At 43.3% G+C, this 71,020-nt stretch overlaps 2 protein-coding genes across 2 annotated transcripts; both read left to right on the forward strand.

The window, feature by feature from the left end:
* The first annotated feature begins 4,959 nt into the window (after positions 1-4,959).
* On the forward strand, positions 4,960-40,313 carry HIF1A (hypoxia inducible factor 1 subunit alpha). The gene is made up of 15 exons (XM_063159757.1): positions 4,960-5,092; positions 20,459-20,649; positions 21,589-21,734; positions 21,829-21,913; positions 25,136-25,248; positions 26,281-26,483; positions 28,109-28,215; positions 28,402-28,549; positions 29,438-29,658; positions 29,843-30,123; positions 30,633-30,755; positions 30,980-31,392; positions 32,205-32,313; positions 34,976-35,102; positions 35,261-40,313. The coding sequence occupies exons 1-15, from the start codon at positions 5,058-5,060 to the stop codon at positions 35,410-35,412; spliced, it is 2,454 nt and encodes an 817-aa protein (XP_063015827.1). The 5' UTR covers positions 4,960-5,057; the 3' UTR covers positions 35,413-40,313.
* Positions 40,314-44,259: 3,946 nt separating this feature from the next.
* SNAPC1 (small nuclear RNA activating complex polypeptide 1) lies at positions 44,260-53,332 on the forward strand. Its single transcript, XM_063159758.1, has 10 exons — positions 44,260-44,419; positions 45,144-45,303; positions 46,301-46,441; positions 46,901-47,005; positions 47,917-48,075; positions 48,481-48,555; positions 49,181-49,243; positions 50,199-50,337; positions 51,417-51,497; positions 52,931-53,332. Exons 1-10 carry the CDS (start codon positions 44,292-44,294, stop codon positions 52,963-52,965), a joined length of 1,086 nt encoding a protein of 361 aa, XP_063015828.1. The 5' UTR covers positions 44,260-44,291; the 3' UTR covers positions 52,966-53,332.
* Positions 53,333-71,020: the final 17,688 nt, after the last annotated feature.

A 71,020-nucleotide genomic window follows, 5' to 3' on the forward strand; every position in this document is an offset into this window, starting at 1 on the left:
CAAGCAGGCTTTAAGAGGTGGTCATTGTTTGGGGATTGTGTAGATGCAAAAGGAAAAATAAACAAGGTCTTGGCACAAGAAGGAAAGAAGCACTGAGGTTAGAAAAGAAAAGAGGAAACAGCAGTTGCCAAAGGGAGATTGTGTCTCCCATCACGTATACTCTCGTTTCAGAAAGTATTTCAGATTTGAGAAACAGCAGCATTAGGCTTCCAATGCCAATGGTTTGGTTTGAATTAGATTCAAATTTCAGTTCATTTTTCTATTGTGAAATGAGTTGACCACCAGAGCTCTCAGGTTCTTGTACTGTTAAGCACAGTAAGTTGTAGTAACAACTATTAGCCTGTGTTACACAGCCCTGGGTCTGCACAGAATTTGAGACCTCGTGGCATTCCTCTGTCGACTCTACACTCCACAGTGATGCTGTGTGCAAGACAGGTTTTTTGGTCAAAATTTTGGTCAAAATATTGATAGACTAGAATGTACCCTTAATTACAGCTCAATTACTGAACCAGTGAGTGTTAATTTCCTACACGTAGGTGATGCCTCAAGTTTTAGCTTTCATATTTTATTTCATATATGCATCGGTATATAGCTCTGAACTTCATAAAAATTGTTAGCAAGATCTCTTCACAGTTTAGTTAGACAAAACAATCCTTTTCAGCCTGAGAACCAAGGACACCATTGCAACTTCAGCCCCAAAAGTGTAAACAACAGGGAATTGAGGGAGCAATCTGGGAGGATGGGACTTCATAACCTGAAGCTGTAATTGGACAATTAACCCCAATAGGTAAATGGACCAAAACTTATAAAAGTGTCAAAACTTGTGACCTGTCATCCATCTTGGGTGTAGTCTTGGCTGGGCTCTTATACTGCCCAAAGTGTATCCTTTGAAGACTTTTTAAATAAATATTTATAAATCTTTTTATTCCTTTAACACTATATGGCCTCTAGGTTCTAGGTAGCCTCTCAGGGCATCGCAGGGGGATGTACAATGAAGCCAAAGCCCAGGGCAGCCAGTGCTGAGGGCAGGTTGTTTGTGACATCCCCTGTGATGTGAGCTGCCAGCTCCAGAGCGACACATGGAGCTTCTCTTTACACCCTCTGCCTGCCCGGTGAGTCCCTGCTCAGAAATGGAGAATGCTCTTGGGAGGTAAAATCCTTAATTAAATCCCTGACTGCTTCCCACCGAAATCAGAAGCTCGGGCAGGCTTTATTGATGGAGATGCATTCGGTAAATGCCTACAGAGCCCATGACGGTGACAGAGCTGTTTCCATCAGCAAACAGATCCGAAGGCAGAGGCAGGAGCACTTCTCCCATCCTCACCCCGACTCGTTCTGCTGCCGAGCCGCTGCCGCTGCCCTCCCGAGCCGTTTGCTGACTCATCAGCTTGAGCATTTGCCCTAATTAGTCATATGCAAACACCATTGTGCTCAGGAAGTGCTCTAACGTAAGCGTGAGTGTGAACTTAGAGCAGCAATAAAGGTCAAGAAAAGTGACTAAGGCATCATATACTGGAATAAGTTTCTGTTATCAGCCACTGGGAAAGCGGGAAAGAAAGTGTAAATGCAGGCTATTAGAGGAGTGACGCAAAAGTTTAATAAAGGGAAGGATGTGTGTGAGGGAGAGAATTTGCTTAACATCTCTCAAGAACTGCTACAGTATGAAATGCTTAATTGCAGAACAAGTTTCCACTAACACCCTTCTGAAACACAGCCGGGTTTTGAAGTATTATTCTTTATGATGAGCTCGGGGTAAGCATGTTTGGCATGAAAGAAATGTGTCTCGTAAGGAGACCACAACACTTACTCACGGCTCCCCAGACAGTTCATGCTGGGAAGTCTGATATCTTTGAATAATCACTTAAGCAGCATTAGCAAAGTGTGGACTGGGATTTTTCTCCAGTGATTTTTATTCAAGGGTCACCATCACATCTTGAGCTGTTGTGTCCAAGTGTGCCCAAAGTGAGCAGAATATTTAAGAATACTCAATGAGAAACCCTTTTGATGTATTGCACATTATGTGAATTTGGATAGTAGTAATGAAGGTGCGCAAGTGAATCCTAAAACATCCATTATTATAGGCACTAAAATTGTCCTTCAAAGAGTGACTAGAGTGGAAATAAAATCTTATTGGGTAGGGTAAGGTGGGTTCTGTAGGTTACAACTCAGCAGTCCCTGGTCCAGACCGCATCAAGTGCCTCTTGGTCTTTGAAGGGCACTGAGATTGCCGTCAAAGTAAAGAAGAGGCTTTCACTTTCAAGTGTGCCAGGCTCACCAGGAACCACTTCAACCCCAGTCTGAGAGATTAGAGAAGCTGCAAGGGCTGCTCTGAGTTGCACCAGCCTCCTCTAAGGCATGGGAAGTACCTCTGTTATCACCACTTCACTACCAAAACTCCCCAGATGCGTTCCAGGGGCTCTGGTGGGGAAGGTGGCACTGAGCTGGCCTTGTCATTTCTGTACCCACCAGGAGATTCCTTCCCATTTAACCAGAAAATTCTCTAAGGGCTGTTATGGTGACTCTGAACAGACTAAAAAGCCCTGCTCAGTTGCAGTGCACAACTGAATTTCTTCCTATGTTTGAGCTGCCTAAACTTCATTTTGATAGATAAAGTTGTCTGTGAGCCCTTGGGGAGGGCTTCTTGGTACTTATGCAAGACACTTGAGGTTGAGTCTTGCTTAGATTGTTTTTCTTCTGGAGGCTCCAGTGAGCACAAAACAACAGAAATATCAGTAGTTCACAGCCACACTGCCACGGGCTATTGTGTTGTCACAGCTCATAAGCAAAGCAGAGCTGGGCTTTGTCTGTGTTTGGATAGAAAAACCTTGAAGGAATAAAAGTAGTCAGAAGCACCTGTGCCTCTTCCATGTATCTGACTGCTGTGGGCAGAAGCAATCCTTTTCATACAGGGATTCCTTGTGACTGCAACAAATGTCACAGTCACTGCTTTTAATTCTTCTAAATAAAATAAAATAATAATAACTCCTCCAAACACAGAACAGCCATGACTGTATGCCTAAACCAACTGCTTGTTACCTGGAGTTGGGAATCCACAGCAGAAGTGTTAGGAAGGTGCAGCACTGAAGCACCATCTACTTTGCCCTGCAGGTGTTTCTTATGTCACCACACGTGCACACAGCAGCTAAAGAATGTCACTTATGCCTGTCAAAGCTGCTTTTTTTTAAAGGTATCATTACTGCTGAGCTGCAAACTGAGTAGTCTCCTAGGGTTCAGCGCCAGATGGTCACTTGAAGTCCTTGCTAGTGGGAGCCCACAAGATGTAAAGGAACCCGTGAGCTCTGTGGGGTCACTCCACCTGGAACTGTGCCTTTCCTGCCTCCCCAGAGTGCTCACCCATACATGACCCTGACAGAACTAAGGCTTTTAACTTTAAATGTGTGTGCTCTGCCCCAGTTTCCTCTCCTTGCTCTCCCATGGCTGTATCCTGGCTCCTGATCCAGGAGGCCACTCACCTGTGTGGCCATGTCAGTGCCAGGTGGACACTGTCCAGCCCCTCCTGGACAGTGGTTAGCAGGAGCTCCTGGGGCTCTCAGGTGAGCAGTGCCTGAGGCCAGGCTTGCCATGGGGGAGCAGGGAGAGGAAAAATGGGCACAGGCACTGGGATGATGGCATTGGATCTGGGCCAGCCTGGGTGGGTAGCAGGGAAGGAAGGCAGAGGGGGTCACAGTGCCTCGGCACAGCCCTGGTCCAACCTCCTGGCTCTGCTCTTGGGTTTGGTTTGGGAAGTTGTAAAACTTGCTCGAAATGTGCTTAATTACCTGTCAGTTCCCCCTTTGGGCTGCCTGGCTGTGGAGCTGACTGCTCCCTTTAATTAATGTGAGGTTCTGAACCCTTTAACTGGAAATGGACTAAAAAATATCTTGTGAGGAGTGGCTGTGGGAGTTGGGTTTGCTTCGTCTGAAGAAGAGGAGTCTCGGGGGGGCTTCATCACTGTCTAAAACTCACAGAGAGGAGGTTGTAGGGAGGTCTCTGCTGCCGTGGCCGCAGTGAGGGGACAGGAGGACATTCTCTTAAGGCAAGACATGGGAGATCCAGATTAGATAATACAAAAAATAAAAATGTCTCTGTTGGGATAGTCAGGCATTGGAATAGGCTGGTGCTGGAATCCCCGTCCCTGGAGGTGTTTAAGAGGTGCTGGGGAATGCGGGTTAGGGGCAGTCTAGGTGGATGTTTGAACTGGATGATCTTAAAGGTCTCTTCCAACCTCGATGATTCCATTACTCCAAACATCCTGGGTTTTTATTCTACTAGGACACCTTTGGGAGAGGCAGCAGAGTCAAGCATCGAACAAAGTTACATGAGAAAGGAAAAAAGAAGGAGATAAAGAAAGGACTAAAGGAGATAAAGAAAGCTCCTCGCACTGTGCCCACGGTGGTGCGATCTGTGGCAGGATCCGCGCGGGCGGTGCTCGGACCGGAGCGGGCCGGGTCGAGCCGAGCCGAGCCGAGCCGAGCCGGGCTAGGCTGGGCTAGGCTGGGACTAGCTCCCCCAGCGGGCGCTGTGGGGCCGGTGCTGTGGGGCCGATGTAGGGCCGGCCGGGCAGAACCGAGCTGAGCTGAACCGGGCTGGACTGGGCAGGGACGAGCCCCCGCCGGCGGGCGCTGTGGGGCCAACGCTGTGGTGCGGGCGCTGTGGGGCCAGCGCTGTGGGGCTGGCGCTGTGGGGCCGGCGCTATGGGGAGGCTGCTGTGGGGAGGTTGCTGTGGGGCCGGCGTTGTGGGGCCGGCCGTGCCCGGGCCCGCCCCGCACGCAGCGCCGCACGTGAGGCGCCGGCCCCCGCCCAGCTGAGCGCTCAGCTGACCCCGCGCGCAGGGGCCGGGCCGCGCCGCCGCTCCTCACTGGCGCAGCGCGGGCCCCGCGCCGCGCCCGCCGCCGCCGCGCCCGCACCTCCCGCAGCCTGTGCCCCGATGCTCTGAGCCCGCGCGGCCCCAGACCCGGCCAGCGCCGCCATCTCCCCGCGCCCCTTGGCGGCCATCGGAGCCGCGGCCGCCTCGCATCCAGGGAGCCGGCGGGAGGAGGAGAAGCCATCCCGCCGCCATGGACAGCCCCGGCGGCGTCACCGACAAGAAGAGGTACCGATGCCGCGCCGCCCGCCCCCCGCCTCCCCCCCGCTTGCTGCTGCCGGCCCCCGCCGCCCCCTGCTTTGTTACCGCCGCCCCCTCCTCGGCCTCTTCCCCGCTGCCCTCCCCGCGCTCCCCCGGCCCGCGGAGCGCTCCGCTCTTCCATTCCTTCTTCTCCTTCTCGTCCACGTCGCCATTTTGTCGGCGGGGGGAGCGGGCCGGGGCTCGGGGCTGGCGGCGGGGCCGGGGGTGAGGTGCCCGGTGTCGGCCGCGGTGCCGGGGAGCGAGCCGGGGGCTGCTCCGCTCCGGGAAATGAGCGGGCAGGGATTGATCGTGCCCCGTGCCCGGCGCGCTCCGAGCCCGCCGTGCCCCGGCTTTGTGCGGAAAAGGGCCGGTTCTCAGTCTGGAGATACGAAGCTTTAAATAAAAAAATCCCCAAAAGTCGCGTTGGGGAGGTGTAAGAGGAGTGGGGAGCGGGAGCGGATGGACAATGTGAGTTGAGGAGTATGAATAATTCACCGAGGATTGTAAGCGCAAATTAGAGGAAAGAGGGGGGGGAATAAAAGCCTTAAAAGCCTTTGTTAGGCGGTGAAGTTTAAGGAGCCGGGGGGCTCGGGTGAGCCGGTCCCGGCGGTGGGGCTTTGTGGGGGGATTAATTGCCTTCTTCGCCATCTGCAGAAGGCTTGTTTATATGGCTATCGATACCTTTTCTCGGCTTTTAATTCTTCGAGATGGGTTTTGCCTGCCCTTATATGCGAGGGTCATCTGAGCAGGTTAAGCGCTCTAAGTGTTAGAGCGTGTAAGTTGTGTCGGGAAGGAGCCTGGCCGGGTTGTAAAATGGATGGTGAGCTTTGTGCCGAGCGGGAAGCTCCGGGAGCACCGGGAACATCGGGCAGCACCGGCACCGGGAGCGCCCGGACAGCACCGGCTGCCTTGGAGCGCCCTGGGAGCCGCGGCCGGGCTGCGATGGGGGAGCAGCGGCTCCGGGTGCAGGGAAATCCCGACACGGGGGCACCCTGGGGTGGCACTCAGCCTCCAGCTTCTCTGCTCTGCCGGATGGCTCTTGGGAAGCCTGTGAGAAAATGTTGCAACCAACATGATTAATCTGCGCTTTGCTCTGATGCCCTAATTTAGTGGCAGGTCTGGGAAGGGGCTTTGAGACTTGTTTCCTGATACTTATTTTTTTATTGTTGTTTCTTATTGGGATTTTTCCCCCCCTTTTTTATTTTTTCTTTTGCCCTTGAGCATTTGTTATTTTTTACTTACCGTTCTGCCCCACTGGAGGACTTTTATTTTTTTTTTATTGAAATTCCCTTATCCTGGATGTAATCTACTTTCTTCAGAATGCAAGAATGAGTATGCAAAGCTTATCCTTCCTTCCTAAAGGCAGGGCTTAAGAAAGAGAATTTGTTGTTTTCTGTTTCCTGACGACAAAGTTCAAAGTCGGGAATGTTTCTTATAAAGGGATATTCCCCTTACTCCTGTTGTAGGGTTTTAATGGAAAACATAAAGCTGTGTCTGTGGTACATTCGTCCTGGGGGCTGTGGATGTACACTTGAGTGAAGATGGCTAAGCAAAAAAAGGAAGGATGTGAGCTCAGCAGAGAGCTGCATGGAAATATGAAACATTTCTCAAAAAGCTGGGTTGTTTTTGTAGGGTTTAGGTTTGATAGTGTCCATATTCAGAATACCTTGAAGGGAGAAGTCCTTTATGTCCTGTTCTTTATCATCTTTGATGATAAAACTTTGGCTAATTGTATATACAATACACCTCAATTTTGGCATGGGTTAAGATTATTTTATTCCTTGCCTTTCCCTCTGCTTGTATGTGGATAGTGTTTATCTCTTGATAGTTAATGTAAAGGTTGTTGTTTACTTAATTATATGCTGTGAGATTCAGAAAACATGGAATTTGCCCAAGTTTGTCTTAAAGTGAAATTTGGTCATAGCAGTATCTGGAGGTGTGGGTTTTTCTACTGGCCTGTTGAATCCATTTTTTGATGTGGTTCCAAGCTTCTCATATATGCAGAGGGGTCAAGACTCCCTAAGAAATCAAGTATCAGCACCATGATTAGATACTGAATTATTTGGGTTTTAGGCATTCTTCAGTAGTTGTATCACTTTGATGTGCTCCTGGGTTTTCCCCCGGGTGCTGCAAGGACAGCGTTTCAGTGCATGGAGTGGGTGAAACAGAGTTGTTGGGAGCTTTGTGTGCTCATCACTGACTCTCATTTGAGCCACATTTAAGGTTTTGGTGAGAAATGTGAGATTTTTCTCAATATTCTTTGAACAAACTCCAGTGTGCTCATCATTGACTCTCATTTGAGCCACATTTAAGGTTTTGGTGAGAAGTGTGAGATTTTTCTCAATATTCTTTTAGCAAACTCCAGCATGCAGATGGCTGATGCAATGAAAAGCTTTTCCTCGGGTCTGTGCTGTGGCACTTCACTATTAGCAGAGGAATTTTGGTGCCTTTTTCAGTCAATGAACCATTTAGGGTTATGGGTTAGTCCTTACTTGGGTAGTGGCTTGCAGCTGGTAGCTAACCCAGATTCATTTTTCTAGTGTGCTGTCTTTTTAGCATAAAATACATATTTTTAATGCCATAGGTGTGAAATAAAAATGAGTTGTTTCTGGAGCATTCAGTCTGAGTTTTAAGATGGTATAAGCCAGTGAAATTTAATAATAAAATTAATATGAGTGCCTTGCAGAAGAACTTCAGCTTTTCAGTTTCTCAGAGTTGGGCCTTGAAACTTATTTTTTTAGCGTCTGAAGGGGATGATTTGAAAGACCAGGGGTTTTCTGCTGGATTTTTGCCACCAAAGTCCAGCTCCAGAATCTGTTTGAGAAGGCTGTGCCCTGTGCTGGTGGCTCTGAGGGGCAGTGGCTGCCCCTGGTTATTCTCAAACCTGTGTGAGGTCTTTGGGACTGTCTGTGCCACCGCTTTTGTCTGTTAATTTCTCTCAGCGCTGGGGGAACTGAGCCACCCTTGCTGGAGTCGAAAGTGAATACAAAACCCTTTTGTGTAATCCGGGCTGTAAGAAGAGGAGGAATCTTTCAGTAAATCTCCTGGAGAGTCTCCCCACAGGTATGGGGAAGGCTCAGTGGTTTCTGGCTCACAGAACAGTGGTTTTTCTGCTTTCTGGATTTTTCTGGATTGTTTGCCTTGCCATACAACTTACCTGTGTTGTCTGTTCTTTGCACTGCCTCAAACATGAAAAGTTTTGTGAATTCCTTTTACAAAAATGACCAGAAATGTTTTTCCAGTGCCCACTAAAGATGAAGGGGACAGCATAGTGCTACTGCCCGTCCTCATCATCATCAAGGCACTGAAAATCAGGGAAGAATAGCTGTGGAGGATTTGCTTATTGCAGAAATTTTCCATAATTTTGCTCTGCTCGTGCTTTGGTTCCATTTATCAGTGAACGTCTGATAATTTGCCAGTGAGCTGATGGAAGCAGCAGGAGGGTTTTCTGGTTTTTGTTTACAGTCGTGCTTGCTTTGCCCTTTAAAACACAGTGTCTGCAGTCTGGGTCTCTTGGTTGGGGTGCCTGAAATACCAATAACCAGTCCGTGCTTAGCTAAGAGGCTGCTGCAGCTGTGATCGGATGGTCCAGGTTGTCGGGGGTCTGTAACAGGGTGATGTGATAGTAAGAGATTTTTCTTTTAAGCCCTTTCAGGCTTTTCTAGCAATTCAACCTTGTGTTGAAAAGCTTTTCCTTTCCTGGAGGCACATGCTGGACCATTTTTGGAAGGTGTAGGGGGTAACAAACGTAGCTGCACGATCTTATCAGCATCCTAAGTGTGGCACTTAAGTCAACTGTTGGTTTAAAGGCGGAGGTGTGAAGTGGATAATCGATTTTATTCTCTCATTTAATTGCCATCCCCATCTGCTGGTTGGTTTCTCTCTTATCAGAAGTGCCCATCAAGGGTTTACCTGGGTTAGGCTGAGGTGGCACGCCCTCTGTGAGCCTTGAGGAGCTGTGCCACGCTGTCCTGCTGCTGCCACCAGAGGAGACCACGCTGCTGTCACGGGAGCCATGCGTGAATTCCCCTGCAGGTGATTGCTCCCTCCCCTGCACCTTGTGCAAGCAGCCATAGACTTTATTCCTCATTCCTCCCTGTCCTTGGACTATAATGCCTCGAGTTTGTGTGTCTGGCTCCAAAACCCTGATTGCTGATGGTGAAGAGGAATAAAAAAAATTAGTCAATAAATATTAATAACGTTGTCAAATGTCAGTGGCATTGCAGTGTGAGCCCAAAACCCCTAAGATTGTGCGTGTTCCTGTCGGTGTGCTTCCAGCCTGGGAGCCTGGAGGACTCTTGCTGAGCCTGTGTAACACTGGATTGAATTCTTGGATGTGTTCATGTTGCTCAATAGTAATAGACTGGATTTCAACTAGATTTGTGACTTTAAAGGGGACATCAAATGACAGAAGCTGCTGATTTTTAAAAATCCCCCTTTTTTTTTTTTTTTTTTTTTGCACTACCAAAGAGAATTTGGCAGTATTAATTTATTCCTAAAGAGCTTTGGTGATAGGACATGCCAACAAAATAATTTTTACCTGGTTGTAGAGTGTGCATGGCTAAGTAAGGCCAGGAGGGAAGTCCCACATGGTTTAGTGGTGGTGTACAAGAGCATCAAGCTTTTCCTGATGGTGCTTCCAAGGAGATGCAAATACCAATTCAATTACAAGATGTGTTCTTTAAAAACAAGCAGATTCAAAGCAAAAACAAATCTTGCAAGAGCTTTACAAGAAGGCACAGTAGCCCATACCTGTTCCTAGCAAGCTGGTGTCCAGAAGGAAGGAATGTTCCAGATTATTGCACCTTTTATCTTCACACACACAGTTATATGGGCAGGTGTTTACATGCCTCAGAAAAACCACCTAGGTAATGCATGGAAAGAACTTGGACCTTAATCATCTTTTCATGTTATAACAGCCCTTTCCCTTTTGAATTTGAGAAAGTCTGAGCATTTTGAGCCTCTCCTGAGAAATTCCCTCTGTGTTAGAGGGGATGGAAGAGAATGCAGGAGAATCTGAGTTTTCCACTGAGGGCTGCTCTGAAATGGGAGACACAGGGAGGTTTTGTGATGCTGGGGACTACAGGATGAGCCTTTGCACTTTAGTGACTGAAAATTCAAGGAAGGTCCAGATTTCCAAATCACCATTGGACATGAAGCCTGTTGAGGTTTTTCTCTTCTGAGTCTCTGCTATTTAGCTTGGAATAAAAATCTCTACCAAAATTACATTCTGAAATCATTAGGAGCATGGAATGAAGTGAATGCATGCCAGCATATATGTATTTTGTGAATGCAGTTTATGTAGGTGATGAACATGAGGGTTCTTTGATGTGGAGCCACAGCCTGGGTTGAAGCTGTGCCTGTTCATACCAGCCTGGGGGTTGGGTTTGAGAACTCAGAGAAAGTGCATTGATAAAGAGCAGCTTCATCATGTGCATCATCTGTCCTTTCTTCCTGTTGAAGTCTGATAACACTGGGACTAGTACAGAAATGTAGCCCTTTAAAAGCTTGAGATGTTTTAGTAGCAAGAAATTCAAAATGGCTTTGCTGGCACTGGAGAAGAACTGGTGCTTCAGGATGGTCCACTGGTTGTTCCTTAAAGACACCAAAGCTTAAATGTGTGTGTTGGCAGAGATACTGTGCAGCTTCTGTGTAATCTGGTGTCAATGAATGCTCCTTAAGCATTTTGAGAAATGTTACAACAAACCTTTTAACTCACTGCATTAAAATAGAGCCTGAACTTCAAGTGAAAAATTGAGTCTTCTGAATCAGCAGCACTGATTATAATTGCAACAGTGGAAGGTTTTACCAAGCAACTAATTTAATAAACATTTTGACTTGATATGTAATAATCCTGGAAATGTTACCTGGAAAAGATGACCTGTTTTTTTTACCAGAATGAGTTCTTTCATTGTCAATCCTAAACCAAAACTAGACTGATGTCACTTTATGGAAATGTGTGCATTTCAAGAAGCAAAAGGATTTGAGGCCAAGCCTCCTGTTTTTGCTCACAAATGAGAATAGTAAATGGACTGTTATGATAGAAAGGGAGTTATTAAAGGCTTACCTCCTTATGTTTGCTTCTTGTTCACCTCCTTTGGAAGACATAAAGTAATCCACATCAAATATAAAGGCTGCATCCTCCACTAGCTAAACTAAAGAAAGGAATGGTTTAGCTGGGGATGGGCATTTTGGTGCTCAGTCCTTCAGAAAGGACTTTTTCCTTGCACCCTATTGAGTCTATTGGATGCTGAGCTGACATTGCTGCAGGCTTTTTGTCCTAGCTATTGTTGTAAATGTTTCTCTTGACTGCTTTGTGGTTTGCTCTTTATTCACAGAGAAAAATAAAACTTGATATCTCTTACTTCTGTTATTTTTTCCCCCTGTTCTTAAAAACCTTTGATTACAAAATACCCTGTTAACTGAAAGCAGTTGAGGAACTTGAGGTGAAGGGATGAAACTTGGATGGAAGCAATGAGGGAAAATGTCCAGCCTCCAATCTTGAAAACAAAATGCAGTGAACAAAACAGAAGATAGATTTTAATGCCATGATTTAGACTAAAATTAGTTACTTTATCAAGAGTCTGCATCTGTCTGAAGGTAGACCAGTTCTTAGCTAAAACATTGTTTACTGAAAGCCTGACAGATATCTTGGGGATATGTTTTGCATCATTTTTTGTGAGCTTGATAGAAGCAAAAGCAGAAGGGCTGAAGGGAGGAGAGCACTTAGTGTCCAGTTCTGTCAAGCCTGTGTTCAGATATCTCTTTTGAATAGCTCTGATTTTTCTGTAATAATAAACACAATTTTACTACCATGTACCTTTAATCCTGAAGGGTAAAGCACAACTAATTAAGGAAAAAAATATACTCAAGAAAAAGCCAAATAATGTAGCTGAAAAAAAAAAATCTTTTATGCCACCACTGTATGCCATGTGGTTATTTTAAACCAGTATATTACCATGCAAAGGTGAACTGTGGGTGGGTTACACTGTGTAGTAAGACATGATAGAATCCCTTCACCATGATCTAAATTAGAAATGACAATATTGAAGCTTTTCCCTTCTTACATTTCTGTGTGGGGAGGTAGTTGGGGTTTCAGGTCAATCCAAGGCCAAATGCAGATGATGGATAACCTTGTCAGGGTGGTGCTGTGGTGGGTTCAGGCCATCAGGGCTGTGTGCTGGCTCCTGTGCTGGGGTTTGTCTGTGGGATGGGTGTTTATCTGCATTTGTGGGGGATGGCTTCTCTAGGTGAGCTGAGTGAGTCTCCCCTCGCTGCTTCTCCCACTCTCATTTTGCAAACACTGCTGGCTTTCAGAGCATTTGTGCTGCTGTGGCTAATCCAGGCTGACCTGCCTGCCTGCTCTCCTGATTTATTAGAGTTTTATCACTTAGGGGTTTGTTTTGGTGGTAGTCAGGCTATGGCAAGTGCCTATAACTATCCTCATGTAAAGAAAATGGTTTGAATTGCTGTGTTAGAAAGAAATATACCAAGGAATGACTTTTGTGGTGTTGTTTCTGCTTAGATATGACATTAGTTTCTGTAATTGAACATTCATACTGTATGTAAGGAATTTCTGAGTTCTTTTCCTGAGCTGGATTAGTGGGCTGTGATGTTCATTAATTCATGAAGGGCAAGACTTTCTTCTGTATAATCACATGCTTCTGATTACACACGAGGTTTGGGTGTGGGTTTTTTTTTTTCCTTCACAAGAACTCTCTACACGGACTAGAACATAAGAACTAGTAAATAAGATTGGCCATAAAGCAATAATACTTTAACAGGAAATCACGTCAGAGCAAGGTGGGTCAAAGCAATAACCCCAACCCATAGAGAAGTGGCAGTGAGAGGCTGCAGTAATTCTGTAGGGCTGCAATAGGAGGAAGGAGCACCCCTCCCAAGCAATTTGGAAAAAGTTTGCCTGCTGAGGGATGAGCAGTCTGGGCTGCTGGTCAGGACAGACAAGTGTGTCACTGCAGGGCTGGGAGGGAGAGGGAACGGGGCTCTCGGGGCCGTGTTGGTGTGGGTCTGTCTCAAGGCCTGAGAGATGGTGCTAACACTGCAGCTCTGTCCCTCCCTGTTGAAGCTGATCAGCTCCTGAGGTCCCCTATACCTAAACAACCTAAACAATTTTACTACTCAAAGTTTTAACTTTGAGTGGTAAAAACTATAAACCAGTTTTTAATACGAAGTTGTCAATAGGGCAGTTCCACTGTTTTAGCTTCTCCTTTCCATGGAGGAATAATTTAGCAAGTATCATGGCTAGCAGCTCTGGACAAAACACACATCTTACAAACAGTGAAAAACCCCAAGTGAATGTGTACTCAGCACAGTCAGGAGAGTAAATTTTGTCCTGACACTCTGGCTGTAGGTGAGGGTGGCTGGTGGGACAAGCCCAGGGCTGAGCCATGTGCTCTCCACATGGACACAACTGGTTATTCTGGGTATGGCTGCAAACCAGGAGCTGCCCCTGTGTCCTGTTCAGCTGTGCTGCCAGAAACACCTTGCTTAGGCTGGGCCTGCAAAGGTGACCAAGTTTTATATCAACCTCAGCAATGCATTCAGCCTTAAAATTAAACGTGAGACCACTTGCAGGTCTACTTTGTAAAGTTCTACTTTGTAAAGTTCCAACACCATCCTGATGCCATATACTTTTATGTTGTAATATTTACATCTCTTTTTGGTGTAATGGAGAAAAAAATGAAGCTGTATTATAGTGGATATAGTTTTTGTGACTCCATTTCTAAGCCAGGTGTTTCCTAGAGTAATTTTACAGTCTGAGAGGAGAGATTGTTTCTAACATGGAGATATTATCTTAATCTTTTACTGGCAAATGATGGCAATTAATGGCAGAACTGAAAACTAGTTAAAGCTCAAGAAGATGTTACCAGATTTGAAACACATTAATAATTAGGATTTCTTGTTTTCTACAATGTATATGTCTATGAAACTTTAGGAACAAATGTCACAAATGCAAAGCCACTTGGTTGAAGAAAGCAAATCTAAAGAGAAAAATGTGAGTTGCTATTGGAAGATGTTCATATTTTATAATGTTCTCACACCTGTATCGAGAAAGATGAGCCTGAGTTAATTAATCATGCACAAGTTATTTTACATGGGAACTGAAAACATCTCTAGAGTAAAATGATTAGAGAAATAGTAAGTTTGAATGGGAGAAAAATCTGTGCCCATAGCAAAGTGAAATAAAGGAAACCTCTTGATTTTATTTTTTTTTAATCAAATAATATGTACACAGTATAAAAATTTTCTTATACTGGGTGGTGGTTTTAAAAGCTAGAAGGACACAAAGTTGACTGCTACACATTTTAAGTTTTATCCATTGACCATTTTTTATCTAAGTATCTTCAACCAAAATTTACCAGTTACGGGTGGTATTTTCCAGGGTTGGTGTTTTTTCATTTGGTGGGGTTTTTTTGTGGGTGTTTTGTTTTGTTTTGTTTTTGTCTATTTGCCATTGGTAAATAAGGAGGAACAGGCCAACTTATATGTGGTGATCGATTATTTTTCAGTCAAGGAGATGAAAAATTTGGGCTGCATTTAGAGAATTGGGGGCTCACTTGTAGGAATCTGCTGTGGAGGGGTCTTTGGGCTGGTTTGGGGAATGATGTGTTATTTGGGAGATGCTGTGGCCCACAAGGTTTGTATGACCATGAGGACAGGAGCTGCACACTCAAGCAGAGAGGCCAATTTTAGCATCTGTACCTGGTGGCACGGGGTTGCTGCTGGTGTGCTTTGCTCTCAAGGCTCTTGGGCAAATGTTGCTGTACAATTTTGTTTCTATTCTATGATTTGAGGCAGGGAGTGGGAGTCTGGGTTATATCCTTCAGCTGCAGTGAGTCCTGGTTGTGAAATACCCTTTTGCTCTGGGTCTGTAACTGAAATATCTTCTGGAGCTCAGATTTTGTTCAGCTATTGCATGTAAACATCTCTTATGTATAAGAAGTACTATTGGGTTTGAAGGGGTCAATGAAACAGCTTTCAGTGAGCTCTCATGGATAACATGCTTATGATTCTCTGGTAGAAATACAAAATGGAAATGAATGTCTGGCACTGAAATTGTGCAGGAAAAATCAGACCTGCAAATGCATGCAATTTCCTGTCCAGCACGGGCATTTCTGATATTTTCATTGCATGTATAATCCACTCAGCAGCTGAGGTTTTCTTCAGGCTCTTGAGGTGTTTTTGTTTCCTGCCAGACTGAGAGCAGAAGGCTGCAATACAGCTCTGAAGTTTGGGGTTTGTTTCAAATGGAGAATGTTTAAATTGTTTTAAATTCTCCTTTTCTGCAGAATGATCTTTCTATTGAGGTCATGAACTTCACATGGGGGCAGCTCAAAAAGAACAGATAAGAGAAGTGATATGATTTGTTTAAACTGATTTTGTGGCACTTCACATCTCACTGTTTCAAATCTCCTTCCCTGAGCCCCCTTTCCTTCCCCTCTGGTGAGGAGAATGCTCACTTTGGAAATAGGTTTTCTTTACAGGAATTCAGTGTCATTTAATTGACTACACAGAAAATTGTGAGCAGCTACACATGCTGATGTGTGTTGTTTAATTTACTTTATGCAATTGTAACAAAGCTTTGAGTAATTGCAATAGCAAAGAATTTTTTTTTTTAGTTTGGTGGCATTTCAATGTTGAGGCAACAATGACTTCACTTGGTAATTAAACCTCATTTGTGAAAGACCTTTTCCCTATTAATTTGATCCATTAAAGAAATGCTCTTTGAAGCTGGTAGTTAATCTTCCTATTTAAATGGCTGGGTTTTACTCAGATTGGTTACAGCTTAGGTTTAAATAGCAGCTAAAAATAGCCAACTGTTGTGCTGTACAGTTTAAACATCTATCTATAGTAGCAGCCTTTCTAGAAAGGAATCATGTAGTAAAAGGGAGAGGAGATGCTGCCACTCAGGCAGCACTGAGTGGTTCCAACATCCCCTTTTCCTTGGGTTTTGCCCATCAGCTCCAGCTGGCAGCACTTGAGGATCTTACTCTGGGATTAATTTTTAACAGAAAGCACTATGGGCTGGATTTGGGCAGCATTTCAGTTGGTAATTAATAATTCAATGGCTGGGAGAAGTTTTGACTGTTCCTGCTGAAGGCTGCTGCCAAGGGTGCTAAAACCTGGCCTAAATCTGGAAACTACTCAAAATATGTTCAAGAACATTAGGCTGTCAGAAGGAAAATACAAGGGCTGAAATCCCAACTTGTGAGGTTATTGTGTGTTTTCATCTCTTGAGTGCCCTGTGTGATTCACACAAGCCTTGTGACAAACCTGTGGACTTGCAGTGCTCAGCTTGATTGCCAAAGCAGGGGAGTTTTAACTTAAAAGTGTCTGCAGTTGTAAAGGGAACAGTGACAAAGCTGCAGCAATCTGGGTGGATTCAGCCATTTACTTCCAGTAATTCTCTCTTGAGTTTTTGTTGTAGAATGAATATTTTGCCTGTGAAGGGATCTTGAATGAGTAGCTAACAAAAATCAAAGGTATAAAGGTGAATCTGTCTAAAGCAACAGAATTTCTTGTTCTGCTGTTACAGTTTCAGCTGGGATAGTGTTAATTTTCTTCCTAGCAGTTGGTGCAGGGCTGTTTTGGAGAATAATGCTGACAGCACACAGAGGTTTTAGTTCTTTTTGCTTCCCCTGAGTTAAGGACTCTGTTTCCCTTGCTGTGCCAGTGAGGAGGTGCACAGGAAGGCAGGAGGGGACACAGCCAGGACAGCTGACCTGGGCTGACCAAACAGACATTCCCAAGCACAGAGTGAACTGGGGGAGGTGGCTGGGAGGTGCTGGTCCCTGCTCTGGGACGGGCTGGGCATCAGTCAGAGGGTGGGTGAGCAATTACATCGAGCATCATTTGTCTCTCTTGAGTCTTGTTTCTTTCTTTATTGTATCCCTTGTCACTGCAATTATTATTTTGTTTCAACTTTTAACTGTTTTTAAGTTGACCCGTGGGTTTTACCTTCACTGCAGTTTTCCTCCCCATGCCACAAGGGTGGGACAGGCAGTGAGCAAAGAGGTTTGTGGTGCTCAGTTGTGGGCTGGGGTTAAACCACGACAGTTACCTTGAAATACCTTTGGCAAAATGGAGTTACAGTGAAATCTGTGGTTCAAGAAAGAGGACAAAGAGAATCCAGATGTTTTTTTCCCCCTCCACCCTTGGTTTTCCACCAAGAGAAAAGGTACTTGAGGCCTGTTTTCAGTAATAAATGTTTAATCAGTCAGGTTAAATAGCTAAAATATTTCTGCAGTATTGTTAAAGGTCAGACTTTTCGTAATGGCTGTTTCCAGATATACCTGTATGTCAGGAGCCTCAAGCTTCTCAGACCAAGATATCCATCACTACAACAGGAACACTGTTGTCACAGGGAAATTCAATGTGAAGAAATCTTCAATATGGGGAAATATTGTCAAATATTTTAGGCTGCCATTCTAAGGGACATGGGTTTGTATTCACAGGAATCAATGGGACTATTGTATGTCCAGAGTTTTTTACAACTATAATTCCCACAAGTTAGTTTTCCAAAGGTCTTTATTGCTATTATGTCAAACAATTAATGTTTCTCATTCCACAGAAATAGTTTTTCTCTGCTGGCAGTGGCAGGAGTAGGAGGAGAGGATGGTGGGCATGGCACACAATTTTACCAAGTTGGTAGAAAGGAAGGTAATTGTAAAAGAGATTCTGATAGCTTATTCTGTATTTTTCATGGATTATTAAACTTCCCCCATGTGTCAAGGCATTTGTACTTCCAACATCCAACACAAGGTATTGTCACACCTGTGTTTCTGCACAAACTAAGCAAGGTTTTGGCCCATGTGGGTAGCACAGCAGGTAAAGAACTGAAAATGTGTTTTTTGGGTATGTATTTGGTAACACTGAAGAGAGGAGATACAGATGAGATATTGGGAAACTCTGAGGGTGGTGAGGCCCTGGCACAGGGTGCCCAGAGCAGCTGTGGCTGCTCCATTCCAGTGTTCCAGGCCAGCTTGGATGGGGCTCTGAGCAACCTGGGATGGTGGAAGCTGTCCCTGCTCACAGCAGGAGGGTTGGAACTGGTTGATCTTGAAGGTCACTTCCAAGCCAAACCATTCTCTGATTCTTTGAATCTGGTTCATTAAGTCCCAGGGATCATTAGCTCATGAATTGTTTTGCTCTGTAATTTGTGGTGCCTCTCACAAGATGTGTGCTAACTGAAAAGGACTTTTGCACAGATCCACAGACTTAGCAGTGTGAATTTGGCAGTGGTAGTAGATGGCTTTTAAGTCTTGTGAAATCTTAAAAAAAGTAATTCCCAAACTGCAGCTGCCTTTTATATCTCAGGTGAATACAAAATGAAGACAGGGTGCCTTCAGAAGATTTAAATGCATAAAAAGAAAACCTTAATACAATAGTAGTTTAAATACATAAAAGAAAACTTTAATACAATAATAGTGTGTGGTTTTGTATTGTTAATTTAAAAATAAAAGCACATTTATTTCCTCAGGGATCACAGCACCACTGAGTTCTTTGCATGTGTGAAAAAATTTGGAGCTCCTGTGTGAAAATATTTAGTTCAAAACTCATCTGCCCAAATGCATGAGGCAGAAGTGACCTGGTGTGGGTGTTGAGAAAAGGGGGAATTCTCCCTGTTACTCACAGTCTTAACTGTTTCAGTGCTTTCCCTTGATGAGCTGCTCTTTACCTCGTGTTCTGGGTGAGGCAGTGGAAGGAGAGTGAGGTGTTGTTTTCCAGGACAGGGGAGACTCTGGAAGGGGCTTTTCTGGAGAAAGCGAATCATGGAAACATCACAGAATGGTTTTGGGGAAGGGACTTTCTGGACTGCTTGGAAAAGCAGCATATCTCATGTTAAATGAGTCCCCTTGCTTGTCTGACCTGTTTGTAAGGATGGTAATAAAGGAAGAACTTGGAGAGTGTACACGATCCATCATGCTGGAGCATTGAGCTGGAAGTTACCTGCTCTGTAATTTGTTGAATGGGCTTGAAGGGTCAGGATTTGGAAGCTGAAAAGGCAGCACTCAAGGTATGGGATAAGCAGGAAGGGTTCTTGTCGGAACCCAGGACATCCCTCTGGCTGTCCTGGATGGCTTGAGGCCCTGCCAGGGGCTCAGAGGCCTTGGCACAGAGCCCAGGACCCCTGTGCCTTTGATTTTGACCCATGGAAAAATTACCAATGTTATATGAGGATTTATAAGCCACAAAAGTTTAAGTAGAATGATAGTTAGTTTGTCACAGGGTGAAGAGTAGAATTTTGGGGTTTTTAGAATGGGGGCTCAGGGTCCCAAGATGGAGGAATTTGTGCCTTGTCCTTCTTTCTCCTTCTTCCTAGCCTCCATCTTCTGGGTGATGGTGGCATTTTGGATTGGTTTAGAGTAGAAGCTCATTGTCTAACATAGGTGATAGTATTGGAAAATAATTGTAAATAAAGTGCATGTAGTTTTTAGTATAAAAAGACAACACCACCCTGAAGGTGGGCAATGTGCCACAGACTGACCTGCTGAACAGACCTCAGCAGGTCAGGGAAAGAATGTTATAGATAGCAGAAAATAAACAACCTTGAAAACCAGAACAGAAAAATTCTGACTCCTTCGGTTGCCGGGCTGGGAGAAGAGACTCTGACACATCCAACATGGTATTGTCACACCTGTGTTTCTGCACAAACTAAGCAAGGTTTTTGCCACTGTGGGTACCACAGCAGGTAAAGGACTGAAAATGTGGGTTTTGGGTATGTATTTGCCAACACTGAAGAGAGGAGATACAGATGAGATATTGGGAAACTCTGAGGGTGGTGAGGCCCTGGCACAGGGTGCCCAGAGCAGCTGTGGCTGCTCCATTCCAGTGTTCCAGGCCAGGCTGGATGGGGCTCTGAGCAACCTGGGATGGTGGAAGCTGTCCCTGCTCACAGCAGGAGGGTTGGAACTGGTTGATCTTGAAGGTCACTTCCAAGCCAAACCATTCTCTGATTCTTTGAATCTGGTTCATTAAGTCCCAGGGATCATTAGCTCATGAATTGTTTTGCTCTGTAATTTGTGGTGCCTCTCACAAGATGTGTGCTAACTGAAAAGGACTTTTGCACAGATCCACAAGTTCTGAGTATGGAAGTGTCTCTTTGAAAAACCGATCTCGTTGGAAGACTGGGTGTTTGAATTTAGTTCTGGCAGGGGGCAGAAGTTGATACAAAGAATTACACTTGCACTTTTTAAACTGAAACTTACTTGCACTTTTAAACTGAATCTCAACCTTATTCAACTTCCAGTTGACTGCTGGGCAACTTAGTTTCAAAGCCACACATCTCCGAGAGCTCAGTTCCCTGTATAACCCCAAGCTTTGTTTCTCTAGGATTAGCTCAGAACGCAGGAAAGAGAAGTCTCGGGACGCGGCGCGGTGCAGGCGGAGCAAGGAGTCGGAGGTGTTCTATGAGCTGGCCCACCAGCTGCCCCTGCCCCACACTGTCAGTGCCCACCTGGACAAGGCCTCCATCATGAGGCTCACCATCAGCTACCTGCGCATGAGGAAGCTGCTGGATGCTGGTAAGGGACACGTGGCACCCTCTGGGAGGGATATTGAGGAGGAGTCTGTTTGTAAGGGCTGTCAGCAGTAAAATAAATGAATGTGTTGTTAGATGTGGTCTTGTTTCGTGAAGGTGGGAGGCTTTACAGGAGAAATCAGCTGTTAGCAATGACACAAGAAAAATTCACTGTTCAATGGATTCCATTTTTTCCCTTTCTATTCTGGTGATCCTGGCTGTCTCATCATAGCTATAGTGCCCTTTTCAGTCTTATCTGACCCTTCTCCAAAGTTAAATTCCTTCATTTAAACTTTTTCCCCTCTAAACTTGTTTGTTCAGCTGTGCTTTCTTGACTGTAGGTACTTGGTTCAAGGTTGACTGAGCTAACTATAGTTGTGTCTCCTTACAATAAACTGCAAGGAGTAGTTTTGTAAATTGTGTTTGTGTGGTGTGCTCCTCTGAAGGTGAAGTCAGCTGAGGATGTGTTGTGTCTGCAGCTCCAAGTGCAGGAATATCTGAGTCAGGGTGTAGCCTGTGGCTGATAGCCTGCCATGGGCAGTGTGCTGGTTATTTGTGCTCATGCATGTCTGCCTCTGCTGTGTGGAGGAGTAACTTCAGTAGCCAGACTTGGAAAACTCTCCCAGAAAGCCCCTGAGAGAAGTTTAGAATGTCTTTTTGAGATGGGTAATAAATTTTTAGCCACATAGACCTTTTCCTTAAGGTGGAAGTTTCATTGGTTAATACATAACAGCACAGAGGGTTACTCACTCTGATTTTCTGTGATTTCTGATACCTTTACTAGAGCTTGAAGAATTGAACTGATCATTTATCTAAATGAGTTATACTGGCTTTGATGGTCCTGCAAGATTGACTCCTTGCAGACTGGTGCCAGAAGTCATTGCTGCTGGTAAGTGAAGAATGGCTGGTGTTTGCTTAAACAAAAATGTGTGGCTGCTTGCAGGTGAGCTGGAGACAGAAGCCAAAATGGAGAAGGAACTGAACTGTTTCTACTTGAAAGCTCTTGATGGCTTTGTCATGGTTCTGTCTGAAGATGGAGACATGATTTACATGTCTGAAAACGTGAACAAGTGTATGGGACTCACTCAGGTGAAATACTGACGTTTCCTAAGACTGTTTCACAAAGCTGTTCCATTTGTGTGTGTGTGAAGTTAAACACCCATGTACCTGTTCATTTTTGCAGTTTGAGTTGACGGGGCACAGTGTATTTGATTTCACTCATCCATGTGACCACGAGGAGCTGAGAGAAATGCTTACACACAGAAATGGTGAGAAAAAAGAAAAAAAAATCAATTTAATTTACTTATGGATAGTTTCTGTTGGCATTAATAGTTGGATATCTGCCAGGAAGTGGTGTTGAGTTCAAAAGCTAATATATTTTTATTTCTTAAATCTTAAATTGCACCTTGTTGAGAGACACTAACAACAGGAATCACCAAAATGTTTTGGCTATATCCTAATTATAGAAGAAATGAGATTTTTTTAATCTAACAAAATTAATTACTAAAATGGGGGTTTTGAGGGTTGAAAGAATAAGTGCCTAGAGGAATAAAATTAGAGGTAGGTTGAATGAGAATGATTTTAAGCAATTGCTGTAGAGGGACATGGAGAAGCTCAGTTTGTGCATTTGTCTTGGTCTGGGCTTGCTTTTACAGGACAGCTGAGAAGAAATGCTTTCTTCCAGCAAGCTGTGGTGGTATACCCAAGACAAAAAGAATACTGTATTTAAATTTTAGGACACCAAGACACTGATCTGGGAATACTTAAACAGCCCAAAAAAGGGCTTTGGGGTTGATGCTTCTCTGCACCTTTTAATTGGTGCATGAAATTGGTATCTTTTCACAGATTTCTGGCTCTTTTCTCCATCTGAGGGAGCAGAACACCATGTTTACAGTGCTGTGTGCTTTGAAATTTAACAATTACCCATGAATTACAGCTTTTATGTCTTCTAAAGATTTGATAAAGGCTATAAAGACTTGGCAGCCTGCATGTCTCCAAACAAATCTGCTTTACTCAGTAGTTAGAAGCCTAAAATCTGACCTCTGCTTTCTCTTTCATCAAATGAGGTTTATATGGACTCTGAATTCAGATAGTGGTAAATTAATAAACCTGACCTCTGCTTTCTTGTGGCACTGTAAATTTTGTTTAAGTCTTATGTTGCCATCCTATTTAATTCAGTGGAAAGGACCTGATAAGATGCCATAGCATTAAGGGCCTGACTTTGATTTTTGTAAGCATTTTGTAAATTTGTCTGCCCTTAGAATGTTTCTAAGGCTGGATGAGACTCTCCCCTGCCTCCCCTTTTGGAATACAGTAATAAATCTTGGGGGTGGGGGAGCAATTTCCCTAAAACAGTGTAAAAAAACCTGCTTTTGTGGCAAAAGCTTATTCTTAAAAATGTCCTATCACTGAGTTTCATGCAAACCATCTCAAGCATGTCTAAATTGGCCAGCCTGGAATCAGATGTCTGGAAACCATTATTACAAAAGCTGTTTTGCAAATGACGTTGGCAGACAGAAGTCTAAATTACAGTAGTAATAGTACATTTTTATATTTATTGGTATTCCCAGGCTGCCTTCTACTGCAGCTCTTACATCAGTGGAATTATTTTGGTTTTGAATTGAGTATTAAATATTCCCCTTTGGGACTGTACAAGTGCAAGTGAATATAAATGCAATTGGCAGAAACAGAACTGCATTCTCATTTTATGAAGCTGCTTTTTAAACTTTCAAAGCTGGCCATTTTAAAAAATAATGTCTGGTGCTGAATCAGACCTGAAAGTTGCTCCATCTTTTGCAGCTGCTTCTAGAAGCAGAGCCACATGCATCAGGACTTGGTAACAGTAATGTTGTGTGATCTTCAGCTATCAATTTCTAGATTGGTTTAACTCTTAAAACTTACTGAATTAAATAAATTTTTGCTGCTTCTGTGAATTCTGCTTTAGTTTCTCCTCCACTTCCTCCATTATCAAGGTTATTTTAAGGTAGCATAAAATATGCTTGAGCCCTTTAGTCTTTGCCTCTGCTAGAAGCAATAAACAAGTTTGCATAGAGGCTTTAACATTTTTCTAATTAATTTTGACTGCAGTGCAAGCCACCATGAAGAATTTCATAGTTACTATTGTCTGTGGAGGATGAGAGCAAATTATTGTATAAACTTGTACCAGAAGTGAGCTCATGTGTTCTAAACTTCTCCCTCTGCCATGGTTTGGTCCTTGCTCTTCAGCAAGCCTCAGCAAACTGGCTCTTCCACTGCTCCTTCTCCTGGCTGCTGCATTTCCTCCTTGCACACATTGTGAGCTGATGCAGCTCTCCTGATAGCATCAGTTACATTTTCTTTGCCCACAAGAGCATAACTAGTAATTGACTCTGCAAGGTTCTCTTCTGTACAGGCACAAACTTCACTTAAAGCCTGCTGGTAGCAAGCAAAAAATAAGTGCTGCCTATGTTGATTTGTGTTAGGGCTTCTCAACTTTTTCCTCCCAAGAATGTTAATAATGTGCCTAAAACCTTGGTCCCTGTTTGCTCCAAGAGTGTAAATCACCGTGGAAATACTTGGATGCATAGAAACAGCTGAGTTGTTAGTTTTGAATTGAGAAACTTGCAGTCCTGAGGAGCAACGAGCCCAGAAGGTGCTTGGTTTGAGCCTCCTCACAGTGAATTACTGATGCATTTCAGTGGAAAGCACCTCAACAAGGCTTCTTATTCTACATATGTTTTTCTTCTCCTCTGTCACAATTTTAATATATATTAAATGTCCAATTGGTCTCTCTTTCTTCCTGCTCCTTTTTCCTGAAATCTGGGAACGTGGAGTTGGCTATAAATACAATCCTGATCTTAAATTATTGAAACTGGGCTGCATCAAAAGCCTCTCCTGTGAGGACAGACTGAGAGAGGCCTGGGTTGGTTTGCCCTGGAAAAGAAATGGCTCTGGGGACATCTTTGAGTCCCTTCCTGTACCTACAAGGGCTCCAAGAGAGCTGGAAAGGGACTTTGGACAAGGGCCTGGAGTGACAGGACAGGGGGAATGGCTTCCCACTGACAGAGGGAAGGGTTAGGTGCTTTTTGGGCAGGAATTCTTCCCACTGAGGGTGCTGAGGCTTAAGTGCCAGAGCAACTGTGGCTGCTCCATCCCTGGAAGTGCTCCAGGCCAGCTTGGATGGGGCTTGGAGCTGCCTGGGATAGTGGAAGGTGTCCCTGCCCATGGCAGGAGGGGTGGAACAAGATAATCTCTTTAAGGTCACTTCCAACACAAACCATTCTAAAACTCTATGAAACTTCAGGGTTTTTTTTTTTAAATCTACTTGATAGTAAAACTTGCTCTGAAAAATACCATTATTAGAAGTACTATTAGATGTATGAATTTTCTTAGTTTATTTTTTGGATCTTCCCTTAGTCTTAGACTCCTATAACATGTCTGTGGAGGTTTTTTATTGCCTTTGGAAGATGATCCAAGTGTTTTAAGAATTGGTTTGCTTTTGCTTCTGCCAGGTCCTGTGAAAAAGGGCAAAGAGCAGAACACGGAGCGCAGCTTTTTTCTCAGAATGAAGTGTACACTCACTAGCAGGGGAAGAACAGTGAATATAAAGTCTGCTACATGGAAGGTAACTAATGCAAAGAAATATTTGCATAGTTTGGCAGCTTCCTCTTCAGATGTCATAACACTGTATTTCAACATTTTTGCTTCATGTAACGAGCTTGAATTTCACTAAGTACTTTATAATTTAATAATTCTGCTTCATTATGCTGAATTTTAATGCTGACTACATCACAGAGGTAACTGAAACAATGTTTTAAAATTAGTTTTTCAAAACTCTTTTAATGAATTTTCCATTTTAAATTAGAGGTCATTTACTTACAAACATAATTACCAAATATGTTTGCATAAAGCCTTCTCTGGGAAAAAAGCACTTGACATCACTTATGCTGATCCCTGATTTCTTTTGATTTGTCGCTGAAAATGTGATAGTTGAGGTCTCTCTGAAGGACTTCAATGCCATTCTTTTGAAGCTGCTGGCTCTCCCTTTTGTAACAGTTGGAACAAAAAGAGGCCAGCCTGATAACTTTCTGCAGTGAATGCATTTTCTCCTCTGGACAAAGTAACCTTTTACTGTATCCAGTGGATTATGGCTCACAGTTCTCTTTTATGATTTGAATTTGATTTTTCTGGATCAAACAACTTCTTTGCTGCTCTCTGTGAACTATTTCTGCTTCAGAATGGTTAAAAGAAAACCCCACAGCATGCAAAAGTTCCTGTCTATTGAAGAATGTGTTTGATCTGTGTCATCAGCTCTGCAGAATATCTAAAATGGGGGTTTCTACTCGTACCATAACTTTAGGATTTAAATTGTGGATGCCTTTTGCTGAGGCAGCTGCTCATCAGAGGTGCCATTACAGTGACTAGAGAGGTGTTCACAGAAATGCAGCAGTGGCTGCTGTTGCTGAGGAAGGAGTTGGGCTGTGAACCCATCCTAGCAGTGTGGGGTGAGGAGGAGGGGGAGGACACTGCTCTCCTCCAGCCCTCCCTTAAGGGGTGGGATGGGGAAGGACTTGGCTCTGGGTGTGCTGGTGGAAACAGGATTGTGTTTTCTGACAGAGCAAACCTTGTTTCTTTCTAAACCCCAACTCCCCTGCAGGTGCTGCACTGCACTGGCCACATCCGTGTGTACGACACGTGTGGGAACCAGAGCCACTGTGGCTACAAAAAGCCTCCCATGACCTGCCTGGTGTTGATCTGTGAACCTATTCCTCACCCATCAAACATTGAGGTCCCCCTGGACAGTAAAACGTTCCTCAGTCGTCACAGTCTGGATATGAAATTTTCTTATTGTGATGAAAGGTAATGTGTATGATTTATACTGTAAAAAGTCATTCATTTGGAACATTTGCAGGGCTGGTACATGTTGGCTAGTGTTTTTCTCAATAATTTGATTTATCTTGACAATGCAGTCATTGATGGCATGCTTTGGGCTTTTCCTAACTGATCAGGATGCTTTAAAAGCCAGATTTTTAGATCTAAGGAGGATACAGGGTTATCACTTCAGAATAACAGAGGGAAAATGATGTTTTCTGCAGGCAGACAGTGACAGGACCATGGTTGTAAACAGAGGGCATGTTTAGATTAGATATTAGGAAGAAATTCTTGACAAGGAGCTGTGGCTACCCCATCCCTGAAGGTGTTCCAGGCCAGGCTGGATGGAGCTCTGAGCAGCCTGCTCCAGTGAAAGGTGTCCCTGCCCATGGCAAGGGTTTGGAACAAGATGGTCTTGAAGGTGCCTTCCAACCCAAGCCATTCTAGGATTCTATGAATAAATCCTTTGCCTTCACTTAACTGCCTCTTCAAACTGGTCTTTACTATAGTGGCAGTGGTTTAAATTGAAATGAGTGGATTCTTCCAGACACTGATAAAGCAGGATTTTAGGTTTGTCAAAGATGGGGCATTCTGGTGACAGAAAAGAGTATGTGTGTAATACTTGTCAGATGTATTTTATTGCTACTGCTTCCCCCCCTCTCCCTTCCTCAGGGGATCAGTGTCTGCTTTCTTCTATCAAAAAAACCCCAGATGTTCAGCTGTACTTTTAATGCAATACATCTGCTGTTGAAAAATGAGATTTTGTGTTCTGGTGCAAATCAGGGGTGTAGTCAGACATCAGACTGATTTTCCTATCCTCTGGGAACTTAGCTTGATAAATTTGATAAATGCAAATGAAGGAAATAGCTCAAGTTTTTTTGTTTGGGGTTGGTTTGTTTCATTTTTTTGTTTGTTTTTAATTTGGTGTCATTTGTTACTACCTATTCCTTTATAACAAAAGTGAATTTCTAGTTAGTTGTTGCAGTTAGATGCAGGAAGAGGTTGATACATGGTAATTTCTGACCTCTGCAGTAACAACCTTTCTAGGACTGATGGTGTCACATAAAAGGTACTTATTTGGTCACTTTTTGCATCTAGAATGGGGCAAAATAGAAGCACTTCCCTGGTTAGCACTGCCCTCTAGAGACTAAAGAAATCCCACTTGCCTTAAAAGCAGGCCTAGTGCTTGAGTGGGAAGAGTAAATCTGATTCCTATTTCTCTAAGTTACAGGATTAAAGCTGTTGAAGTGTATCTTTATTATTTTGTTAAATTCTCATGTTTGCCTAAGCTGGTCTGTAAGTAGCTGGTCTACCCTGAAGCAAAAAGACAAAAATGTCTAAAAAGAAGGGATTTGTTTAATCCTATCCCCACTACATGATTTATAAATACTCAGCGACAAGTAAAATCCTATGCCTACTGAAATTTCTCTTTTAAAGAAGCATCAAAATAGCAATTTATTTCAAAATGAAAAGTCCCAATAAGCCAAATTTGCTGCTAATATCTGTGGAAGTGATTCTTAAGGTTTTTCTAGATGTGCAAGCATCCAAATGCTCTGGTATTTGTGCTGGCCAGTGTTTGCTTTCACATAGCAATTTTTTCCCTTGTTTTAAAGAATTACAGAGTTGATGGGGTATGAGCCAGAGGAGCTCCTGGGTCGCTCAATCTATGAGTACTATCACGCACTGGATTCTGATCATCTGACCAAAACACACCATGACAGTAAGTGAAAACTCAATTTAAAGCCCTCAAACTACAGGAGATGAGAGACAGCCCTGGGGGAAAGCAGCAGAAGAACAAAGGCTTTCTTTTAGTTGCAGATAGCAATCTGCAATGAATACTGACCTCAAACAGTTCTTGTGGGGTTTTTCTGCCTGTAATTGAAGCTGGTGTTCTTTCTGCTTTTAGTGTTCACAAAAGGGCAGGTGACAACAGGACAGTACAGAATGCTGGCCAAACAAGGTGGCTATGTCTGGGTTGAAACTCAAGCAACTGTTATATACAACACTAAGAATTCTCAGCCACAGTGCATAGTGTGTGTGAACTATGTGTTGAGGTAAGTTGAGTGGACTTCAGTGTTCTTTGTCATCGTTTTTAGTGAAGACCAAGTCAGATTCTGATGGCACACTTCCCTGCTGAGTGTGTTATGATGGTACTGTTCCCTACTAGTGGAATTTTTCTTAGAATACTGCCAGTCCTAGGATTAGAAATTGTATTTGAGAACAAAATGCTTTTTTGGTCTAGTGATGTCAGTAGATGATCTCTGCAGAAAAATGAGTGTAGAACCAGCCTCTTCTGTATGATTGGAAGCATTTGAGCATTTGCATTTTAGACAACTCTCTAATCTTTGTCCCAAGTCTGGAGCAGTTAATTCCACCAACAACTTTGTCATGGAGTCAGAGCAGCAGTAGTGGTGTCATTTTCAATCCCATCTATCTTTTTCTTCCTGAGAACTCCTCTTTTAGTTGAAAGCTTCAGCTCAGGGCAGACTGGTTGACTATTCTTCTGCAAATGTCTAATAATCCTAAATTAGTTTTTCTAAACTACAGTGAATGTCCCAATATAAGTCTAGCAAGATATTGCACATTCATTTAAAGCAAAGAAAAGCTGTTTAGGAAATATCTTTTTTTCCTCTTTAAAAAATCTTTTCCTTTTTCAATGCTTTCAGAAAAGCATGTTTTTGTTTGTTACCTTTTTATGATTGCACCACAATTAGTGCTTGCTTTGTCTGTTACTTTTGAGGAAAGAATGAGTAACAAAATAAATTCTTAAAGCTCTTATCCTGGTAATTTTGTGGGATATGTGTGGTGGGGTGTTTTTTGTTTGTTTTGGTTTGGGGTTTTTGGGTGGGGAGAGTGGGTGGGTTTCAACCTACAAAGCTATTAGTCCAGAACTTATTGCTTTTAGCTGTTCTTTAACAGTCATCTTCTTCTCTGTCTGACAGTGGAATTGTTCAGAAGGACTTAATTTTTTCCCTTGGACAAACTGAGTGTATGCTGAAACCAGTGGAGTCTCCTGACATGAAAATGACCAAAATATTCAGTAAAGATGACCTGGATGATACCAACAGCCTATTTGAAAAACTTAAACAGGAACCAGATGCTTTAACTGTGCTAGCCCCAGCTGCTGGAGACACAATTATCTCTCTAGATTTCAGCAGTAATGGTGGGTGTGTGTTTAAATTGGAGAGCATGTTAATTAGCAAAGTTACTTTTTATAATAGATTTCATAAAATAACCTCCCAGTACCACTTGCCCAGTGGTATTTCAGCTGCTGTTTCAATTTAATGAGGTCCATAGACACACACAGTACTGTTACTTAGGTTGATGGTTTCTTTTAATTTTTATAGAGTCTGATGAACAACAATGTGATGAAGTTCCTTTGTATAACGATGTAATGCTCCCCTCATCCAGTGAGAAATTGCAGAATATAAATATGGCAATGTCCCCACTACCTGCCTCTGAAACTACAAAGCCACTTCGTAGCAATGCTGATCCTGCACTCAATAGAGAAGTTGTATCAAAGCTGGAGCCAAACACAGAGACACTCGAACTTTCTTTTACCATGCCTCAGGTGCAAGAACAACCAACCAGCCCTTCTGATGCAAGTACCAGCCAAAGTTCACCTGAGGTGAGTGTTGTCATTTGGATATGCTGTCATTAAAATGGATGTGCTGTTGGGCCTTGTGGGGCAGATCTGGTTAAGGATGCAGCCAGGACAGGAATTGGAAATTATTTCTACCTTATGACTTAAGCTCACACCATGATCTGAGGAAACTGATAAATTGTCATATCTTTTCATTAAAGTGAGTCTTGCAAATGTCTGCAATACTATCTGACAGCAATAAGGAGAGCTTGGGATTGATCTTTTTTGTTCAGCTGGTTCAGATACAGCTTCCCTAAACAGCAAAGTATTTGCAGTGAATTCCTGTAGAGGCTACTTCCAGGTTTCAGTTAAGCAATGCTTCCCTGGTGGGGTAAATTTGAGTGTAAATGTGTTTTCCTCTCCCATTTTAATTTTGTGCAGCTACAGCTTGGGATTAGTTTCTACATTAGAACATTTTGCAGAGAATCTGTAGGTAACAATGCCAAGTGTTGCAGTGACAGAAACCTAAAATTGTGTTCAAAATGTTTTCACAGCCCAGTAGTCCCAACGACTACTGCTTTGATGTGGATAATGATATGGCCAGTGAATTCAAACTGGAATTAGTGGAGAAACTCTTTGCCATAGATACAGAAGCAAAAAATCCATTCTCTACTCAGGTAATGTACAGTAACTTAGAATAAGATGATAAAGAATTTTGAGTGTAATTATTTTCTTTTTTGAATGTTTTTAGGCACCTCCTTCCCTTTTTGTGTAATATTTTGATTAAAACATAAAAAAAAAAAAAATAAAAATTTAAGGATTTAGTAAAAGGAAAAGCCTTGATGAAGTCCTAGCTGAGGTTTCTTCCACACTGCTAAGTTCCCCCTCTTGTCCATTCCAGGAAACGGATTTAGATTTAGAGATGTTGGCTCCGTACATCCCGATGGATGACGACTTCCAGCTGCGCTCCTTCGATCAGCTGTCCCCGCTGGAGAGCAGCAGCTCGTCCAGCTCGCAGAGTGCAGGCAGCAGCATCCCCCTGTTCCAGCAGCAGCAGCAGGGCCAGGCAGGCGGGGCCAGCCCCGAGGAGGTGAAGCTGAAGCCAGCAGAGCACGGGGATGAGGTGAAGCCCATCGTGGTCCCCTCCTCGCCCCCGCGCGGGGGCCCCGAGCCCGGCAGCGCCCCCGCCTCGCCCTACGCGGGCAGCAGGAGTCGAACTGCCTCGCCCATCAGGGCAGGGAAGGGAACGGTGGAGCAGGGGGAAAAGCCTTCTCCAGGAGCACCCAGCTTGCTAACAGTCACTCTCAATGAAAGGTATTTTAAAAGGGCAGCCTAAGCTGTGGTGTCTGTTCAAGGAATTAGATATCAGTTCTGCCAGCTGTTGTGTGTTCATCCTCAGCGTTCTTCACAGACGTTTAAATTTGGACATGTCAAATGAGTCCTTTTTTAATAGTAAACTCCCCTAAAGGTAATTTCATGGTAGCCTTTACCTAAGCACCTCATGTCAAAATTCTATTCTACTCTTGTACCTGGTGTGCAGCATTTATAAAAACGCAGGCAATTCAGGTAGTTACACCCATACAATGTTTCTGGTGCTTTCCTTGTCCACTGTGTTAGAGGTAAGAGGCAACTACAGTCTGTGCTGCAGATACTGCAGATATCAGGTGTACAGATATCTACAAGCAATAGATATTGCTTTTCAAACTAAATGTGTTTTGTGATGATCTGTGGTGCCTGTAGTACTTAGTTATCACAATAGAAAACTATATTAAGTCAACCATGAGATTTGTGATATGTCAAAGATTTATCTGTACATAGAAATATTCAGAGTAGACTTTCCCTCACCCTTCCTTCCCTTTTTTCTGTTGATAGTGAACTGTTGAACTTTTATGCTTTTTTTCTGCAGATTTAAAAATTTTTGTTAAAACTCATTCTGAGCTTCACAGCAAGATTAAAGGCTAGTATTTGCTATGCTCATAGAAAATGATTGCTAAAATAAGTCAATTTATGAACAAAAAGTAGTGGAGCTCATAAATTCTGTGATGTTTTATATAAAAGTGTCCACCAAAGAAGAATGGCTCAAGGAAAGTAGAAACGTCTTAACAGCCTGAATCAATTTTTCTTAGATCTACTGCACTGGATGAAGAACTAAATCCAAAGATGCTAGCTTTGCATAATGCTCAGAGAAAACGAAAAATGGAACATGATGGTTCACTTTTTCAGGCAGTTGGAATTGTGAGTTTTGTTTTACCATTTTAAAATATTCACTTTTAACCTTGCAATTTCTGAAATGAGGCATCAGTGCAGACTTCTGAGTTAAGCTGTTGGTAAGCACTGGAATCTTGGGATGAGAGATAATTGATAGTGAAATTTTAATAGATCTATATATGCAGATACTCCACTTTCGGTTCTCTTTTACTGTCAACTTTTCAAAAGGGCCCTCTACACCCATGTGCATTTCTTGATTAGATAGAAGATACTCTTCTGTGAACATATGTGTTTCTTTAGTAGAATATGCACAAGTGTAAGACATCACATTTAAATGTGTAATTGCTGTACTTATTTAACTTTTGAATTCAAACTCAGTTTTCACATTTGTCAACACTGAAGATTAGTGTTCTTAGGCTTCTTCCTATGCTTTTATTTTTCCATTGGGTCTGAGATTCCTTTGCTTAATCAGATAAGACCATCTGAACTGTGAGGGAAGAGAGCTCCTCTAATAACCTAGCTGATGTCTATTACTGCCCCTCCCTTCATGCATGCTCTCTCTAGTATTAGTGTGGGCACTTGGGAATAGCTCATCCTCATCTGTCCCAGCTATTCGAAAGAAACTTTGCACATAGTCCTACATTTGTGTCACTTGATTGGGGGTTGTCCAGCTTGTTATTTTCTGCAAGGGTACCTTGTCTCCATAATCTTTGTCTCTCACTGTCAGTTCTCAGTATTTTGAAACCTTGAGCTTTGCCATTGCACACTGTTCTTTATCATCTTCACTGCAAATTCCCACTTGTCAAGTTTTAAGAAGTCTTAGTCTTAATTCCTGTATGGCAGTGTAGCCTTTGAGCTTCTTTGTTTCTCTGCTGGGCCACCTCCTAGTTGTAGTCATCTACCCTATCTTACAGTGCAGGATTATTTTTCCTCTGAACCCTCCTTACTCCTGTTCTAGCATTCCAGTCTGGGCATAAGACAAATCAGTTTTTCTATGCCATTTCTATGTGGTTGTTTTCATTTGTTAAATGCTTTGCACTTCCATGCACATTGTTCTGCTGCTTCCAGAAGCCCTGTAAGAATTCACAGCTCTGCAAGAAAGGTTATTGCTTTCCACTGCCCTTTTCTCATGCAAGGGTGCTACAGCTCATAGTTTTGCTGGTAAAATATTCAAAACACTATGGAATGTTATTAAATGCACAGAACACAAGCAGTTCAGTGTGAACTGCTGGAATAGTGTTCAGGCTTCTGTGCTTAGTGCCAGTTTCATGCTTACAGGTTCAGACTTCATCTTTTGCTAAACTTTTTCTTTTGTCTGTATCTGACAAAAGTGTTCCAAATATTGTGATGGTTTCTCAGAGTCAGAAGCTGGATTTCCATGAAGCTGGGTCTTAGTGAAGTTATTTTAAGAAGTGCTTTTGTTGTTTGGCTTCTGTCTCCACAATGGATTTCTGGGAGGATATACAGGCCTTTCACACAAGCAGAAAAATGATGTTAAATCCAAGCTTAGAATATATGCTGTTCTAGGGCTGTACAAACACTTGCCACAAATTTTTAGCTCTAGGGAAGTGGGATGTATTTTGCAAGAGTGAAAATAAGTGGAGACCAAAGTAAAATATTACTTTAGCTTCCTAGAAAACAGGAGAATTAGACAAGGACAAGATATAGTAAGATGATAAAATATTGTGTTATAGTGAGTTTATAAAATAATGATTTAAATCACTACATGGGAACAGTTACAAGCCAAATCTTCTTAACATGTAGGGCTGGAATGCATTTTTGGTAAAAAATAAGCAGCAGCAATGTAGGTGACTAATCTCACTATGAGCTGCAGCTCTGAGTTAACTATAACTTCTACTACACAGCTGCTCCCTTGACTTACACAGGTGTTTTCTAACCTGCAGACATATGTTCCTCACTATTTTGAGGGAAATGGCAGTGTTGTGAAATACCTTCTCCTCTTTTTGCAGCAGTCAGTGTCACTAACAAGACCAAACTTTGCAGATTCAAGTACTTTTGCCAGCAGACTTGATACTAAGATGGTGCTTTTTCTTTCCATCCCATCTGTTTCAGTGGCAGCTTCTTCTTCCTTATCCCAATTACATGAATCCCTTACAGCTTCCTAATCTCTGTATCTTCTGTTCTGCTGTCAAAACAATATGCTAAGGAGCCATATCTGCACTAGGCTGGTGTAGGACTGCATTTTTCACAGGGCTTGGGTTGGGTGGCTTGGTGGCAATAACTGGAGTGCAAGCAGAATTTACATCCTAAATGTGTAGATAGAATCGGCCTGCTGAGGCTCCTGACTCTCCTGCCTACACTGTTAATTCCAGTGCAGAAAGCCATTAGAGACTGCAGTGAAAACCTGATGCTTACTCACCCCAGAGCAGTGGTAATTAAATGGGTGTGTTTGTGTACATGTACATGCTAATCTTGAGCCTGGTACCTGATGATAACCAGGATTTTGTAATTGTTTTCTCTAAGGGAAGTCAGGTCTTGAAACCTGATTCAGTTTTCTGTTAAATAATTTTCAAGTTAGTGTACTTGGAAATTCTGAACCAAATCCACTTTAAATTGTAACAATGCCATATTAGTACTTAGTGACAGGAACTGTTCATTTGGAAGAGGGATGTGGAGGGTTATAAAGTTACAATTTTCACTAAAGAAGATTAATTTTATTTCTTTCTAGGGGTCTTTATTCCAGCAGACAGGTGACCGTGGAGGAAATGCATCACTTGCTTGGAAACGTGTAAAGGGATGCAAAACAAATAATCACAGTGGAGTGGAGCAAAAGACAATCATTCTACTATCAACTGGTTGGTATCTTCCTTCCCTAGGCACAGGGGGTGGAGGGGGCTGTGTGAAAGAGAACAGAGACTCCAAAACTATCCACACATAGCTCCTTGTGAACAGCTCTAGGAGAGGTTAAGCATGGTGAATAAAGCGCATTTTTCTCCTTCCCCTCCCTCTTTAGACATAGCAAGTAAACTTCTAGGGCAGTCGATGGATGAGAGTGGACTCCCCCAACTCACGAGTTACGACTGCGAAGTAAACGCTCCCATACAGGGCAACAGAAACCTGCTACAGGGGGAAGAACTGCTCAGAGCTCTGGATCAAGTTAACTGAGCTTTCACAAAACTTGCTCCTTTTTTGGACACTGGTGAATCATCACCTAAAGCAGTCTATTTATATTTTCTATATCTGATTTTAGAAGCCTGGCTACAGTACTGCACTAATTCAGTTAGTTCAGTTTTGATCCCCTTTCTACTTATTTTGACAGTCTTTTTAATATGTTCTTTATGTAACAATAACTCAAACTCTAGTGCATTTTTATAATTCTTTGGTACATACACTTTTAAGTCCATTACATTTAAAACACACTTGCAATAGCAGCTTTGAAATATGCACCTGATTAAAAAAAAAATATTTATTTTTTGGCTGGGGAGTTGGTCACCAAAACTTATCATTAGTAAAATGTCAACACAGGAAAAACTGGCAATACTTCCATCCTGCTTTTCATAGGTAGTTGGAAGACTTGTGCTCTCTTACTCTTTATGTTCAAGTAAGTTTTTTATGTTAATAGTTTTTATAAGAAACAACAATGCTTTGCAGCGGTGCATTGTAGCCACAATCGCACAATATATTTTCTTAAAAAATACCAGCAGTTCCTCATGCAATATATTCTGCATTTATAAAAACTAGTTTTTAAGAAGAATCTTTTGTTTGCCTATGAAAACATGTTTAAACCTGGATTATGTCATTATTTTAGTCACGTTGTAATATAAATTGTTCTCAAATGCTGTCTTATGCTTTTGACTTCAGTGGGTGTGGTTAGTCAAAGGAAAGGCTTTATCTGGAAAGGGCTAGCAGCATTTTCTTTGGATACGTTCTCAATTTAGAGAAAGTTTGATGTTCTTAAAGTAGTCACTTTGCCAGCTTAAAAAAATATCCCTGCCTGTAGTTGTTGAAGTTAATGCTAATATTGTGTATGATCTTAAATCTAAATGTTCAGCTTACCCTGTGTGGTATAGGTGATATTTCAAGCAGATTGTAAAACATCTTGCATTGTTAGCAAACTTTTATCTAGTACATCATTGAGTTGCTCAATATTTTGATGTTTTGGTTTTATGCACCTTGTTGCTATTAACATCCATATGTTTTCATGTAGATTTCAGTAACTTGAATATATTTAGAAGCCTTTTTATTTAGAAATATATAGTGTCACAAACATCTTATTTTCCTATATGTACTGTACAAAACCTTCATTCACTCATTCTTTTTGCTCTTTGTGGTTGGATCTAACACTAACTGTATTGTTTTCTTACATCAATAAACTGTATGTGGACCAGGCCCCCTTGGGGAGTGTGTTATCTGAGAGAAATGAGATAATTTATATTTTTGTTAGTGGTTATTGTTCATCCGTGTTCCCTTTTTAACTTAGAGTTGATTGGAAACTACTGCTTCCTTCTTTTGATTGTAACATCTCTGCATTCATTCTTTGAGCCTGTTCAGTCCTGAAGTCTCCCAGACAGTGTTGTACCACTCGCCAAAGACCTTACACTTCTCAACCTGTAATCACAGCAGTGAGCAAACCTGGCAGCAAGGAGGCAGCATCTTTGTTTTACTTTAGAGCAGAAAGAATTCATCTTTATGAACAGCTTAAAGGCTTGTCTCTGGAAGCTTTATCAAGGTAACACAGGAAAGCAGGAAAAGGTAAAATTGACAGGAGTGATTGGTCTGAGATGGATATCTATCACAAAATTCCATGATTAGAAAATTAAGCTGGTACTTGATGAAAGTTATTCCACATTTTTGTGCTGTTGACCCAGTGACTTTCCTCATTTTGCTGTCATAGAACACAATGCTACTGGTAACCTTGTGTTGTGTAAATATGGTCAAGATATTCTGTGCATTCTCCAAACTATTTTTACAAAACTTATCTCAATATAAGTAATCAGCCATGGAGTGTCACAGGAGTTAGTTTGGTTTTATGTTGTAAACTTTTTGTTTTCATTGCACTGTTTTGAAATCAATGTCATAGTATGTAAGCATAACCTGTTCTCTAAAATTACTGTTTCACTGAAAGGAGCACTTTCCAAACTGCCACAACTCTGTGAAATTAAAAGGACACTATTAACAAAAAATGATAAGGCACTGGCAGCAGAAGATAGTTGCACACTTGATAAAGTTTTGAGTAGAAGCTGCACAGAGAGGAGAAGGTGGGGCAGTCATCTGCAGCTTCATGCAGAGAACGTTTTCACTAGTGAACATTTTTAATGCATTTTTAATGGCTAAAAGCAGCAGAGCTCCTCCCAGCCTGCTGTGTCTGGGCTGGCATTCTTTCCATGGCATTTCTTCCTGTGTCAGCAGTTAGGAGGTTTAAATAGTGAAGTTGGGTGAAGCCCCTGCTGTTTAGGGCCTCCCTCCTGCTTTAGCCCTGCATGGATTGATGTGGTGTTTCTGTGAGAGTCTTGCAGGCAGGTGAAAAGTGCAGCTGGGTTCTACTTTTGAACTGCCCCACCAGACTTTGAGCTGGCCTGGGGGGGATTATCCCTTTGCACTTCCAAGAGACAGGTCAGAGGTGTTCTGCTGCTCTCTTGGCTGTGTTTTGGAGGAGCCTGACCTCTTTGGATCTGTCAGGTCCTCTTCAGTGCACTAAGAGGGCAGAAAGTTTTCAAAATAAGATCTGTGTTAAGAAGAGAAGGAAGACTGAAGTGCCCCATGTGATTTATGGTCATGAGCCCACTGGAGTCAGAGAATGGCCTGGGTTGGAAGGGACTTTAAAGATCACCTTGTTCCCACACCCCTGTCATGGGCATTCCATGAGATCAGGTTGCTCAGAGCCCCATCCACCCTGTCCTTGATCATCTCTGATCTTAGTGACAGCAGCTGTGGATTTAACTCAGCCATGTTTCACCTAAAAATCTCTATTCTAACATTTTTTAGTATGCATAATAACAACATTTAGTATGCATAATAATATTTAGATTACTGTGATGAACTGCTGTAGCTGTATTGGTTTAGTGTAGGGGAAAAATAACCTAACAAAATCCCCCCCAAGCCTCCTAAAGACACTGAACAAGGCACAGAAAAGGAGCAGTAATTTCTATGGCCTTGTAAGAGTTTGCTAAATGCAGATGCCAGTTTGCAAAACCTAGTTCACCTTTCAGTTGCTTTTTTAAAAATTTCTGTTTTACTAATGTTCCCCCCTCAGGTATCCAGGTAAACTTTTTGGTTTTGGCCTCTTTAGACTCCAGGAACACACAGTCGGATTCTAGAGCTAATTTGGAGTACAAGCTTCTAGAATAAACAGCTTTCTAAGTGTTTTCTTAGTGTTCTTCTTGCATGCTTTCTTTACCAACTTGCTGGCTTTTTAAAATGTTGAGACACTATATTAGAAATGATGAGGAAATTAATGATTGTGAGGCACTGGCACAGGTTTCCCAGAGCAGCTGTGGATAACCCAGCCCTGGAAGTGTCCAAGGCCAGGTTGGATGGAGCTTGGAGCAACCTGGGATAGTGAAAGGTGTCCCTGCCCATGGCAGGGGCTTGGAACTAGGTGGGTTTTAAGGTCCCTTCCCACCCAAGTCATTCTGTGATTTATTCTTTGTTGTAAAGAATAAACTGTGGGTAAATACAATATTGTCTCCTGTATATAGAACATGCTAATTATGTGAAAATGGTAAACTGAGGAGAAGAACAGAGTTACCTTCCAGGTTTCCTGACTACAGCAGTAGTCAAGCCAGGCCTTCTTCAGGGCACAGTACAATTACTGTTCTTACGTACAGATTTTATTGATGTTTTAATCATCAACAGTGATGATCTGTTAAAGGGTAAAGGAATTTTTAAAGTAGTATTTATGATGATATAATTCATTCCTTTACCTGAAAGTAGTTACAATTAACTGCAACTGTAATTCCCCAGAAATCACTTACATAGGGTGTGCAGTAACTTATCTTGGGTGCAAGATATGAGTAGATGAAGGTAGCCTGAAGTCCAAAGTACCTCTTGCTAACATACTTTCCACCTAGTGAGACTGGTTTGGACTTTGGTGACCTTTGAAAGCCTTTGGGTGAAATGGAAACAACTTACCTGAGAAGCAAAACTTAATAGTATCTGTGTACACACATTAAACTCTCCCAAAGTAATTACTGAATTAAAGAATCACAGATTAGGGCCCAAAAGAACCATTTACACATAACACTGATGAGGGTTTTAAGGACTTCAAAGCTTAGTTTGGATGGAATGATCAGCTCTGCTTCCAATGAAATACAACTGTTGGGTCAGGTAATTCTGATGATTACAGGTTAAACTACTGCATATTTAATAGTAATGTTTCATTACTTCAAGAGCTGTTTAATTAAACAGCTAAGCACTGGCAGCTAAAGGCAGTGTCTGTTGGCAAGTGTTCTCCCTGTTCACTGCTGAGTGAACCTTTCCTGACAGTGTGGTGGGACCTGGGAGCATCCTGTCCCTGTCAGCCATCTGTCCCCTTCCCCTGCTGCCCTGCTCCTGACCTGAGCACACATCTCACTCCAGTGTCACTGCACTAAGGCACACTGCTCAAACTGTAACTGTCCAGCATGAAAATAAACACTCACAGACCACCAGGACTTTGTAGGAAGTCCATTTTCATAGGAATTCCACACGAGTTGGGTGTCCAGCTTTCATTGAAAATACCATTATGACTTAACTCCCTGAAAAGATCTGTTCTGGAGGACTGTGATTTTTGATCCAAACTCTAGAATTGAATTATCATTTTCCTTCTGCTTCCCTGTTTACCTTGAGCAAGTTACCAAAAAGTTCAAGAGTTTGCTGCTGGATTTATACAGTACAGTAGATTTTGTGAATAATAGCAGTATTCTCTCATGAAGAAGTGGTATATTTTAATGGAATTCTTTTTTGGAACCAAGTACAACGTATTGCAATTGATATTTCTCTTGAAACATTTTGACGTACTTGTGACTGTATTTCTTTTTGATTGTGTACCAGTATAAAATTCAATAAAAGAGAGGGTTTGTTTCTAATTTGTGACTTCTGTGATCTTTCTGTCCGTCCCTTTTCCCTATTGTAAAAGGTGGAGGTGACTTTAAAGTGAACTAAACCACTGTGCAGAGTAACAAACTGCTTGCAGGTTTGAGACTTTACTACCTGCTGTCAGAAACTTGGGCATCAAGCAGACATGGTCACAGTCCCAAAAACATACATTTTGTATTAAATATAATATAAATAGATCATATTTATATATAAGCTGAATCCTATTCACATGGGGTTGTCCCATCTGAGTTAAGCAGAGTGTGAACAAGAGGTCAAACATACAATTTAACAAGTCAGATATGGGGATGGAGTAGCTTTTCCTGGAAGAAGCCAAAGAGAGAGCAACAGCTACAGAGCCAGAGGGACCGAGGACAATTATGGAGCCTCTTTGATTAATCACACCAGGAATGCCCTTAGTAACAAAACAAACTCCTTTGAAACCACGGCCGTGTCTCCAGGTGATTTCAGTTGCTGTCAGTACACACAAATATCTCAAGAACCTGTGACTCCTGCTGTCTCCTTAAATCAATGCCACTTCCTTCTGCACAGATTAAAAAGCTTTTGCAATGTTTGTGCTTGCTGGGAGGTCTGAAAGCAGGAGGCATGCGCCAGGTTGTACATACTGAAGGTGGAATAAGCTATTTAATAAAATATATTCATGATTTATTTTCATGTTTTCAACTTGAAAATGTGTTCTAATGCAATCATATAAGGTATTTAAAAAAAAAAGTTTTGTGCCACATGCACCTGGAAAACCCATTGTTTATATCAGTGCAGGATAAATAGCTTTTAAATTGCAACTTATAAACTAGGAATTAATAGAGCAAATAGGATTTCATCCTTTTGTTTAGTAGTTGAGTATGAAGAAGATATAGTAACCAGCACACTCTTCCTTACATCATCTATTTATTTTTTCTTTTAGTTTGAAGGTATTGTACTAAAATGTATTAATGAATAATTTGAAGGAACACTGAAAACACAGGTGATGAAGAAGAGTATTAATTAGTCAAAAAATTGATAGTGTATTAAATGTTATATACCACATCAGAGAAATTGTATGAAGAGACCCTGTTACTTGGTTTTATTCTTCTGCATTTTCATTCTTTACATTGTACCCAAACTTCCTGCAAGGGAAGATTTAGGGCACATTCACATTGGTACAACAGCCTCATCCTCACTACATCTTGCATCATGCAGCCCCATCTGCCTTAGGGAAAAAACAATCCATATAGCTTTCCTTGAAACATCATCTCTGAGAAATCACCTCACTCACTGCACGTTTGAAAAACAAAAATCAGAAAACACATTCTGAGCTTCACAAATTCAGCACCACTCCAGAGCCAGGCTCCTCTGCTCCTATTAAATGAAGGGATGACTCCTGTAAGTAAACAGGGCTTGGTTTGAGCTGTGTGTAACAGTGAACTCACTCCATGATGGGTCACTTTTGACTTACTTGTGCTTTGAATCCTTAAATCCATTGCAGGGGGGAGAACATTTTATCTGTTTTCCTAACAGTGTTGGCATTCTGTCCCAAAATCAGTACAATCTGTTGAAGTCAGGGTCAGGTACTGGATGAATGGGGTCACTGCCCTACCTCTCCAAACATGAATCCAAATGATAGATGAAAGTGCCTTTTCAGAAAAAGGAAAAAATTGCAAACCAAACCCTGGCAGGTGCAGCTCTCCTGCTAAACTCTGTACAGTTCACATGCAACAGCTCTGCAAATATCTCTGTTCCTATAGTCAATGATATTGGCAACCAGTGGTGCTCAAAGGCTGCTGCTGTTCAGCCGATGGCAAATCACCTCCTAATAAAGGCTGCTAAAGGTTGCACTCCAGCAACCTTTTGGGAAATACAATAAACATGGAAAGATGCTTGCATGCCTGGAGCACTGTGGGAGCTCCTGACATTGTAGGAGCTGACAGCTTGATGTGCCTCGCTGTAAGAAGCGACCTTTGGATCAATTACTTGATGCTATTGGTGAACTGGAGAACATCACGGTACCGTAGCCAGCAGAATTCAACACTCATTTTGCAGTGCATGATTATTTAAGAAAGCAAAATATGAATTTTTTACCCATTCGCTGGGAAAACTCATGCAGATTTAAACACCCCAAAGACACCACGCAAGGCTCTATCCCAAGCCCATCCTTTCCCTACACGCTGTAGAGGAAGCGTGGCTTCCCCTGGCAGGGGGGATCCCGCACCTGCCGAGCCCCGCATCCCGTGGGTGCACAGGCACCCGGCCCGGGAGCGCTCCCGGCGCAGGTGCCGCTGTCCAGCCGCGCTCCCACGATCCGCAGCCAAGCCCCGACCGCAGCGGCGATCACCGCAACACCGCCTTGAAACCTGAGCCCCGTCCTCAAACCCCCTGGGGACCCGCCCGAGGGGCAGCGGAGCCTGCCGGGCACCAGGACCGGCTTCCCCAGGACACTGCCCGCCCTGCCCCGAGCGGTGCCCGGTGCCGCGGGTCCGTACTCACCGCCGTGCGGGGCTCTCCGACGCCGGCGCTGGTCCCGGCAGCCGCCTCGGTGGCCGCTGGCCCCTCACTGTACGTGCGGCAGGGGAGCCCCCGCCGCCCGCTCCGCGCCGCCGGCGAGGCCGCACCCACCCACCCTACGTGCGGCTCGGCAGCCGCGGCCCCCTCCCCGCCCGCCCCGCTGCCCCGGCCGCCTACGTGTGGCCGTGCATGCGGGGAGCGGGCGGCACGGCACGGCACGATATGACACGGCAGGGCAGGGCAGGGCATCCCGCCGCTCGGGGGGGCGGCCGCCGGCTTATCCCTGCGTGCCGCGCTCGCCCAGGCGGAAACGGGGCTCCCGCAGCCGTCGGGGTTTTGGGACAGCCGGGGGAGCAGCGGGGACCGGCGCAGGGGGCCGGCAGTGTCCCTTCACCGGAGCGTGGCGGTGTGTCACGTCCCCACGGCCGCGCGGCGCGGGCGCCCTTCCCGCGGGGGAACCGCTGCTCCCGAGCCCGCCGGGTCACGGCCCCCGAGCGCCTGTGGGGACTGGGGCGGGGATGTGAAGCCCCGCGCCTCGAGAGCGTCCCCGGGATCTCTGGGCTGTGGTGCAGCGGCACCAGCCTCGCCGCTACTCATCCCGCCCGAACCCGCTCATCCCCGCGGGCTGCGCCCCGGGATCACCCAGGGATGCGCTGCTCGGAGAAGCATTTTGCCTGTGGACCGGGCTCTCCCTCCACGGCGTGGGGGAGCGGGACAGCGCTCAGGGCGGGCAGAGCGAGCGCTCGTCACTGACGGGTTCGCCACACAGAGCGGCACCACCGGGAGCGCAGGCGGTCGGGCAGCCCTGCTCCCTCACGGGCAGCACGGGCAGCTCCTCACTGCACCGGGGCTGCACCGCGGTGGGAGCGCAGGCGGTCGGGACAGCCCCGCTCCCGCACGGGCAGCTCCTCACGGCACCGGGGAGCTGCCCGTGGAGTGGATTTTGCCTGTGGAGCATTTTGCCTGTGGACCGGGCTCTCCCTCCACGGCGTGGGGGAGCGGGACAGCGCTCAGGGCGGGTAGAGCGAGCGCTCGTCACTGACGGGTTCGCCACACAGAGCGGCACCACAGGGAGCGCACCGCGGCGGGAGTGCAGGGGATCGGGGCAGCCCCGCTCCTTCACGGGTAGCACGGGCAGCTCCTCCCGGTACCGAGGTCGGGACAGCCCCGCTCCCTCACGGGCAGCACGGGCAGCTCCTCCCGGTACCGAGGTCGGGACAGCCCCGCTCCCTCACGGGCAGCACGGGCAGCTCCTCCCGGTACCGAGGTCGGGACAGCCCCGCTCCCTCACGGGCAGCACGGGCAGCTCCTCCCGGTACCGAGGTCGGGACAGCCCCGCTCCCTCACGGGCAGCCCGGGCAGCTCCTCCCAGCCCCGCCCGGCACGGGCCGTGCGCAGGCGCCGTGCGGCTGTTGTGGTGCGGGAGCGCATGCGCGGAGCGGCCGCGGGGTGAGCGCGGAGCCGGAGGGATGGACGGCGTGCCGGGGCTGAAGGAGGACTGCGAGGAGCTGCTCGACGCCTTCCAGCAGGCAGACACCGTCCGCTTCGAGCGCTTCGCCGAGCTGTGGAGGGAGCGCCGCTTCCACACCATCTTCTAGTGAGGGAGAGGGGGATGGTGGGATGGTGTAATGGTGGAGATGGCTCCCGGCCGCCCCTCAGGCCGAGCCGAGCCGCCCCTGCCCCTCTCCTTCCCCTCACCTTCCCCTCGCCAGCCCCGCAGCCCCGGTGCTCAGTTTCCCCCCGGGCTAGGCCAGCCTTAAAGGAGGTGTGAGTGAGCCGTGTGCCCCCTCAGGCCTGGCTCAGGGAGAGGGTTGCCTGGCTGGGCTCTAAACAAAGTTCAGAGGAGCATCGGTCCGTCTGTGATGATGGAAGAGAGTTTTAAATTCGGGGTATTTCGTGCATTAGGAATGTGTGTGGTTTGAGCGCTGGCTCCGCAGGGAGCTTGGTGCGATCCTCGGGAGATTTAAAAGTGTGATCGCAGGGCGTGCATGTTTGAATCAGAATATCCTAAGTTGGAAGGAACCCACACGGATCATGGATCCATGCCCTGTACAGGACACCCCAAGGGTCACAGCCTGTGCTGAGAATCTTGTCCAGACTCTTCTTGAACTCTGCCAGCTTGTGATTCTTGAGGTCATCCTCTGCAGGGCCAGTAGCTGGACTCAGTGATCCTTGCAGGTCCCTTCCAGCTGAGGACATCCAATGATTCTCTATTTTTAAAACATCTAAAGCTTGTTTCTGCATTATGGATTCTCCTAAAGCCTGCAGTTTTATATTTACTTGTTTTAACATACTGCTTTTTTTTTGTTTATTTGCTTCAGTGGTAGAATAAGAGCTTTGGAGAGGAATAAGATCACAAAGAAGACTCTGGATGTGGCCCAGCAGTACTTCTTTCCCCCCTACTCCTTCCAGATCCGAGTTGGTGCTCTGTACCTTCTGTATGGGCTCTATAATGCCCAGCTTTGTCAGCCAAAACAAAAGGTAATTGTTCCTGAGGTTTTATTCTCAGGAGATGCTAGGCATAAGATATGTGGTACACTGCTGTCTGCTTTGTTATCAGAAATGGTTAGGGCATTTCCTCTTGCTTTCTCAACACAAAAATACTTAAAACCAGATTAGAAGCCACTGGAAAATGCAGGGACAGAGAATGTGTTGTTCAGCTGTAGGGTGAACCCCATTACAGGCTGAGTTACTCTTCAGAATTCCAACAGAATGGAGACTGAATTATTTCCACTTGCTGTTAACCTGAAAAAGAATTCATAAAAGGGTTGAGAGAGTGAATGACACCCTCCTTGCTGCTTTTAGGGTAGGAGACCACTATCTAAAGGAATTACAAACTCAGTGCAAGGAGAAGTGGCTTGCTTAGGAACTCTGTGATGTATGTTGAGTGCACGTGCAAAATTGAGTCCAAATTCTTTAACAAAATGAATTAGAAGTAGTCTACAATGATGCCATGATGGCTCATATTTTGACCTCAGAGGAATCAATGACTTTTTATGAAGATGAATTTAGGCAATTTTAAAGCCACAGCTGTAACAGGGTACAGGAGTTATCCAGAAAGTTAAGCAGAAAGGGAAGTGGGCAGAGTGGAGAAAGGAAGAAACAAGGGAAAGAAAACATTTATGAGCATTTCAGTGGCAGCACAACTTGGTGTGATTATTGTTTCCTAATCACAAGTGAAGGGGAATGTCCCAGGTGCAGACTATTTTTCACACACTTCAGAATGTGAAGAATGAATGTTTTCAAATGTCAGAGAGGGCTTGTGTTCCATGTCACTGCCAAAGGAAGTGGCATAATAATGATCTTAGGTGCACAAAATGATGATGGCAATAACAGATGTTATGGTGGGATCCTTTCTGCAGCTCTGGACATGCAGGTGTTGTCTGCAGTCAGATCAGACTGTAGATCACAGTAATCAGCTCAGTTAATTTTTATGGTTGAAGTATTGGTTTAACAATATGTAACTCTTTTGTTGCAGATCAGAATTGCACTCAAGCATTGGCCTGAAATCCAGAAATTTCAGCTGGATCTGCTTGATGCCCAGCACTATGATGCAGTCTATATCTTCAGGAGACTGAGACTTGCCAGAGCCTTCCACTTCACAGCAATGCCAAAGCCAGTGAGTTATTACATTAATGTCTTACATTTTTAAACAAAATACCCTCATCTTTCAGTGCCTGACAGTTCAACAGCAGTCATGGTCAGCTCAGCCTTGAGGCCACTTAAAATGCAGTATGTGTGGCTTTACAAAGGTAGGTGATGAAGAGCTTAGAGGATGTTTGAATGCTTCTCACCTGAAAATAGTTTTTAGTTTTTCAGTCTCTGATGTTCCTGATGGATTTGAAATGTCTTACCAGTTGGGGAAATTAGTCTAGTGGCTGGATTAAATTCTTAACTAAACAATAACTTGTGAAAAGTGCTGCCTCTGAGCATGTGACAGCAAAGCTGTTTGTTTTATGTGGTTTTATGCCTTTCAGTATCTCCCATCTCCTGATTGTTGGATATGCAGTAGGAATTCTCAGGAGGAAGTGCCATTTAAAGTTTTCTTTTATGTTACAAACATTTCCTCTTGTTTTAGCTGACCTACAGAACTAAGAAGAAGATTGAGAAAAATGATTTTAAAGAAGAATTTAAGGACCCAAGTAACAGAGTAAACAGCCTCATCACTAATGATGTATTGGAGGTACAGTAACTTTAAAATACAGATTAATCATTGGGGTTTGTTTTGTTTTAATTTCTCTGTTGTCCAAGAGCTGTAATTTCTCTAATCAGCAGTCTTGTTCTTTTGTGGAATGCAGACTCAGGTAATTACCAGACACTCAGAACTGTGGCATTTAGTTTGGAAGAATTGTGGTACCTTTTTCAATACTGAAATATGCTCTAATGTTTTGTGGTTTTGCCTCAGTAAGATGTAAAAGGGTGTAAATGGTTAATTGTCACTTAGAGAAAAATGGAAAAGTTTTGATACATCTGCAGGTTGCAGCTGGAGGATTGATACTTGTGATAATATGAATTTACTTATCTGCAAGTTCATAGCCTTCTCCCACCTTTATTTCTCCTTTCAAACATTGAGGTTTTTATTATATGAAAATGCATTTGATTTTTATTATATGATGCATTTATTATAAAAACCCAAGTAATTCAAGTGAGGTAAAAGTTCTTATGTAGAGCCAGGTAAAGGTTCTTATATCACTCAGTGGCAGAACTTTCTTTGCAGGTTTTTTCATTCAAATGTGTATCAGCAAGGTTGACTGCAGTGGTACAGAAATCTGTGAAGTAAAATGTTTCCTCCAAAGAGATGAAAATGAACCACAGTATCAGAATCACAGTGGTCCTGAATCACCTTCTTGGTTTAAATAATATAAGATACTCTTTCTTCTTTAGCTTATTTGGTGGGTCGGTTCTGGTTAGCAGGATTCCTTGGCTCTAAAACTCAAATAATCTAACCACAATCAGTTTCTAACATTCCTCCTGGTCCAATGGTCTCCTTAGAATGGTTTCTATACTCTGGGTTTGTACATTGAGGACCAATATTGCTTTACTGCTGGAATCTTTTATTTTTCCTGAAAGACACTTTTTAAAAATTAATTTCAGGAACTGATGAATATTCACGACCACTACCAGAAAATGAAGTGTGTCATTTCAGCTGACAAATCCCAGCCAGACAAGGCCCTGAGCTTGATAAAAGATGACTTTGTGGTTAATCTCAAGGACATAACCTTGGAACATCAGGAATGGCAGCAGAACAGAATGGTAGGTACCACCAACCACTGTGCTGTGGGGCCTTAGCAGGTTGGGTGAACATGGAAGAACTGGATTTCTTGGTGTGATTGCATCTCAGACTGAGGGAGAGGGAACTGTGACACTGAAGGCATGCAGTGTGTGAAACCTGAGGCAGGGATGGGGTATGGAAGAAATTACTTGGGGATGGTCTTCCCTCTGGGATACCACAACAGACTGCTGAGAGGGAAGCCCTGATGGTTTGACCTTATTAAATACCTCTGTAACACATTTCTGGATCAAAGAAAGGCCACAGTGTAAGGGACATGTAGAAAATGGGCATGTGTGTAAATGCTTGTCTTGTTTTTTACAGTTCTTGGCTTTTAGCTGTCTTGTATATCACAGATGTTCAAAGAAAAACACTTTTTTTCCCCACAGAAATTACTCCGAAATGCTGAAGTAGTTCCTGAAGCAGAAGACAAAAAGAAAGAGGAGACTTTGCTAAAATCAGAGGTGAGGAAGCTTTGCTGCGTTGCACAGGCCAGATCTGTTCATTCTTTGACTTCAGATCTCAGGCTAAGCAGTGCAGATCAAAGTTTGATAGTCTCAAAATAAAGCTCAAGGACAGCTGGTGGTGCTGGTTCCATGGGTTTTGTTTTTAACTCTCACTGTTTTCTGTTGAGCTGGGAGCATTCACTGCTGTGACAGCTCTTACATGATCACCATAAAAAGTCTCTCTCAGGTGAGGAGGGAAATGAGCTGTATTTTCTCAGCTGGACTCCTTTACACTTCCTCCTGGAGTTTCAGCTTAAGGCAATATTCTTTTTTTTTTTTTTTTTTTTGCTACAAAATTGTCTCATGTTGTACTTACCTGCTTTGAATTTAGGTAAGATGTGAATTTTCAAATTTGAATCCTCCTGGGCTTTGTAACAGTGAAGGCAACCAAAATTATGCTCTATCTTTTTAATGAAATTTTTTTTCCTTGAAGCACCATTTTGGTGGCATGGAAATTCTGTAGAACTAATTATGGAGTTACAGCTGTAGTGAGCTATTGCTCAAGTGGTTGCCTGATGCAATATTTCAGTACTGCTAGAATAGAATAAGAATGTTTTCTGACTGGACTCCTGTTTCTTTACAGGGTTCTGAAAGAGCAAATGCCCTGGCCAGAATCAAATACAAGTCTTATTCTGCAGTTGTTGAGGTGGGTATCAAAATTGCTAATGGGAAATGTCTTTATTTTTCAAGTTTTAAGTACCAATTTAATGTAAATGTTTGGTCTAAAAGGAATGAGTTAAAACTGCACTCTGTAATTCAGTTTTTGAATGTTTTTGTTTTCCTAACACAGCAGGGAAACCCAAAGCTCTTATTCTTGTTGGACAATGCAGATAAGGCCTGTGCTTGGGGGATTTTCCTTTACAGGATATCTTTTAATATCTCCTCTCTGTTTAAGTAGATAGAGTTTTAACAAGATGTATAAAAATACCTGAGAGTTTAATTGCTCAGATTCTTTGTATCTTAGATATTGGAATCTTGGAAGATGCCTGTGAAAATGGGACTTGGGAGTTTAAAGTCAGTTGCAAGTTCTTGAAAACTTTGTTTCAGTAGCTTCTCCCTTAAAAGAATATTGTTGGTTTGTCTTTCTTAGCAGTCCTATGAGAAACATCTCACCTTTCTCTATTTATTAATTTTTATTATTATTGATTTTAATTATTATTTATTTCTCATATTGAAAAACATGTCATTGAATGAAACACAGCTCTGGATTTTATAACAGTCCAGACTTGTGAATGTGCAGTGATGTTTTCTAGGCACTGAAGCAAAGTATGATGGTAAAGAGGCTTTACAGAGCAGCAGATTTGGAAGTGTTTCTTTTGTCTTGGGGGATGCAGCATGGCATGGGTTGGTAATAACAGAATGGATTGGGAATTAATGAATGTTTCATTATTTGCACTTTAGGTTATACACCCATTAAATCATAGAAGGGCATTGTCCTGTTAAAACTGAAGAACTGCAGCTACTGAGGGCCCTCCCTCCCTCTTTCCCCTTCTATCCCTTTTCCACCCTGACATTAAGTTGATGCTTTGGTCCCTGCTGGTTTGTCAAGTGACCCACAGCAAGACCTGGCTGTAGAAATTCAGTGGTTTTGTGTCATTCAGGTTTCCAGATCCAGGAGACATCGGCAAGTGCAGTTGGACTCCTCTGAATCAGGGCCCAGTTGTGGGAAATCTCCAGGTCGAAGTAAAAAAGGCAGCAGGACACCTCAGCCAGCCAGGAGAGGTTCTTCAGAAGTCAGAGGTACTTCTCCATTGCCTCCATGAGCCTGGGGAGCTTGCAAAATTTATCCATTCCTTTGCTAGCTGGGTTAAGTTTTTCTGTTATCACTGAGAAATAACCTTTCCTACGGAAATTCTCTTTCTGATAGCCAACTTTTCAACTGATAGAAGTTGCTCTGCTGTCCAAATTTTTTGTTTACTCCTTATTTGTTACAGTTTAAATGAAACTAAACAGCAAAATGGTTTTGAATTGTCTTTATTTTTTGAATTGTCTTTATTTTTTGAATTGTCTTTATTTTTTGAATTGTCTTTATTTTTTGAATTGTCTTTATTTTTTGAATTGTCTTTATTTTTTGAATTGTCTTTACTTTTTCAATTGTCTTTACTTTTTCAATTGTCTTTACTTTTTCAATTGTCTTTACTTTTTCAATTGTTAAATGTTGCTGTTGATCACTGAGAAAGTACTTTTCCTAAGGAAATTCTGATATCCAACTCTTCAACTGATAGAAGTTGCTCTGCTGTCTAAATTTTTTCTTTACTCCTTATTTTTACAGTTCAAATGAAACTAAATAGCAAAATGGTTTTGAATTGTCCTTACTTTTTGGATTGTCCTTACTTTTTTGATTGCCCTTACTTTTTCAATTGTCTTTTCACTTTTTCGTTTGTCTTTTCACTTTTTCATTTGTCTTTATTTTGAAGATGGGAATTTATTTTCAAAGTTCCACACTCAGTTTTCAGACTTGCTTAGCCTCTGCTAGGGAAAAAAAAGTTACTGAGGAAATGAATCCCTCTTCAGAGATGAGGATTAGGCAGTGTTGCCTTTGCTTGACTTTAAAAGAGCAGATGAAGTGTTTTGGAGCAGTGAGGGCATTGTGAGTTATTGAACTGAGTTGGTAACTAATTTGCTTTAAATTGATAGTGTTAATTACTTGTTATTGAAGGTTTCTTAGTGAGCCATATGGAAGGTACTGTGAAAAGCAGGTTTGTCTGCAGCATTTGACAGCATCTCAGGAGAGCAGCAGTGAACAATCTTTTAACTGCTGGATGAATGATGCAGAAGCAAAAAAAAGCTGACAGTTTTTCCTCAAAATCTGTGTGCAGGTGAAAAGCAAGTGGCAGAGGAAGCTGTAACTCGGCATATCGGGATGCCAATAATTGTAGAAGAGGACTCAGAGGAAGGAGGTACAATGATTGCAATTCCAGCAAACCAGTGACTTGCTTTTTAATATCCCTTTAATATTTGGATCATGTCTTGCTGCCTTGCAAAAGCTAGCTTTGGTTTTAGCCTGCAAATTGTTGCATGAAAATTGAAACTTTAAAACTCCATGGCAAAGTCCCCAGAGTAATTTTTTTTCTGCATAGATTTCATCATAGTGTGTTCAAAGTTAAAACACACTATGTCCAGTTTAAAGCAATCTTATTCTTCTGTAATACAAGTTTGTCTTGAGGAGTTCCATGGTGCAGGGAAAAGTGACTTTTTTGGTCAGAAGTGTTCTGGTAACTCTGTGAACTTTGGAGGGAAGAGCCCTTGCTGCCCTCACCTTTGTTGAGGGGAGGGAAGGTTCCTCTCCAGCCTTACTTTGAGCTGGGCAGTGTTCCATGGATTGAGCTCCAGCACAGCAATAGCATCCTCTGCTGTGCTGGAGGTTATCTGACATTGTCAGGGCAGGACTCTGGGAACTGCAGCAGGGCAGTGAATGGCTTTGCTGTCACTCAGGTTACTGGAAATAATGTAATTTTAATTGGGAAGCAAAAAGAAAGCAGAATGATGCTTCTGCAGAGCAGCTCCACTGTAAGTTTTGAGCAATGTTGGATGATACTGAGCTGCTCTGCAACTCAGAGGCTGAACAAGGGTCTGTTCTCAGCTGCTTGAGAACATGGCTCAGTATAAAAAAACCTTCTGTAGTAAATTACTATCCAAAATTGTATGTAATGGAAGGATATGTAATACAAGGGATATTTAATACATTTAAATGTATTAAAATACATTTTTGGTGACATTGTATATTTATATTTGCTGTTTTTAGAAGCAAAGGAGCATCCTGTACTACGGAAGCAATATTACATTCTCTGGTCACTTTTATTTGTAGACATTAGGAATTCATTCAGTTTTAAATGGTCAGATTGAAGGTGCCATGGAGCATTTAATATTGTACTTTGTTTACTTTCCCTTCACTTGTCCACTTGTTGTGGATAAAAAGTTTCTTTCTAAATTAGGAACATTCTCCCATTTCTCAGAATTTTCCAGTAAATTCTGAAGCATTAAAAATCCCCATAAGCAGTCTCTTCAGATATTTTGTGAGTATTCCATTGTCAAATTCACAACAAAATCTGAAAGGTGTTGGTGAGGAGCAGAAAGGTTTTAAGATGGAGTAAGTTTTCAATTCCAATATTAATGGAATTTCAGTTGATACTTTGAATGACAGTGTGCTGTAGAATCCAGAAAGATTTTTTTTCATATTTAAAAATCATGGGGAGAGGGACTGGGAGGGGATCTCAAGAGCTTATCTAATTAATTTCCTGTGCTGGATAGAATTCATTCTACTTGAACAACTCCCATGAGGGAAGATGGATTTAAAAGCTTGTAAGAAACCCTTCTCTTTATTTTCTTTCAGAAGTATCTCTCCCCAAGAGGAGAAAACGACGTTAGAGGATCCAGTTGGAAAATATTAATGTTAATTTTAATGACAAAATGAAAATGTCAGAGGTAACACCAAGTGCTTGCTTTGGATACCTTTGAACATAACAGAGGTGTCTGGGACCAGAAGCACAGGTGATGCTGGAAGGGATGCTGGCAGTGACTGGGATACTTCACCTGTCTTGTGGTGCCTTTATCCACCTGGTGAACACTTCTTGTGGGAGACTGAAGTTGCTGTGGCCTGGGTGAGCTGGAAAGAGAAGGCTCAGAGAATATTTGTCCATGTAAGACATGTCTGTAATCCCTTATCTCTGACCATAAGGTTATTGACTGTTGGAAATTAGTACAATAAATTATTTTTCATGCTTGACTTGCTCAATTTTATGGTGTGTGAACTTCACTGCTTATCATGGTTTGATCCCACACGTGTGGAAATGAACTTGCTGATAAGCTTTTTGTTGTGCCCTGTCTCCAGCAGATCTGGAGTTACTGTGTATTAAAATGGAAGGAGGTAAAGGGTGTTCATTAATTCTGCAGATAACCCTAAGCTGTACAAGGGCAGGACTGGAATTCAAAATGATCTTTATAAATTGGAGGGGAGTGAAAGAAGTGGGTGCAGAAATAAGCATGGATCTCAGCACTGAGAACAGGCGCAGCGTGGAGAAATATTTGCTTGGTAACAGTGCAAGTTCAAGAAGCAGAAGAAGCAAATGGACTGAGAATCATCAGCTGGAATGTTTTCTGTGAACACTGAAACCAGTAGAATTTGTGTCACTCAGCCTTGGAAGGCTGTAGCCTTAAATATCCCCCTCTGAACACAACAGTTTTAAGAGGAATGTGGAGTTACTTTCCTTGGAATTTCTCCAGTTGATCACAGCTGTTCTTTCAAGAAAGCCAAAGGAGATGTGTCCTTTTCTTCAAGAGGAAATATCAATTAGAAATTTGAAAGATTTTGAGTACAAAAAGAACCCAATTTGAATTAATTTGTTTGGTAGTATGACTGCCAAAGGCCATAGGAATTGAAGTGCTCTTACCTAGAAGAAAAAACATTTAAATGGAGATACAAATGGTTTTACTATCAAAGGCTTCCATATTAAATGTGTTGGTTGGCAAGGAGGAATGGGCCAAAATGGGGTTGGACACTGGAGAAGCTGATGATGAAGTGCCAGAGTTGCACTTGACCTTGTTAATGAGAGAAGAGGAAACACTTTGTAATGAAGCCAAATAATAATAATAAACCTTACTGCACTGTAAACTGAACAGTCACACAGTCAGTTGAGCAACCAAAGTCTTGATAGTCTAATCCAAAAGTCATTATTAGCCCAGATCTAATTATTATAGAAAAAGAATACTTCTACACAGAGTATAAACCCCTATAGCAGTAACAACACAGTTAAAGTCATCATACATACATTTAATTTCTACTTTTTTTTCTGGTTTATCATTCACTCTTCCTCTTTGGCCTGAGGTTGGGCTAAGGCTGTGGATGGTTCAAATGTGGTCTTGAAAGGACTCATCTATGGCTATAAATGTTTTGGAGGTATCATTTCTGTAAAGTTGGCACAGTTTGGTTTTATTTGGGTTTTCTGACAGTGCTTTTCTATTACCTGCACAAGCCCTGCCTCTGTGCATTTCTTCTACTTTTTGATGAGCAGGTACAAAAAAACCAAAAGAGACCTCAAAAGGAAACTTAATCAGACTATTTTTGCTACGGAACATGTTTAATACTGTTCCCTGCAGTATTCACTTTTTCACAACGTGGCCATCTCATTTACCTCTCCTTATACCTTTGAGCCATCCCAAGAGCTGAATAAGTGTGGAATTTGTCACAATTTTTGATCCTCAGTGACATGAGTCCTCCCTGCACTCCTCTGCAAATGGTGTACAAAACATGCAAAGGCTTGGCTTGGCACAAGGATGGGTGCATTCAACTAGAAGTTGTTTTCATATTGTAATAATGAAAACAAATGTTCTGTAATTTGTTTATAAAATTACATAGATGGAAAATGGAAGTCATGATTAAGAGTAAACTTAGAACTGCTGGCTATATGCATGGTGATGTTTCAAAACAGTAATCCTGAGAATTTAGAGGCAGCTGTAAGCAGAGATTCACAATGCTGGTGTAATCTTTAAAAGAAAACAATCCCTTGCTGCAGTCTGATGGGCAATTACAGGCTTTGAAAAACAGGAGAGGGACTCCCTAAAATGCTTCATTGAAGCAGGCAGCTGTCATTAAAAAAAACCCTTCAACAATAATTCTGGAAATCCAAATAGTAATAGTAGTAGTAGACTTTCTGAGATCTAATTTCTCTCCTGGTTGTGGCCTCAGCTACTGCAGTGGTTAAAGTCTGCAAGGAAATTTAATCTCTGTAATGCCAGCCTAACTTCCAGCTGTGCTGGTGGAAAGGAGTGAGGCCATATGACAGTGTGTATCTGGATGTTGTTTTCAGAAATAAATGGAATAAATATGTTTTGGCTGAAGCTTCTCTGAGGTAGATGCACAACTGTCCATCCAAAAGTAATCACCATTTCTTTGGCAAAGGTGAAAGATCCTCTTAGTGGAGGCCAGAGCCAGTGCTTGGTGTTTGCAAGGATAATGTGGGTGATGAAAAACAAAACACACCTAAAACACCTGGAGGTGACATCAGTTTACAGAATCACAGAATCAGTTATCTTGGAGAAAACCTCTGGCATCACTGAGTCCAACTTTTGACTGATCACCACCTTGTCAACCAGAGCATGGCCCTGAGTACAATGTCCAGCCTTTTCTTGAACACCTGGAAACTCTTTAAGTGAAAGTATACAATATATTTTTTATTCTTATTATTCAAGCAACCAACGAGATCAAAGTAAATCAAAGTAAGTGTAAAAGACTGGGCAAATTAAGCTCAAATACCAGCTCAGGAATGCTCCTGTAAGCAGCTGTGCTCAACCTGGAGGGTTTTTGCACCCTTCAAACTGAAGTTGAAATAGCAATATGGCAGTAATGTGAAAAAAATTCCAAATGCTATGGGTGACAGTGGAGATCTTTGTGTACAGCTTAGTGTCAATGTAGGTATCACCTCTAGAATAACTGGAGAATCCTGCAGTAAAAGGGATTTTGCTGTTTGTTATAAGGCCAGATTGTTTACTGTGAAATTCTCTTATTGAGTGAATTTGTGTTGCTACTAATTGCACATCCCGACCATAGTGAGCAGGGAGAAAAATTAATTAATCACCATCTGCATCAAGACACATTACAAAGCTGGAGAGACACTTCCACTCATTCTAAACCCTTTCTTTTTCAGACTAAAATTAAAAGCAGTCTGCTTTCCTTTTGGTTTTGTTTTTTTTTTAGGATTCTAAAGGTAGACCTGATCCTAAAGGACTAAAAAATACTTCAAGGTTTATTCTGCTGTTATACTTAAATGTCTTATGTAACTGGACTCTATGCAGAGTGTTTGTATTCTCTCATCACACGAGCCCTGCATAGCAAGTTTCTTCAAATGACACTGATATTTTATCCCTTCTTGTCTGGAGTGTTTCATTTTGAAGTTCATTCTGCCTCTGGAGTTGCCTATTTAGATTTTACAAAGCTTGCTAAGTGGCTTCCTCAGCCCATTTTCATCTTGGTCCTCAAATCTGGGCACATGGTTAAGCCAGATAATGGAATATTTCCCCCCTCCATGTGCAGCCCAACGTTTGGAAATGGAACTCCTGGAATTTATCAGCTGCAAGGAATTTAAAATGTGCTAAGCTCTGTCATTCTCCTAGAACTTAGGATTTAGAATTGTAGAAGATCCTGAGATGAATGGGACCTACAACAATCATTGAAGTCCAACTCCTGGCCCAGCCTGTGCCATCCCAGAGTCACACGCTGTGCCTGAAAGCCTTGTCCAGATGCTGAACTCTGTCAGCCTTGGTGACCAGAGCCCTGGGGAGCCTGTTCAGTGCCTGAGCACCCTTTGGAGGAAGAACCTTTCCCTGATATCTAACCTAAACCTCCCTGACACAACCTCAGGTCGGTCATTTCCTCAGGTCCTGTCACAGAAGGAATCAGTGCCTGCCCCTCTCTTCCCTCAAGGGGAAGTTGTACACTGTGATAACTCTCCCCAAGCTGAGCAGACCAAGTGACCTCAGCTGCTCTTGTGTGCCTTCAGCTCTGGGCCTTTCACCATCTTCATAGCCCCGGGTCAATCTCTCTGCTGTGACACAGTTTGGCTGTAAGAGAAACCATCAAAGGAACATTACCTTTCAGCCAACAGACACCAAACTGCTTCCTCTTTAGTCGCAGCAATGTAAATCTGGGAAATAAGGCAAGACATAACCATCAGCTGCTAAGGGTTGTTGGAGATGGGGAGTAACTTGGTTTTTTGTTATTTAAAAAAGGGTTTTGAAAAGTGAGGCAGCAATTAAACCCGAGAGACAGGCTCGGTGCACCTGCTGAGCAGGTGATTCTGACACAGGGCTGGAGCTGTCACTGTCCATCCCGCTGGGCTGGGGGCTGCCCGCTGTGCTCAGCCCGGTCCTGAGCACCATCCACAGCCACGGTACAGCATTTTGGAAGACGCAGCCAAGCCCCCAAGCCGCATTTCGGGGTGCGATGTGGCCGAGCCCCGTTTCGCGGTGCCGCCCCGGCAGAGGCAGCGCCGCTCCCTCCCGCAGCCCCGCGGGACCCGCGGCCGCGCCCGGCTCCCCCCGCTGCCCGCGCCGGGCGGGGATGCAGCGAGCGGGGCCGAACCGGCGGCACCTTCCGCGCTGCCCATCGCGGGCTCCTCCGCGCCCAGCCGGGCCCCGCCATGGCCACCGACGGTGAGTGCGGGCGGGCCGTGCCCGGGCGGGGGCCGGGATGCGGGATGAGGGATGCTCCGGGGAGCGGGACGCTGCGGGATGCAGGATGCTGAAGGGAGAGGGAGCAGGATGCTGATGGAAGGGGGATGCTGCGGGGAGCAGGATGCTGCAGGGAGCGAGATGCTGACGGGAGAGGGAGTGGGATGCTGATGGGAGCAGGATGCTGCGAGGAGCAGGACGCTGAGGGGAGCAGGATGCTGAAGGGAGAGGGAGGCTGATGGAAGCGGGATGCTGCGGGATGCAGGATGCTGGAAGGAGAGGGAGCGGGATGCTGATGGGAGCAGGATACTGCGGGAGGGGGAGCAGGATGCTGATGGGAGCGGGATGCTGCGAGGAGCGAGATGCTGATGGGAGAGGGAATGGGATGCTGCTGGATGCGGGATGCTGATGGAAGCGGGGTACTCAGGGACGCTGACGGCCCCCGGAGGGGGAAGCCGGGCCCAGCCCCTGTGGCCCTGCCCCTGGGGCGGTGAGGAGCCTCGGCCGCGGGCCCGGAGCGGTGGGAGAGCAGGTTCGGGGGGTCGCTGCCCCCTCCCCGGCCGGCTGCGGGCGGGGCCCCTCGGCTGTGCCCGCGGTCTCACAGGGAGCAGGGACGGGATGTGTCACCCGTGTGCTCCCCACCGAGAGGGTTCCTGTCCACAGACACCAATTTTAGGGAGAATAAAGGAATAAGAAAGCCTGGTTCCTGTCCACAGACACCAATTTTAGGGAGAATAAAGGAATAGGAAAGCCGGCTTTGCAGATAATGACAAAGAACAGGTGTTCGTGTAATCATGGGGGATTGTCTGTGTCTGGGAGCCTGGGAGTTGTTGGGTTTTCTTACCACAGCATAATAGAAATGATCTGAGGGAGGATTTTTGAGTGATGAGGGTGTTGTTTTGATTGATGGTGCTGTTGACCCACCCTGGCTCAGCTCATGGTTGTGACAGTGGTGCTGCTGCCAGGTATTTCCCTCAATATTTCAGATCACAGCACCGGTGAGTTGCTGAACCTGAACTGCTGCTGTTAGACACAGCCCTGGCTGTCTCCTCCTGATTTACTATAAAAATGACAACTTCAATGCTTCCTGAGCATTGCTGGCTTGATTTTGCTACATCTTTTGCCAGCTTTGGGGAAAACAATCATGTGAGCCTGTAAGAGATGCCAGGATGACATACAGCAGTGTATAACCTCTCAGGAAAAAAAATCCTAGGCTTGATTTATTAAAAAGATTTTACTTAATCAGTAGGCTAATTTCTCTCCCCCTTTTGCCATTTGGTGATGTTCCTTTGTTTGCTGTGTCCCTAAGGAAGGGTCATCCCAGGCAAGGCCCAGGCTGATGGGTGGAGTTGTGAATTTTCCACATCATGGAGCCATTTGGTGCTTCAGTGTGGCTTCAGCAGAGTTAGGAACTAACCTGGTTTGCCTAGAGTAGTATTATTTCACTTTTACCTTGCAGAATCTGTCCTTCCATGAGTTAGATTTTACAGGGATACACGTCTGACAGTTGACTCCTCACCTGTTTGAGAATTGCTAAATGTTTTGATAGAGAAATAATAACCTGAAAAAAAAAAAAAAAAAAAAAACTAGAGGGAAGCCTGAAGTTCAAATGAATAAATTTGCATTCTTTGGACTTGGTGCACTTGTATTAAATTCCACTTAGATTTAAACCATGATTTTTATTGAGGTGGGTAAATCTGGGTTGTTCTGTTTGGCTTTATATCCAACCTCAGCAGATGCCAGCCTTTCCTGTACTTGTATGGAGCAGTGGCACCATCAGCAGGACCAGGGATTGTCCTGTCTGGGGAGCTCTGGGAGGAGAGCAAGGGCATCCTGAGAGCTCAGGCAGTGTCCACTCCTGTCCTTGTGCCAGAGTTGTTCCTCTGAGAAAGGCAGAAAGAGCCAGAAAGTCTCTCTCCCTCTGTGATTCTGGGCTGCCAGAAGAGGTGGCAGTGATGACTTGAGGTGATCAGAGATCCATTTTACATCCTGTCTGCTCTGGTTTAATTGCTGAATAATTCATTGTTCCTGCTGGCTCGAGGATCAGAAGTGAGGGAAGTTTGGTTTCCAGTCACTGTGGCTTCAGCTCAATTGGAAATGAGTTTAGCTTGGACACAGTTCAGGTCAGTGCCAAACAGAGCTGTGGATCATTTGACTCCATTTCTAATGCAGTTTTAATTAAAGCTGTGGGAGCCGGTGCTGTTTAGCCTTTATTGATGACCTGGATGAAGGGATTGAGTGTGTTGGTGGCAGCAGCAGGTTGGGTGGGAGTGTTGATCTACTGGGAGGGAAGGAAGGCTCTGCAGAGGGATGAGGAAGGCTGGGTTGATGGACCAATTTTAGGAGACCACAAGGTGAAGTGCCAGGTTCTACACCTGGATCACAAGAACCCAGGCTCACAAGAACCCATGTACCACCACAGGCAGGGCAGAGTGGCTAGAGAGCTGCCTGGAGAAAAAGGACCAGGGGGTGTTGGCAGCGGTGAACGTGAGGTTCAGACGGCCAAGAAGGCCAATGGAACCTGGGCTGTGCCAGGAACAGTGTGGCCAGCCAGAGCACAGCAGTGATTGTCCCTCTGCACTCTCACTGCTGAGGCTGCACCTCGAATCCTGAATTCAGGTTTGGGCCTCTCATGTCAAGAAAGACATTGAGGGGTTGGAGGATGTGCAGAGAAGGGAATGGAGCTGGGAAAGGGTCTGGAGAACAAATCTGATGAGGAGCAGCTTGGGGGGCTCAGCCTGGAGAAAAGGAGGCTCAGGGGGGACCTTCTCACTCTCTACAGCTCCCTGACAGGGGATGGAGCCAGGTGGGGATCAGGAACAAGCAATAGGACAAGAGGAAATGGCTTCAAGCTGTGCTAGAAGAGGTTTAAATTGGATGTTAGGAAAAAAATTAGTGGAAAGGTTGTCAAACATCAGAACAGGCTGGCAAGGGCAGTGGTGGAGTCACCATCCCTGGAGGGATTTAAAGGAACTGCAGATGTGGCACCTGGGGACATGGGTTAGTGGTGGGCTGGGCAGTGCTGGTTGGGCTTGGTGATCTTAGAGGTCTTTTCCAGCCTGAATGATTTCATGACTTGATGGTATCCTTATAATATTATGACCATTCTATATATTTTAAAATCAAAGATCTCCCAAGAGAATATATTTAAAAGAGGAAATATACATGTGACTCTTCAGAGTAGTTTTTAAATACTGGAAGTACATTGACTTCCATTTGAAAGTTCATGTCACTGTATCTTGGTTTTGGTTTTCCTTTCTTGTTTCATTTTGGTGTAACATTGCCTAAATTGTTGCTAATAATAGACCTGCATCACATCTGGCTGTGTTGAAAGCAAACCTTAAGAAATGTCAGCTTTGTGGAAAACATTCATTGCACTTGTGTGTTCTTTTCTAAGCATGTGAAACACAGGCACTTCCCCAAAGAGCCTGCATTTGTGCCTATGCACCTCTGCCTGTGAGAGAACATTTAGGTACATAGTCAGACCTCAAAGTAAATTGGAGAATATTAAAAATCTGTTTCCTTCCTGTTTTAATTCAAGGGGCGGGGGGGATATTCTCCAGGGGTGCTGCCTCTGAGGAGGGTTTGTTCTTCACAAAGATAGACACCTTTATATGTCCTGGAGGAGAGGATGGAGAGGGCTTCACTGAAGAACTGGGCTGCATTTACAAAGGTGCAGAGAAAATTCCAAAGCTAAAGGGCTTGTGAATCCTGCAGCCAAGCTTATAATAACATTTTTAGAGGTTTGAGGACAAAAGTGAGCTACCAAACTGTTACTGTTAGGTAGGACGTGACATATACATACATGATTAGAGTTTAAGAAAAACAAGTTTTAATTTTGCTTGTTCTTTAATTTATATACCCTTAACAAAGTGTGATCTTTAGTCATTAACTACATCACAATAACTTATTATATTCATTGGTTTAAAGTAATTAGTGTTAATGTAATTGGTTAAATTTTTATAGAATTTTAATTAGGTACATATACACATTTACTTATGTATGTAGTCTAATTTACAAAAATTTTCCTGTATCTTTTCTAATCTGTTCCTGTACTAACAGCCTTGTCTTCTTCCTTACTAGAAATACACTCAAAAATCGTAAATTATTATCTTTTCTATCAACTCAACTTTATTTACAAACCAACTATCAAACCCCTCCATACTAAACCAAATACTTTTGAGGTTGCATGGCACCTTGAGCTGAATGCATCCCTGTAGCCTCATTACTGAGGGCTGTAGCACTGGTTTAATTTGCTTCTGTCACCATGCAGTGGGTCCTGTTCGGTGCAGAGGGGTGATTTCGGATGAAGTGTTGTGGCTGAGGAGGTGCTGGAAGCAGCCAGAGCTCTTCCAGCTGTGTCAGGCTTTGGGAAGTGCAGCTCTGAGCTTTGCCTTTGCTACAAGTAATGATGCCAGCCCCTCCTCAGGGAGCCATCTGCAGAGCCTGGATGTTTATTTGCCTTCTTGGAGTGCTCTTTCTCTTCCTGTGCACGTGGGGAACAAGTGATTCCCATCTGGGTACGTCCTTCCGTGGAGCTGCTCAGCTGTAGAGACATCTCTTAAACAAAGAGGGGCAGCCGTAATTACCAGGGGACATTCTAAAACCATCAGGCAGCTTTGTTTTGAAAAAGCAGCCTCAGATGTGCCTTAGGTAGGTTGATGTGATGACTGATGGGGTTGAGTAGTCACTAAGGAGATTTTGTGTTCGTGTCCCCTTTGTGTGATCTGCTGTTGATGGCTCACAGAAAGTTTGATCAATTATTCAGCAAGGGCTGAGTTTAAGCTTCCTCAGAGCTGGCAAGCCACTGCCTCTACAGATTGGTGTGATTGGTTCTTATTTAGACTTTGCACAGAGTGTTCTTTGTGTAGTTTTGGGAGATGAATTCCCAATCAGAGGAAAACATGGTAATCAATCAGATACAAATCCACCCAGCCTGTAACAGTGGTTGTAATCAACTCCAATTAGGCATGTCTTAATCAATCAGGGGTGTTTTAATCAATCAGGGGTGTTTTAATCAATCAGGGGTGCTAAGTTATTTGTGCTGTCTGGAATGAACTTCTTGGATACTTTCCTTTTTATATCTCAGATAGATTGGCTTTGTGTTGGAGGGTTGAACAATGGGTGGGTAAGCAGTCAGTTAAATTGAGGGGTTTGATAGTTGGTTTGTAGGTAAAGTTGAGTTGATAGAAAAAATAATAATTGATGATTTTTGAGCGTATCTATAGTAAGGAAGAAGACAAGGCTGTTAGTATAGGAACAGCTCAGAAAAGATACATGATTTTTTTTTGTAAATTAGACTACATACATAAGTAAATGTGTATATGGGATGGGATGGGATGGGGCGGGATGCGGCTGGTTTATTTTCTTTCTTAGGGCACCTCATACCACTCTGACCCCTCTGTTCCACAAGCCCCTTTTGTGTCTCTCTCTGTCCCTTGCAAAGCTGAGACTTGTGCTGGGATTCTGCCACAGAGTTCTGGAGTGGTTTGGGTTGGAAAGGGCCTTAAAGATCATTTAATTACAACTCCTCTGCCCTGAGCAGGGATGCATTCACTGGAACAAACCTTGCTCTGATGCTGACTTTGAGACTGTGGGGGTTTTGCTTCTGCTCCCTGTTTGCCTGTGTTGTTTCTATAGTGCTTTGTAATTTATTATTATTATCATTATTATTATTTTACAACAATATAATATAATATAATATAATATAATATAATATAATATAATATAATATAATATAATATAATATAATATAATATAATATAATATAATATAATATAATATAATATAATATAGCAATTATTGTAATAAATATAGAATTATAAATATATCAGAATAAAATATAAAATGCATTTTAATTCTGAATTTTTATTCTTAATATTAATAATAATAATATTATGAATATTAAACAAAATAAGTATATAATAATAAATAGTATATAACATACTATATATAATAATATAGAAATATATTATCTATTTTATATAATAATATAATTATAATTATACACATTATTATTATTATTATTATTACTACTACTACTACTACTACTACTACTACTACTACTATTATTTTATGTGACTCAAATGCACAAGACACTGGGTGTCTTCAAGGAGTGGAGAGTCAGTCCTAATTAGCCTTCATTGGCATTGATAGGGTTTGAAAACATCTGGGAACTTGCAGATAATGCTTACTCCTACAGCTGGCAGGTGTGTTTTTAAGATTATTATTATTCTAGAAAAAAAATGCAGGTTTTCAGATGCCAGAACTACTTTTTTGGGGTCAAAACAAGAGTTTTCAAACATTTAACACTTCTTACAAAAATGTGTAAAATCAAAACGTGGTTTACATCTCAGAAGTGTTTAGGGAGCACATTCAGATAATGTACATAAATTTAAAAAATTCTCCCAAATGTTTCCTATCACATTATCCTGACAACCTGCTTGCTCTGTTAGAACAAAAATGTTTGGTGGCTGAACAAAAGCCCAGTAATTTTAACAAAGGTCTACTCAGGCCCTTTTGGTGTCTCACTGCAATTGAAAGAAGAGAGCTTTCTATAAGAATTTATTGCTCTTTGGTGTGGTACTTTCTCCTTTCCCAAGCATTATTTCTACCAGTGTGGGGAGAGGGACTCTGCAGAGAGGAGGCATCTGCACAATGCTGATTCCTGCTGGTGATGTCAGTTTGATCTCAAGATAAACATTTGGGCCACTGTTTAAAGGCATTATTGGCTTCTTGAGGCTGTTGTCTGCAGAAAAGGATTTGTTATGTATTTATCAGACAATGGCAGGGGGGCATGAAGCGCTGTTCTAGAGTGGGTATTTCTTGTCTCTTGTTTCCCAGTGGCTCTTTGGAACCAACATTTTCCATCAATAACTTCTGTTGAAAATACTTGAGAAGGTTTGTTGTCTGAAACCCATTTTGCATAACGAGCCTTGGTTATGCTTTGTGCTTAAAAACTGAGTCAACCCTGAAGAACAACACAATCACCATAGAAATCACACAAAATGCTTCATGTGTGGGTGGGTTTTGTCCTCTTTCTTGTTTTGCAGCACTTGAAATCTTCGGAGTTTCTCTCCAGAGGAGCAGATAGAAGGAAAGAAGGCGGTTTTTATTCATTGCCACAAGGACTAGAAGGTTATTTGTTATAGCAGCTGATATTTTTGCCTCATGATTTACTTCAGAGCTACACATTTAGGTAAAATACCTATTATTGCTCGATGGAGGTGTAGATTTTAGTTGGTGAAGTTGTGATACTTGCCTTTAAAGTGTTTAAATTATATGCATGCTCCATGAATCATGATAGAATTACAAATTATTTGATTTTCTGGGTGAAAAAATGACTTAAGAATTTCTATAGCATCAACACTGTAATTAAATTCATTGATCATCATGTGGGGGATACAAATGTGCTGGGAGGCCTGCTGAAAAATTAACCCAGGAGGTTCTGTTGCTGCACTTCAGAGAGAATGCTTGCTGAGTTTTTACTGAAGCTGTAAGAGGTGAGATGTACAAATGCTCACAGCATTGTGCAGCAGTGCTTTGGGTTCTGTCCTGCAGTTTGAATGACTTGGTTTGCTCCCTGCATTTCAGTATAATATTACTAATTGTTTCCCCAGCTTTACTTGGATTTTATATGATTGTTGCACCACAGACTTTTCAGTGGAAGCAGAATTCATTTCATGCTGAAGTCGGAAGACAGCCTGTAAACAAATGAGGGAGTATTTCTGTTGCCATGATTTGCATTGGAAGTTCTGCTGTGTTTTTGGGGCAGTTCAGAGTGAGGGATCTGACAGCCTGCAGGTTTTTCTGTCTGTGCTGCTCCTGCTGTGTATCAGAGTGGTTTTCCTGCCTGGCTCCAGGAGCCACGTGCCAATGTTGTCATGGGCTGAACCATGGGATGTGCACATAACTGTGCATTAATTACACATTTATACATATGTAAGGGACACTTCATGGGTGGAAAATAGTGATCCCAATGTGGTGCTGTTCACAGGGGTCCCGGGATGAGGGAAGAGATGAGAATCTTGACTCCGTGTTTCAGAAAGCTGATTTATTATTTTATTATATATATTATATTAAAAGAAAATGATCTATTAAAACTGTACTAAAAGAATAGAAGGAAGGATTTCATCAGAAGGCTAGCAAGGAATAGAAAAGAATGGAATGATAATAAAATCTTGTGTCTGACCAGAGAGTCCGAGACAGCCGGACTGTGATTGGCCATTAATTAAAAACAACCACATGAGACCAATCACAGATGCACCTGTTGCATTCCACAGCAGCAGATAATCATTGTTTACATTTCATTTCTGAGGCCTCTCAGCTTCTCAGGAGGAAAAATCCTAACGTAACGATTTTTCATAAAATATGTCCATGACATCCCACCATGCAGTTAAAGAGTCTTGACTGTATCTGATGATATTCTCAATTTAGCCCAAATACTGGGGCTCACCTTTAACCTCACCTTTCTCATTACCCAGCAACCCAGGCCACATGATCTGATCTGTCCAAAATGACAAAAATTTGTAAAGACAGATTTAGTACATTTACTGTAATTTAGTAAAGACAGATGGAATGTTGTCCCTGCAGGAGGAGCCCTCAAAGCGCCCTGTCTGTGCTGGCACAGCTCAGTGTGTCCTGCTCTGGTGCTGCCCATGATCTCCTCCTTATCACTGGGGAAGGTCGGGTGGAGCAGAGGATGGATGTGCTGCTCCTTGCCACTCTGAAAATTGGTTTAGGTGTGTCTGAGTCACAGAATGGTCTGAGTTGGAAGGGACCTTAAAAATCAGCTTGTTCCAGCTCCCCTGCCATCCCCTTCCACTATCCCAGGCTGTTCCAAGCCCCATCCAACTTGGCCTGGAACATTTCCATGGATGGGGCAGCCACAGCTTCTCTGAACAACCTGTGCCAGGGCCTCAGCACCCTCAGAGCTAAGAATTTCTTCTTAATGTCTAATCAAAACCTACTCTCTTTCAGTTTGAAGCCACTACTCCTTGTCCTATCAAGAACTACATCCTTGTCCTATCAAGAATTACATCCTTCAGGCTCTGTGAAGATGTAAAGGTGACAGTGTTGCCACTTGCTCCCAACCCTGTAAGCTAATGCTGAAAAGTCACTAGTTTTAAGTCTCAAAAAGCATACACCATGACTGACCTTTACTCTGCTCACCTCTGGTTTCCAGATATTTCTCCTGCAAAACCAGGAGCTAGAAACAGAAATGTAAAACAAAGCTGACCTTCTCTTTTGTGCTGACTTGGGTCCAAATGTTACAGAGTCAAGAAAAGCAGCAAATAAATTAAATGTGCTACAACTCTGGGAACAGAGCTTCAGGTCCCCCTTTAGAGGAAAAGGAAGGGATTTAAGGATTCCCAACAGGAAATCTCAAGGGAGAAGGATTGATTGTAGTGGGAGCATTTGTTTTCAGTGCTTCCACAGCAATAACTACACAGAGTGTGCAGTCATTTATTTGTCTGCTGAAGGCACAAGGACGGATCCCCAGAGTTTATCTTCTCCCCATTTGCCTTCCCATTGCTTCCTTGCTTTTTTGGTTCAGTTCTTTACCCTCTTCACTTCCCCTATCTCCCTCCAGGGTGATGGAAAACTGGGAGGTGTTCTTGGCTTATTCACCCAAGAGCTGGGGACCCTGAGGGAAGGTTTCCTCCCCTGGCGCTGCAGCAATGTCCAGGAGCTTCTGTCAGACCTGAAACAGAGCAGTCCCACAGACCCAGTAACCTGCCAGGTGTCTCCATGGGATGTCCTCATGATATTTTCTGAAAAATCCCTTTGCCAGGATTTTTCTCCTCAGAAGCTGAGAAGCCTCAGAGGAAAAGAAAAATAATAATTATCTGCTCCTGTGGAGTGCAACAGGTGCATCTCTGATTGGTCCATGTTGGTTGTTTCTAATTAATGGCCAATCACAGCCAGCTGGCTTGGGCTCTCTGGGAGTCATGAGCTTTTGTTATTCATTCCTTTCTATTCCTTGCTAGAAGGAAATACTTTCTTCTATTCTTTTAGTATAGCTTTAATATATAATTTTCTTTTAATATTATATATATAAAATAATAAATCAACCTTCTGAAACGTAGAGTCAAGATTCTCATCTCTTCCCTCGTTCTGGGATCCCTGCAAACACCACCACATTGGGAAGCCCTGCAGCCTGTGTGGATTGCTCTAAGTCAGTCAATGTGAGAGGCAGAGCAGCACAGAGGGGGAATTTGCCCCTTTCTTGGGCTGCAAAGAGGAGTTCCAGACTCCTGAGCTACTGCCCACGTTCTCTGTGCTTGGCAGCAGCAACCCCTGGAGCATGAGCAGAAAGTCAAGGTTGCCTTGGGCCAGGAGGTTCCCTCACAATGGAGTTCACAATGGGCTTGTGCTCCTCTGGCCTTTCTCTTTGGTCCACTGAACATTTGAAAGGAGCAGCTCCAGCAGGGTGTACTGAGAGAGAATTCTTCAGGAGGGTCTCACAGGCCAGGGCAGTGAGCATGGTGGGGTTCAGATCCTTCTGGGCAAAGCCAGGACTTCCCCTCAGGGCTGGCCCATTGTATTTGCTGGGAAATGTACCAACAAGGGCAGGAATGATGCATCTGACTCCATGTTCTCAGAAGGCTAATTTATTACTTTATAATACTGTATTATATTAAAGAATATTATACTGACTATACTAAAGAATACAGAAAGGACACTTACACAATGCTAAAAAGCTAATAATGAAAACTTGTGACTCTTTCCAGAGTCCCGACACAGCTTGGCCATGATCGGCCAAAGAGTCAAAACAATTCACACCAAAATCCACTGAAAAAAATCACCTGTGGGTAAACAATCTCCAAACACATTCCACATGTGTGCACAACACAGGAGAAGCAAATGAGATAAGAATTGTTTTCCTTTTCTCTGAGGCTTCTCAGCTTCCCAGAAGAAAATTCCTGGGCAAAGGGATTTTTCAAGAGAATGTGAACCAGAACCTAATGAAACAATCACCTGTGGGTAAACAATCTCCAAACACATTCCACATGAGCACAACACAGGAGAAGCAAATGAGAGAAGAATTGTTTTTCTTTTCTCTGAGGCTTCTCAGCTTCCCAGGAGAAAAATCCTGGGCGAAGGGATTTTTCCAGAGAATGTGAGTGCCCCACTGGCCCACCTTGTAGCCATGCTGGAAAGGAAAAGTGCTGCCCACATGATCTCACATGGTTCATCTCTTTAGTAATGGATGATCTCAGCAGGAAACGTAGGCAGAAGTTTCTGTGCTCTGGGTTATGGGAGGATTAGGTATGAAAGAGTTCTGCTGTTTTGGTTCATGCTGTCATGGTTTCTGTGAGCAGGTGGGTGCCCAGGGAATTTTAATGCAAAAAATGTCAGATCCCCTAGGATTAGGTGTCAACTGACTGATGATTTTGAGGAATGAAGTCTTGAATTTGACACATAAAAATAGCAGCTGCGTGGGACCTTGTCACCATTTCCTCTGAGAACTTTAACTTTGGGATTCTGCTGCTGTTCAGTTCTAGTATGTAAATATTCATTCACCAAATCTCACTCTTCTGCACTCTGCCCCCAGTGCCTCCCTGCAGCTTTTACTGTGCTAATGGGTTGACAATGGGGCACATGTTGCATAATAAGGTGAGGAGTGTAAGGCCTGAGCTCCACATGGCTGGAAATGTGTTAGCACCATGACAATCACAAGGTAGCAGCTGTCTTAGCCTCTCTTTTTATTTTTCTTTTTGAAACTCACTCCACTTGTTTTATAATTACTTGGGCTCATTATGAACACAAAAATAGCTCCTCTATTTAAGGAGAACAGATGGTTTTTCTAATGATTTTTCCTTAAGATTGAATGAATTGTGGTTGAGTCAGAAACTGCCAGCCCAGAAACGTATGTTTTGATGAGAGAAATTCTTGATTAGGTTAATTGAGTGTGACTCAGTGTGATGTACATTTGGCCAACTTAAAAGCTTTCCAACTTTGCCTTGGATAGAGAGACTGCAACCCATCTCTGAGGACAGAGCAGCAGGGAAGGGAGTGCAGGTGAGGATGGATAAGCCAGAGGGATGTAAAACTTTCAGGAGGGCTGGGAAGCATTTAAAACGTGAGGACACATTTTTCCATTCACGTCTTGTTCCTCAGAGCGAGGAACAAGAGTAAATTCCTTCCAGTTTCCAGCTGAGAGGAGCCAAGCTCAGACCCAAACTGGGACAGCCAAGGGTGCTCCCAGCCTGCAGGAGAGGGACAGGGAGAGGAGCTGTAGAGTAAGTTTGCCTTTGGGAAGTCCCTGTGTCATGAGAGGGAGCAGGGATTTGGTTACACAGAGCCTTGGTGAGGTAAAGATTTCAGAGCCATGTTTGTGACATCCAGGAGAGTGTGTGTTCTAGCAGACGGGTGATCTTTTCTGACTTTAATAGAAAAGGAGATAGAAGATCTCCTGAGCAGGCTCAGTGCCACTCAAGGTGCTTTAGTTAGACCATGGAGTGAGTTTAATGTGCTGTAATTTGTGTGCAAGATCAAGCTTGGTGGGACAGGGTACAGCAGGGGTGATGTGGAGCTCAGCAAAACAGGTAAACTTAAGAGAACAACCTGAAATCTCTGACTTCTTGACTATTTAATGATGCTTGGTGGAGACTAAGGGATTGTGATGTCTCTCTGAGACCTGAGTCCTCTTCCAGACACTGGCATGTAGCCAGAAAAACTCTTAAGAGCTGTGTCCTGTGCTCCTTTCCTCTATGACTAGAAATGGCATGCACAAAATGCAGTCCTTGATGTTCCTACTGTAATTCAACACTTGGTCTGGGCGCTATCCAGGACCATCTTCTAGAGACTCTTCATTTCCTGTGGCTGTGTAAGTCTGAATATAAACTCAAACCTCCTTGAGAGCATCCCAGCAGTCCTGGTTTTGTAATTCCCAGAATGTCTTTTAGCAACTGGGCAGCCATTCTCCTCTCTTTTTTTGCCTTTTCCCCAGTGGTCCTTATTCCTGCTCCCTTTTCCCTGTGTGGCTCATGAAGCAGAGCCCTCCTTCTCCAGCCCTGATCTCAGTGCTGCTGCAGAGGTCAGCAGGAGGGCGGCTCAGCCACATCTCTGTGCCCTTTGAAGGGCACTTGGTGTGTCTGTGTCCCTTCAGACATGTCCTGTAAAGTGTTTGAAATGAATCCTCTCCCATAGCATTTGTGCAGTTTGGTGTGAGCAGTGACCAAACCAAACAGGTCCTGTCCTTGTTTCATCCCCTTTTTGTTGGACTCCTGGATGCTGAGAATTTTAAACTTCC

The sequence above is a fragment of the Melospiza melodia genome, chromosome 6 (genome assembly GCF_035770615.1).
Source record: "Melospiza melodia melodia isolate bMelMel2 chromosome 6, bMelMel2.pri, whole genome shotgun sequence".
Lineage (NCBI taxonomy): Eukaryota > Metazoa > Chordata > Aves > Passeriformes > Passerellidae > Melospiza > Melospiza melodia.

Coding starts and splice junctions, on each gene's coding strand:
- HIF1A (XM_063159757.1), top strand. CDS start 5,058: ATGGACAGCCCCGGCGGCGTCACCGACAAGAAGAG. Junction 32,314..34,975: donor TTTTTCAGGCAGTTGGAATT/GTGAGTTTTGTT, acceptor ATTTCTTTCTAG/GGGTCTTTATTCCAGCAGAC. Junction 35,103..35,260: donor AATCATTCTACTATCAACTG/GTTGGTATCTTC, acceptor CTCCCTCTTTAG/ACATAGCAAGTAAACTTCTA.
- SNAPC1 (XM_063159758.1), top strand. CDS start 44,292: ATGGACGGCGTGCCGGGGCTGAAGGAGGACTGCGAGGAGCTGCTCGAC. Junction 44,420..45,143: donor CGCTTCCACACCATCTTCTA/GTGAGGGAGAGG, acceptor TATTTGCTTCAG/TGGTAGAATAAGAGCTTTGG. Junction 47,006..47,916: donor TCACTAATGATGTATTGGAG/GTACAGTAACTT, acceptor AATTAATTTCAG/GAACTGATGAATATTCACGA.